Source organism: Ovis aries, chromosome 22 (assembly GCF_016772045.2).
Source record: "Ovis aries strain OAR_USU_Benz2616 breed Rambouillet chromosome 22, ARS-UI_Ramb_v3.0, whole genome shotgun sequence".
NCBI lineage: Eukaryota > Metazoa > Chordata > Mammalia > Artiodactyla > Bovidae > Ovis > Ovis aries.
In genome coordinates this window covers 29,849,311-29,921,399 of record NC_056075.1, presented here as the reverse complement: position 1 = coordinate 29,921,399, position 72,089 = coordinate 29,849,311, and the positions used below count along the sequence as shown (strand labels likewise).

Sequence of the window (72,089 nt, the reverse complement as noted above, 5' to 3'; positions counted from 1 at the left end):
GGAAATGGCAACCCACTCCAGTGCTCTTGCCTGGAGAATCCCAGGGATGGCGGAGCCTGGTGGGCTGCCGTCTATGGGGTCGCACAGATTTGGACACGACTGAAGTGACTTAGCAGCAATGCTTGTACAAAGTGAATGTCTTTAAGACCTCTGAACACTGCAATTAAAAATAATTGAAATAAGTTTTATGTTATGTATATTTTACCACAATTAAAAGAAATGTTTTCACTTATATTAGCAAAGTTGCTTTTTCCCTCCCTAATGATAACACACTGTGAGTTTGCTAATGTACTTCTGACAGGACAATGAAAGTGAAAGGTGAACGTGAAGTCCCTCAGTCGTCTCTGACTCTTTGAGACCCCGTAGACTGTAGCCTACCAGGCTCCTGCATCCATGGGATTCTCCAGGCAAGAATACTGGACTGGGTTGCCATTGCTTTCTCCGGGGGATCTTCCCGATCCAGGGATCGAACCTGGGTCTCCCACATTGCAGGCAGATGCTTTAACCTCTGAGCCACCAGGGACAGGACAATAAGTTGGTATAATCTTTCGAGAAAGCAATGGTCCTTAAAATGTGTGTGTGTGTGTGTGTGTGTGTGTGTGTGTGTGTGTGTTTGTCCATTTGCTCAGTTATGTCTAACTCTTTGTGACCCCATGGACTGTAGCCTTCCAGACTCCTCTGTCCATGGAATTTTTCAGGCAAGAATACTGGAATGGGTTGTCATTTTTTCCTCCAGGATTTCTGTATATACAATGACCTAATTTCCTCTCCTAGGAGATTATCATAGTTATCAGTCAGTTCAGTTGCTCAGTTGTGTCTGACTCTTTGCAACCCCATAGACAGCAGCATGCCAGGCTTCTCTGACCATCACCAACATCTGCAGCTTACACAAACTCATGTCCATCAAGTCGATGATGCCATCAAACCATCTCATCCTCTGTTGTCCCCTTCTCCTTCCACCTTCAACATTTCCCAGCATCAGGATCTTTTCTAGTGAGTCAGTTCTTTGCATCAGGTGGCTAAAGTATTGGAGTTTCAGCTCAGTATCAGTCCTTCCAATGAATATTCAGGACTGATTTCCTTTAGGATTGACTGGTTGGATATCCTTGCAGTCCAAGTTACTCTCAAGAGTCTTCTCCAACACCACAGTTCAAAAGTATCAATTCTTCGGTGCTCAGCTTTCTTTACAGTCCAACTCTCACATCCATATATGACTACTGGAAAAACTATAGCTTTGACTAGACAGACCTTTGTTGGCAAAGTAATGTCTCTGCTCTTTAATATGTTGTGTATAGGTTGGTCATAGCTTTCCTTCCAAGGAGTAAGTGTCTTTTAATTTCATGGCTGTGGTCACCATCTGCAGTGATTTTGGAGCCTCCAAAATAAAGTCTGTCACTGTTTCTATTGTTTCCCCATCTATTTCCCATGAAGTGATGGGACCAGATGCCATGATATTCGTTTTCTGAATGTTGAGCTCTAAGTCAACTTTTTCACCCTCCTCTCACTTTCATCAAGAGGCTCTTTAGTTCTTCTTCACATTCTGCCATTAGGGTGGTGTCATTTGCATATCTGAGGTTATTGATATTTCTCCCAGCAATCTTGATTCCAGCCTGTGCTTGATCCAGCCCAGCATTTCACATGATGTACTCTGCATAGAAGTAAAAAAGCAGGGTGACAATATACAGCCTTGACATACTCCTTTCCCTATTTGGAACCAGTCTTTTGTTCCATGTCCAGTTCTAACTGTTGCTTCCTGACCTGCATACAGATTTCTCAAGAGGCAGGTCAGGTGGTCTGTATTCCCATCTCTTTCAGAATTTTCCACAGTTTGTTGTGATCCACACAGTCAAAGGCTTTGGTGTAGTCAATAAAGCAGAGGTAGATGTTTTTCTGGAACTCTCTTGCTTTTTCAATGATTCAACAGATGTTGGCAATTTGATCTCTGGTTCCTCTGCCTTTCTAAAACCAGCTTGAACATCTGGAAGTTCATGGTTCATGTACTGTTGAAGCCTGGCTCAGAGAATTTTGAGCATTACTTGTCTAGCATGTAAGATGAGTGCAATTGTGCTGTAGTTCGAACATTATTTGGCATTGCCTTATCATATCTATACTTATAGACTATTCTATTAAGAAATGTACTGAAGCAATTTTTTTGGTTACAATAAATGCTCTAAAGTTTCCAAAATTGGTTAAGTAAATAATGATGCATTAAGGGACACACTAATGCTTGCTAAGGAAGCATTAATATTATTTATGTGAATATTAATGATATAGAAAAAAGTTGCCAGGATATAAATTAGTAAAAAAGTCTACAAACAATTATGAAACTCCAGTAAGCTCCATTTTTTTTTTTGTTCAAAGACCAGCAGGTTAGCAGCTAGAAAAAAATATTATTATCTATTGTTTCATATGTATATACAGAGACCTAGAATTAGAAGAGCAAATACTTATGCTTTTGTGACAGGATTACAGCTCATTTTAATTTTCATTTGAGAGCTTTTTTGCTCATGTGGTTTCTAAATATTCTTCCCTAAATGTCTATTCCCTTGCTAAAATCATGATAAAGTAATGAGAGTTGTTAACATACAAACTACTTTTCCAGGCCAGGTTTTCCTAGCCTGTTTCCCAATCTCTTCTTTTGTCAAGGTGAAGGGCAGAGCACAGTTGAGGTTTAGTTTGGGATAAACAGAGGCATTGGACAAAACTTCCAAGGATACTCTGGGTCAACCAATGACTGTTCTTGGCAGAAGAGAAACGTGGCTCTGGTAAGGCACCCTGCTGGGTGGTAGGATGGTGCAGGAAACTCTACTGTCCTGGGCACTGATAAAGTTCTCTCCTTCTAATTTTATCACTGACTCAAGAGGGACCCTTGGAAAGTCACTTCACAATTTGGGACCTCCTGGTTCTCACTATAAAACAAATTTGGGTCTTTTAGGCCTTCCAGCTTGATTGCTTTGCAATTTAATGTGCATTGTTTGAGGCTGGCTGGTGTCCAGGCTGGGAAAGGATTAAGCCCTGCTTCTTGTAAACAGTTTGGAACGTCGTTACTCATTTTTTTTTTAACACCAGCTCAGTTCAGTTGCTCAGTCGTGTCTGACTCTTTGAGACCCCACGGACTGCAGCATGTCAGGCTTCCCTGTCCATCATCAACTCCAGGAGCTTACTCAAACTCATGTCCAAGTTGGTGATGCCATCCAACCATCTCATCCTGCTGTCCCCTTCTCCTCCTGCCTTCAATCTTACCCAGCATCAGTGTCTTTTCAAATGAGTCATTTCTTTGTATCAGGTGGCCAAAGTATTGGAGTTTCAGCCTTAGCATCAGTTCTTTCAATGAATATTTGGGACTGGTTTCTTTAGGATGGACTGGTTGGATGCCCTTGTAGTCCAAGGAACTCGGAGTCTTCTCCAACACCACAGTTCAAAAGCATCAATTCTTCAGCACTCAGCTTTCTTTATAGTCCAGCTCTCACATCCATACATGACTACTGGAAAAACCATAGCCTTGACTAGACGGACCTTTGTTGGCAAAGTAGTGTCTCTGCTTTTTAATATGCTGTCTAGGTTGGTCATAGCTTTTCTTCCAGGGAGCAAGTGTCTTTTAATTTCATGGCTGCAGTCACCATCTGCAGTGATTTTGGAGCCCCAAAAGTAAAGTCTGTCACTGTTTCCATTGTTTCCCCATCTATTTGCCATAAAGTGATGGGACTGGATGCCATGATTTTAGTTTTCTGAATGTTGAGTTTTTTAATTATTTATTTTTTATTGAAGGATAATTGCTTTACAGAATTTTGTTGCTTTCTGTCAAATTTATTTACAAGGCAGTCTCCAGTACTCTTGCCTGGAAAATCCCATGGACGGAGGATCCTCGTAGGCTGCAGTCCATGGGGTAGCGAAGAGTCAGACACGACTGAGCGATTTCACTTTCACTTCTCACTTTCATGCATTGGAGAAGGAACTGGCAACCCACTCCAGTGTTCTTGCCTGGAGAATCCCAAGGATGGGAGAGCCTGGTGGGCTGCCGTCCATGGGGTCGCACAGAGTCGGACATGACTGAAGCGACTTAGCAGCAGTAGCAGCAATGAAGACACAGACATAGAGAATAGACTTATGGACTTGGGGAGAGGGGAAGATGTATGGAAGAGTAACATGAATGTTGAGTTTTAAGCCAACTTTTTCAGTCTCCTCTTTCACTTTCATCATGAGGCTCTTTAGTTCTTCTTCACTTTCTGCCATGAGGGTGGTGTCATCTGCATATCAGAGGTTAATGATATTTCTCCCGGCAATCTTGATTCCAGCTTGTGCTTCATCTGGTATTTCGCATGATGTACTCTGTCTGAATAGAAGTAAAAAAGCAGGGTGACAATATACAGCCTTGACGTGCTCTTTTCCCTATTTGGAACCAGTCTTTTGTTCCATGTCCAGTTCTAACTGTTGCTTCTTGACCTGCATACAGATTTCTCAGGAGGCAGGTCAGGTGGTCTGGTATTCCCATCTCTTTCAGAATTTTCCACAGTTTGCTCTGATCCACACAGTCAAAAGCTTTGGTGTAATCAGTAAAGCAGACGCAGATGTTTTTCTGGAACTCTCTTGCTTTTTCAGTGATTCAACGGATGTTGGCAATTTGATCTCTGGTTCCTCTGCCTTTTCTAAATCCAGCTTTAACATCTGGAAGTTCACAGTTCACATACAGTTGAAGCCTGGCTTGAAGAATTTTGAGCCTTACTTGGCTAGTGTGTGAGATGAGTGCAATTGTGCTGTAGTTAGAACATTCTTTGGCATTGCCTTTCTTTGGGATTGGAATGAAAACTGACCTCTTCCAGTCCTGTGGCCACTGCTGAGTTTTCCAAATTTGCTGGCATACTGAGTGCAGCACTTTCACGGTACCATCTTTTAGGATTTGAAATAGCTCAACTGGAATTCCATTACCTCCACTAGCTTTGTTCGTAGTGATGCTTCCTAAGGCCCCCTTAACTTTGCATTTCAGGATGTCTGGTTCTAGGTGAGTGATCACACCATTGTGGTTATCTGGGTCATGAAGATATTATCTGTATAGTTCTTCCATGTATTTTTGCCATCTCTTCTTAATATCTTCTGCTTCTGTTAGGTCCATACCATTTCTGTCCTTTATTGTACCCATCTTTGCACGAAATATTCCCTTGGTATCTTATTTCCTTGAAGAAATCTCTAGTATTTCCTGTTTTATGGTTTTCCTCTATTTCTTTGCATTGATCACTAAGGATGGCTTTCTTATCTCTCCTTGCTACTAAAATATTATTATTGTTATATATCGTTACAAAAATAGAGAACCAAAAGTTTATAGAAGTAGTCAGAGGAGCAAGTCTGGCCACCTGTTCAGGAAGAGTAGCACTATAGACTGACATCACAGAAAACAGAAGTGAGTGTCACTTAAGGAAGGGTCAAAATGTCAAATGCTACCAAAATGTCAAATAAGATGAAGATAAAGATCTATCCATTTATTTTAATGACAAGGTAATGAGGTAAGTCAGACTCTTCTATTAATCTATTTAAATTATTTTAATAATCTTCACTCTTTGTTTAAAACCATGACAGTCAGCTATCTCCTGAGAATTAGGCAACACTTTTTTCCTCCAGATTGGAAGACATTTCATGATTTCAGGACTGAAGATTCCTGAGACATGACTTCAAGTAAGCACAACATATTTACCAATTAACTCTACAAAGAAGAAACCTGGCTGGCAGCAGAACAAGGGACGAAAGTTCGCAGCTCTCATTACAAGGCTCATGGATATGATGCTGCTGCTATGTGCCTCTTGATATGATGCACTGAGACCAGCAAAGCTTAATTTCTATGGGATTCCTGTTTAAAATGAAAAAATCATGAGAGAACAGTAGAAAAACTTAGAGGACTTTCTAAATGGTGAGGTCAGGAGAGGCAAGGAAAAATTGAGGAACTGTTACACACAGAGACCAAAGAGATATGTTGTTATTTAGTTGCTAAGTCAAATCTGACCTCATGGACTGTAGCCCCACCAGACTCCTCTGTCCATGGGATTTCCCAGACAAAAATACTGGAATGGGTTGCCATTTCCTTCTCCAGGGAATCTTCCCGACAGGGGTCAAACCTGCATCTCCTACATTGGCAGGCAGATTCTTTACCACTGTGCCACAAGGAAAGCCAAACAAACATGATGTGACATTAAAATACAACACATGATTCTGATTTGTACATCATGTACAACTGAATGATATTATTGTAATGACAGGTATTTATAAATCTTGAATGCTGCTGCTAAGTCGCTTCAGCCGTGTCCGACTCTGTGCGACCCAGAGACGGCAGCCCACCAGGCTGGAGTGGGTTGCCATTTCCTTCTCCAACGCATGAAGGTGAAAAGTGAAAGGGAAGTCGCTCAGTCATGTCCGACTCTTCGAGACCCCATGGACTGCAGCCCACCAGGCTCCTCCATCCATGGGATTTTCCAAGCAAGAGTACTGGAGTGGGGTGCCATTGAGTAAGTACACATAATTACTTTCTGATATAAAGAGACAATAAGCTCTTAGCAGCAAATACTCATATTGCTTTCCATTTTGAAATTTTGCCTATCCTTCCTTGAAAGACAGATTCTACAGATTCCACCAGTGCTATGCTGGCTTATACTAGTTTACTTTCCATATGCAGAGTACATCATGAGAAACGCTGGACTGGCAGAAACACAAGCTGGAATCAAGATTGCCAGGAGAAATATCAATAACCTCAGATATGCAGATGACACCACCCTTATGGCAGAAAGTGAAGAGGAGCTAAAAGCCTCTTGATGAAAGTGAAAGAGGAGAGGGAAAAAGTTGGCTTAAATTTCAGCATTCAGAAAACAAAGATCATGGCATCTGGTCCCATCACTTCACGGGAAATAGATGGGGAAACAGTGGAAACAGTGTCATACTTTCCTTTTTGGGGCTCCTAAATCACTGCAGATGGTGACTGCAGCCATGAAATTAAAAGACGCTTACTCCTTGGAAGAAAAGTTATGACCAACCTAGACAGTATATTGAAAAGCAGAGACATTACTTTGCCGACTAAGGTCCATCTACTCAAGGCTATGGTTTTTCCAGTGATCATGTATGGATGTGAGAGTTGGACTGTGAAGAAGGCTGAGCCCCGAAGAATTGATGCTTTTGAACTGTGGTGTTGGAGAAGACTCTTGAGAGTCCCTTGGGCTCTAAGGAGATCCAACCAATCCATTCTGAAGGAGATCAGCCCTGGGATTTCTTTTGGAAGGAATGATGCTAAAGCTGAAACTCCAGTACTTTGGCCACCTCATGGGAAGAGCTGACTCATTGGAAAAGACTCTGATGCTGGGAAGGATCGGGGGCAGGAGGAGAAGGGGGCGACCGAGGATGAGATGGCTGGATGGCATCACAGACTCGATGGATGTGAGTCTGAGTGAACTCCAGGAGATGGTGATGGATAGGGAGGCCTGTCGTGCTGTGATTCATGGGGTCGCAAAGAGTCAGACACGACTGAGCGAGTGAACTGAACTGAACCTTCCATAAACATGTACTTTGGAAAGAGTGGGCTGTTTTAAAAGGCTTTGACTATTATATAATCATGTGGATTGAGATTTGGGGAATATTTTTTCCCCTTTATTTTCACACTGGGGTGATAAACTGATTTTTAAAATGACTGTAAAAAGTTCATTAGGAAGAAATATAATAGTAGCATTATTATCATTTAACAGTGATGACTATTCTTTACTTGCTTGATATAAACCAGGTACTGTACTAAGTGCTTTGCATACATTCTGTTACGTAGTTTTCAAAATTATGCTTGTTATTATGGCCCTTGATTTACATATGAAGATTATAAACTTGGCGTGGTTGAATAATTCTTAACGTCACAAAACTATTAAGGCGACAAAGCTGAGACTGAACTTCAGCCCTTTCATCACAGAGGAATCAGGGGAATGCCGTGGAACTGACACCAGACTCTGTTCCCTGAGAATCAATGTCACTGAATACCCCTCTGTAGCTCCTAGTATGTAGCACATACCATCAAAATCAAGTTCTGACGGTAGCCCAGAGAATGGGCAAGCAAACCGTCATTTTTTTCTTCTATTAAACTTGTTTGGCTGTACTCAGCCTTGCCCTTTCTATTGTCTCTCTCCTTATGTAGCTTATGGAAATATTTCAGACTATATTTCATGCCTAAGAAAGATTCGAATGACTCAGCTGGTGCTTGATAGTTAAGTACAGTGAGAACAAAAGGTAAGATTCTGAGCACATTTCTGTCCTGATGTTTCTGGATGGTGAAACCACAGCATGACATTTATGAATCTCATACTAAATTTCATCTCACACTGAATTTTACTCTCATATAGAAGAGAGAGGAAGAGGTGACCTAAAAGTCAAGAACAGGTCTCTAAATAAGATGGCAGTGTCAGCAATATGGGCAGAGAGGTTATTGGCACTTTTGCCTCTTAACTCATACCTAAGGAAGCTGTTGGCAGCCAGACACTGATAACCCTCAAGGAGGCCACCAAGCTGAGAAAGGAAGCTCGGGCTGATGAATGGTACAACAGAATAATGACAAATAAACTTCTTGGCTTTTTGCTGAGTGAGCCAATGGAGATGGATTTTGTCATCATAGTAATTTTGCAGCTGCAACGTGGATATCTTCACAATAGTGTTCTAGACTCCTGGAAATGTCCTTGTACTTTTGGGATACCTTTGGAATGGAGCACTTCAAGGGAGAAGAGGGGCTTGGATGTCATTCCCTAGGATGATTTATGCTTACAAGTTTAAATGCTAGGTTTCTCTGACATAAATCATACTGTTCCAGGAAGAGAACAAGTTATATACTCTTTTCATATATGTTTTCCCAACTAATGATCTAACGTGGCTTAAATTATACTGACAGAAAAACAACTGCAGTGGTTTTTAAACTAATGATACAATCCATGGATAATTTCCTCTAAAATAGCTGAGAGATGTGAATGAATGAATTGTATATCATTGCAGGGGGCAATTTCCCTCAATGGATTCTACCTAATGGAATCTTAATACATATCAGATTGGGTAAAAGTTTTCAACTGAAATAAGTCTCTGAAACTGGCTCTGGAGCAAAACTCAAACCCTGAGGGGAGACAGCTGTGAATATATTTAGAACTGCCCACTTTCCAGGAAGTCTTGCATTACAAATATCTCTTTTCCATGCACAGCAACGTGTTTTGTGAAGGAATCTAATGACATGGGTGGCTTCAACAATTCCTTCCAAATTTCATTCCCCTTAGTGTGGCTTTCTTAATGGGTCACCATCCTACAATGTCTTCACTCTATTTACCCAGAGCTTTATTTCTTTCTGATGTGAAGATGTTCACCAGGAAGCTAAGGCACTTTGACAAACCCAATGGCAGCTCCTAGGACGTTGTCATCAGAAGTAAAGTGATGCCTCCCAGGCCTAGACAGGTTTAAAAATAATGGAATACCTTTTGCTTCCAGTTCTATGATGCCAATACTCTTGGTGTGTGTGTGTGTGTGTGTGTGTGTGTGTGTGTGTGTGTGTGTGTGTGTGTGTGTGTGAGAGAGAGAGAGAGAGAGAGAGAGAGAGGAACTTTTTCTCCAACCTAGGGCAGATTTTCAGTCAGCAATTCTATTCATCTCTGTTTGCCTAAGAGTTCCTTTTGCTCATCTTGTTTCTAGGTCTCTTCTAGGAGAGAAATAGCCAAAATCCTTTTGTGAGTAACTTGCTATCAGAGAATATAAATGAATTATATAAAATCAAGCACCTGATCTACATGGATAAGGTCCTAATACAAATCTTCTAATGCTTCTTAACATAGTGGCTACAAAATTACATCTAGCCTAGGCTGCTGTCATCGCAGTCATTCTGTCCCCTCCAAAGAGACGACAGACATAGTGTGAACAGAGGTGATTCAGGGTCACCCTGTCCCCTACATAGAGTTAATGTTTGATGCCCTGCAGAATGGCTTTGTTCAATACAGACTTATGACAGATGAAAGGAGTTACAGGTGACATAGTTACTTTTAACTCTTTGATTCGGGTTTTGGGGAGATGTGGAACATATAATAGACACAGCCTGTAATATGGAACCACAGTTTGTTGTGAGAAATCTTAAAATCTGGGCTCTGGTTTCTTTTCTGATACTGAACTGGTTAGATGCTGTTTGATGACCTCGTCGACTGAAAGGGGACAACAGCTGTTCAGATGCACCACCTGGCTGTTGTAAGGATGCAAAAGATGTGGATGAAAACACTGTTCAGTGCCATGCAAATACCGAAGCATCACTATTGCATGATGCTGTGCTTTCTGGGGCTCTTCAAAACCACAGGGATAATTACATGGCGCAGGAAAGCAAAGACAAGTAAAGGTACAAGTCAGTGAAAGGACTGATGGGCACCTGCTTTTCCATATCTGTAAGGAGATTTAAAAAAAAAATGCCTTGAAATAACCCAACATCCTTCTACAAATACCTGTTTGTCAACTACTATATTCCAGGCATTTTCACATGTTCCTCTAATCAGAGTAATAAAGATAAGAGCCACCATTTATTGAAAGTTCTTTAAGTACTAGCCACTCCCCCCAGCAGGAAACATTAGGTGTAATCCCCACTGAATTGAGTTGGAATTATTATTCCCATTTTACAAATGATGAAATTAAGGCTGAGGAAGTAACTGCCCTACACCATCCAGCTAACAAGGGACAAAAAGAGCCAAAGTCACAAGTGATCAACACCTGCTTCTGTGACATCTTGGTTGTCTTCCTGTTCTGGTGTCTTTGTGGTTTATGTAACAAGAGGTCATTTCCACGTTGAACCATTTGGTTCTTTACAGCATGAAGTGCTATGGGTACCAGTTCAGAGGCCCTGTTGGTGCAGCTCATGGTGCGTCAGATCAGGGCAGGGTTTGACCCTGCTGCTAGTTCTCTGAAAGATATATGGCTTGAGATGCACCTAACCCTGGGAAAAACAGTACGTTCAAGGCTGGTACCATCTTTCAGCCAATTCCCAGAGACTGTAAACCGCGGATGATAAGGTGATTAGATCCAGGGTAAGAAGACAAACACAGGAGAATCGGAAGTCTGGAGATCACTGCATTGGGGAAATAAGTACTGCGTGATCAACAGAGGGCTCTTGCACTAAATCCAGAGCCATCTTGAGAGGCTGCCAAATGAGCCCTGTGATTCCTGCCTGCTGGGTAAAGTGAGGCAGGCAGGGGCATCTAGGTGACCCCCTATCTCTGATTAGGAAAAAGCGGGACCCCCAAAAAGCCCTCACATGGAGAACTCAGGTTAGATATGCAAGTGGCAAGATTTCTATGACTGCATGGACCTCTCTTGGACTCCAGAGAGTTTTATATCCCAGAGCAATTCCGACATGAGCACTCAGACCTCAAGGAACTAATGGAAAGTATTAATAAAATGAATGACTTGCTTCCAAGGTGAGTGGTAAGATGCCAGGGCTTCTCTGGTGATACCAAAGTTTGCCTGCAGACACATGGTCCAGGCCCAGGGAAAATCTTACATCTCCTTTCCTCCAAGAGCTGAAAGTAAGCATGAACAAACCGACCAAGCTGTACCCAGTGACTTGCTCCACCTTATATGTCAAGGAAAGTTAAAGCCCTTGCTTTTCATTTTGGGCTTGATACACTTAATGCTTCTTGCACTCAATACTCTGATTTCTTTGCAGCATAGATGCCACCCTTGACAGAGGAGAGACGTCATCTTTATTAAGTATTTCTAAACAAGGGAGCCTTACGGCTAATGAATCCTGCATACAGCAGGCAGCTACTCCCCCCCTCTCCCCCTATTCAGAAGGGAAAACAGTCTTCATTGTTTACAGCCCCTGGCTGCCCAGGAAAAAAAGGCCAAGTTATTTCAGAATTATCCGTTTCTTGTTCCAGCTCTCACAAATCATTAGATTTTGCTGTTTAACCCATCTGCTCAAGTGTGTATGTGAGAGAGTTAATCCTCCTGCAAAAGGCTGTAAAACTATAAAGTACAAATTAACACACAGGCATATTTTAAAAGCATTTAGAACTGCGGATGTTGAAAATGTTAGTAATATTTAGCCACCATTTTTTCATTCCAGATGTCTAATAGGCTCTGAATGCAACAGTAGTATTATTTCTACCACAAACTACTTCTGGACTTTCTGTATGTCATTTAATGATAATGGATATCCTTGGAATTATGACTCAAATAGTATGTATGTATATCATTTCCTATTTAGTTTATTGCTGTCATCAGCATCATACAGGTTGTAAAAAAAGATTGGAAGTTATTTTTATCTTGGTTGTGATAGAACACTGCCCCATCATCCTGACTTGCTCAGTTTCTGATAACATGTAATGACCAGTAACATCCCCACCAGCTCTCCACAAATAGTCGTAACAAAGACGATAGAGCCTTCCTTCAGTGCATTCCTTGGTTCGTTTGTGAGGGACAGCAGAAAAGAGGGCTGTAGTCTGAACCAATATGTTCTGATATAAAGTACTCTTGGGGGGAAAAATAGCTTCAAAGTGCTCTTCCAACACAAGGCATTAGAATGACGGATGAATGTACCGCTATCATTGTTACACCTCTCTGCCAAGGATCGTGACACTTATACTGAAAAAGAAGCACAACACAGCATGAAATCACCCTCTGTGCAGGATTTCAGCTGTCGTGCAAATTGTCTGAAACAGCCTAGGCCTGAATTGGTGCACCTGCCAGCATGATGGGAAGCAATGCATCCTGGGAGGGAAAGAGGAGGATCCCATGGGAGCTCTGTGTCCCGTGACCCTGGAGCTGGGGTGGCTTCCCTCCTTCATCTTTAGCCACACTCCTGGAAGCCAGGTTCTGTGCCTATTTTGCCCCAAGCTGTGACTTTTTCGACAGACTCCTTCACTGTGAATGGTTACACTGTTGCCTAAGTTCCTTGTGTCTCTTTATCCTGAAGAAAACTTCGAGGTCAGTGACTTATCCTTTTTATTTTCCTTATTTTCCCCTTTGGCTCTAGGGAGGTGCCTGGCACAGAGTAGATATTCATAAATACATACTGAATAAATGAAAATACAGATGGATGAATGAACAAGTAAATCTTACTCTTACTTTTTAGATTAAAAAAACTGCGTAAAAGTCTGGATATGCAAAAAGATATAAAGACTAATAGGATGAATTATATTATAGTGATTCATATCAAAAATGTCTCATGTGGTTCCCTGTACAAATCTGCCCCCATCCTTCTCAGGGAAGCTATTGAACTTAGGGCTCATCATTTATATCTTTACTACATATGCATGGATCTCTAACAAAAATTATGGTATTTTTTTACCAGTTTAAAAAATTTGCAAGATATTACCATGCTGTATCAGAGAAGGCAATGGCAACCCACTCCAGTACTCTTGCCTGGAAAATCCCATGCACGGAGGAGCCTGGTAGGTTGCAGTCCATGGGGTCACGAAGAGTCGGACACAAATGAGCGGCTTCACTTTCACTTTTCACTTTCATGCATTGGAGAAGGAAATGGCAACCCACTCCAGCGTTCTTGCCTGGAGAATCCCAGGGACAGAGGAGCCTGGTGGGCTGCCATCTATGGGGTCGCACAGAGTCAGACACGACTGAAGCGACTTAGCAGCAGCAACCATATTGTATTCTTCTGAAACTTGCATTTATAAAAAAAGTAGATCTGTGAGACAAATGCATATTGATACACATCTTTTTTTGTCCAGCATCTTCTCCTTTGTGTGAATGTATTGCAATTTATGCATCCATTCTTGTGTTGATGGATGACAATGCTGCTAGCACAGTCTTGCCCGTGTCTCCATGGGCACCTGTGGGCTGGATTCTATCGGGCCCATTCCGAGGAGAAGCACTGCTGGGTCACAAGAGGTGCATGTCCTCAACTTTACCCAGATTGTTGGATAATGATTCAAAGTGGTTGTACTAATTCACATGCCCATGAATCCATATTTATAAGATTTCAGTTTTCTAACACTAATGCATGTCTTTTTAGGTGCTGACCTCTGCTGGAGGATGTGCTAACCTCTGCCTGAGGGTTAGCTCTGGGATATGCTGATTTAAGGGCTGGAGCTGTGACCCACAGTGGTTCAAGAGATTTCCCTTCTCCTCCACTCTGGAGCTGTTTCTAAGCTAAGGCTGTTGTGCTGTCTCAGTGTCTGTAGTACCAAGTTTCTTCCTCCTAACCCTCAACTGTGTTCTGACAAAATGTGGTCCATTGGAGAAGGGAATGGCAAACCACTTCAGTATTCTTGCCTTGAGAACCCCATGAACAGTATGAAAAGGCAAAAAGATAGGACACTGAAAAATAAACTCCCCAGGTTGGTAGGTGTCCAATATTCTACTGGAGATCAGTGGAGAAATAACTCCAAAAAGAATGAAGATATGGAACCAAAGCAAAAACAACACCCAGTTGTGGATGTGACTGGTGATAGAAGCAAAGTCCGATGTTGCAAAGAGCAATGTTGCATAGGAAGCTGGAATGTTAGGTCCATGAATCAAGGCAAATTGGAAGCGGTCAAACAGAAGATGTTAAGAGTGAATGTTGACATTTTAGGAATCAGTGAACTAAAATGGACTGGAATGGGTGAATTTAACTCAGATGACAATTATATGTACTACTGTGGGCAAGAATCCCTTAAAAGAAATGGAGTAGCCATCATAGCCAACAAGAGTTTGAAATGCAGTTCAGTTCAGTTCAGTCACTTAGTCGTGTCCAGCCCTTTGTGACCCCATGAATCGCAGCACGCCAGGCCTCCCTGTCCATCACCAACTGCCAGAGTTCACTTGAAATGCAGTACTTGGATGCAATCTCAAAAACGACAGAATGATCTCTGTTCGTTTCCAAGGCAAACCATTCAATATCACAGTAATCCCAGTCTATGCCCCAACCAGTAATGCTGAAGAAGCTGAAGTTGAATGGTTCTATGTAGCCCTACAAGACATTCTAGAACTAAAACCCCCAAAAGATATCCTTTTCATTATAGGGGACTGGAATGCAAAAGTAGGAAGTCAAGAAACACCTGGAGTAACAGGCAAATTTGGCCTTGAAGTACAGAATGAAGCAGGGCAAAGGCTAATAGAGTTCTGCCAAGAGAACACACCGGTCATAGCAAACACCCTTTTCCAACAACACAAGAGAAGACTCTACACATGGACATTACCAGATGGATGACACCAAAATCAGATTGATTATATTCTTTGCAGCCAAAGATGGAGAAGCTCAATACAGTCAGCCAAGACAAGACCGGGAGCTGACTGTGGCTAAGATCATGACCTCCTTATTGCCAAATTCAGACTGAAGTTGAAGAAAGTAGAGAAAACCACTAGACCATTCAGGTATGACCTAAATCAAATCCCTTATGACTATACAGTGGAAGTGAAAAATAGATTTAAGGGACTAGATCTGATAGACAGAGTGCCTGGTGAACTATGGACGGAGGTTTGTGACATTGTACAGGAGACAGGGATCAAGACCATCCCCAAGAAAAAGAAATGCAAAAAAGCAAAATGGCTGTCTGAGGAGGCCCTACAAATAGCTGTGAAAAGAAGGGGAGCAAAAAGCAAAGGAGAAAAGGAAAGATATACCCATTTGAATGCAGAGTTCCAAAGACTAGAAAGGAGAGATAAGAAAGCCTTCCTCAGTGGTCAATGCAAAGAAATAGAGGAAAACAATAGAAGGGAAAGACTAGAGATCTCTTCAAGAAAATTAGAGATACCAAGGGAACATTTCATGCAAAGATAGGCTCCATAAACGACAAAAGTGGTATGGACCTAACAGAAGCAGAAGATATTAAGAAGAGGTGGCAAGAATATACAGAACCATACAAAAAGATCTTCATGACCCAGATAGTCACGATGGTGTGATCACTCATCTAGAGCCAGACATCCTGGAATACAAAGTCAAATGGGCCTTAGGAAGCATCAGTTCAGTTCAGTCACTCAGTCGTGCTTCCTAAGGCCCACTTGACTTCACATTCCAGGATGTCTGCCTCTACGTGAGTGTGAGTGATCACACCATCGTGATTATCTGGGTCATGAAGATCTTTTTTAGGAAGCGTCACTATGGACAAAGCTAGTGGAGGTGATGAAATTCTAGCTGAGCTATTTCAAGTCCTAAAAGATGATGCTGTTAAAGTGCTTTATTCAATACGCCAGCAAATTTGGAAAACTCAGCAGTGGCCACAGGATGGGAAAAGGTCAGTTTTCATTCCAATCCCAAAGAAGGGCAATGCCAAAGAATGTTCAAACTACCACACAGTTGCACTCATCTCACACACTAGTAAAATAATGCTCAAAATTTTCCAAGCCAGGCTTCAACAGTAAATAAACCATGAACCTCCAGATGTTCAAGCTGGATTTAGAAAAGGCAGAGGAACCAGAGATCAAATTGCCAACATCTGTTGGATCACTGAAAAAACAAGAGAGTTCCAGAAAAACATCTACTTCTGCTTTATTGACTATGCCAAAGCCTTTGACTGTGTGGATCACAACAAACTGTGGAAAATTTTTAGAGTTGGGAATACCAGACCACCTGACCTGCCTCTTGAGAAATCTGTATCCAGGTCAGGAAGCAACAGTTAGAACTGGACATGGTACAAAAAACTGGTTCCAAATCGGGAAATGAGTATGTCAAGGCTGTATATTGTCACCCTGATTATTTAACTTATATGCAGAGTACATCGTGAGATAGGCTGGGCTGGATGAAGCACAAGCTGGAATTAAGATTTCAGGGAGAAATATCATTATCCTCGGATATGCAGATGAGACCACCCTTATGGTAGAAAGTGAAGAAGAACTAAAGAGCCTCTTGAAAGTGAAAGAGGAGAGTGAAAAAGTTGGCTTAAAACTCAACATTCAGAAACTAAGAACACAGCATCTGGTCCTATCACTTCATGGCAAATAGATGGAGAAACAGTGGAAACAGTGACAAACTTTATTTTTTTGGCCTCCAAAATCACTGCAAGTGGTGACTGCAGCCATGAAATTAAAAGACACTTACTCCTTGGGAGAAAAGTTATGACCAACCTAGACAGCATATAAAAAGCAGAGCCATTACTTTGCCAACAAATGTCTGTCTAGTCAAGGCTATGGTTTTCCAGTAGTCATGTATGGATGTGAAAGTTGGACTATAAAGAAGGCTGAGTGCTGAAGAATTGGTGCTTTTGAACTGTGGTGTTGGAGAAAACTCTTGAGAGTCCCTTGGACTGTAAGGAGATCCAACCAGTCCACCCTGAAGGAAATCAGTCCTGAATATTCATTGGAAAGACTGATGCTGAAGCTGAAACTCCAATACTTTGGCCACCTGATGCGAAGAGCTGATTCATTGGAAAAGATCCTGATGCTGGGAAAGACTGAAGGTGGGAGGAGAAGGGGACGACAGAGGATGAGATGGCTGGATGGCATCACTGACTCGATGGACATGAGTTTGAGTAAACTCCAGAAGTTGGTGATGGATAGGGAGGCCTGGCATGCTGTGTCCATGGGGGTCATAAAGAGTTGGACACGAGTGAGCAACTGAACTTAACTGAACCCTCAAAGGTCTACACTCCATTCATTACAAACTTAGGCTGCACCAAAATAGAAGCTGAGCCCTGTGGGAACTTGAGATGGAAACAGAACACCTGCCTTCTAGCAGTCAACTGCTGCAGTCATCCCTCAACAGTGCATGCTGAGGAGACTCAGGAGGAGTAAACACCAGACACTGGCCCCAGATAGCTGTGGTGCATGTCAGAGGCATGATTTCAATGAGCCCAGGCTTTGCATCTTTCCATACATAGAAAAGCACTAATTTGATTAACCTGAGATGTCTGGTTTTCTTTAATTAACAGTAATCATTTGCTGTTTCAACTACCTGGTCTTTGTTGCAAAAACTCTTATATATCCTGGCCCCTCTGCCTGCTCCTACCCCTTTACGTCTTTGGAGCAATTCCTCAGAGCAATCTGAGATTTCTGTCTCCCAGTCTTGAAGTCCTCAGAATGTCCACTAAAAAAACATAACTCTCAACTTTTCGGGCACACATTTGTTTTTTCAGCCAATGAGAGTTATTATTAGTGCCCAGGGCTCTGTATTTGTTTCATCAGATGACCTGAAGAGCACAGGCCAGAGCTGCCCACGCTGGCCAGGCAAGATGGTAACACTTGCATGAGTTAACTTAAGAGAAGAGGTCCTGGTAAGGAATGTCGAACTAACAAGATACCACCAACCAGAAGAATTTGGGAAAAGTCAAAAGGAAAGAGGAAACACCAGTTCATATGTCCTACCAACCTCCTAGAATCCTTCTTGCTGGATTCCATCTTGGCTGAGCAATGTGGGTGTTACCAGGAAGGACTTGGAGTCAGAATGATTGGCCAGAGACACTATGGGAACTAACTCCATCACCATAAAACCCCAGACTGTGAGCCATGTGGTAGAGCAGTTCTCCTGGGTTCCCTTATTCTGCGGCTGTCTGCCCGGGCCCCTCTTCCCAACAGAGTCTCTTGGTTTGTCAGCATGTGTGTCTCCTCTGACAAGTTACTTCCAAGTGTTAGACAGGAGCCCACTCTCGGACCCTGGAAGGGACCCCCCTTCCTGCAGTACAGAGTATTTGATAATTATACTTCCACGGACTCATTAAGTAGCTAACTGAAATATCCTCTACCACCTTTCTAGGGAGTTAGCTACAAAACACACATTTCAAGTGCTGGCCTAGAGAAAGAAAGAGGAATCTTTCAGGGGAGTGGGTGGACATTAGCCACATAGGCACTTACTTCAACTCTAGCCACTGGGGCTGAAAATGAGCCTCTTGTTTAAAGACACCTATTCCTTAATGACCATTCATGGGTACACAAATATGCATGTGCACAGGCAATGCACTAATGTGAAAACACACACACACACACACACACACACACACACACACACACACACACTCCACAGAAAACCAGGGCCTCAATCACGGAGGCTCATCAATCCTCATTGCATGGTAACAAATTCTCTCAATTTCTTTCAGGTAGATCAGGTCTAAAGTTACACACTTGAGCTTTTCAGACCAATTTTTTTTTCTTTCCAACCCTTAGATAATTATTTAAGAGAAAAATACAATACATATGAAGTAAATAATTGATTTCCTAGGCACATCTCAGGCTTGAAGCATTTTTAAGTAGGGAATTTTAAGAAAGTAACTGTGGAATCAGGGAAACTTTCTCACTAGTCAGTAATTATTTTTACTTAGAACATATAAAATTGATTTAAAAAGAGGGACATAAAAGAGGTTATTAAGAATTTTACTGGATCAAATGAATTTTTCAAGTTTTGTTGGAGAAAAATAAAGACTCTAATAGGACTTGGTTTTATGTACCCGTGTCTAGTCAAGGCTATGATTTTTCTTGTGGTCATGTATGGATGTGAGAGTTGGACTGTGAAGAAGGCTGAGCGCCCAAGAATTGATGCTTCTGAACTGTGGTGTTGGAGAAGAGTCCCTTGGACTGCAAGGAGATCCAACCAGTCCATTCTGAAGGAGATCAGCCCTGGGATTTCTTTGGAAGGAATGATGCTAAAGCTGTAACTCCAGTACTTTGGCCACCTCATGTGAAGGCTTGACTCATTGGAAAAGACTGTGATGCTGGGAGGGATTGGGGGCAGGAGGAGAAGGGGACGACAGAGGATGAGATGGCTGGATGGCATCACTGACTCGATGGACGTGAGTCTGAGTGAACTCCGGGAAATGGTGATGGACAGGGAGGCCTGGTGTGCTGCGATTCATGGGGTCACAAAGAGTCGGACATGACTGAGCTACTGAACTGAACTGAACTGAACTGATGTTCATTTTAAACAGAGGCAGAGAATGAATTTGGGGAAAAGCCTCATCTAGTTGGAATCTCACTAACTTGTGCTTGAACTGCCTTTCAACAATAAACAGGTGACTTGTACTCACATTAGAGTTTGAGAAGCAGCTTTTTATACCAGGATGACTTGGCTCATGCCATTCCCACTAGCTGCAGGTGACCTCCGCCCATACCTACCTGTGGAGCTCTACATGCTTCATACAAAAGGGCAACAGAGAAGACCAGTACAGCCTCTGCCTCCATGAAGGCTTCTTTAATCAACCATGTCCCTTTTCTGAAGCACATAATTACAAAGCACTTGGGTAACACTCAGCAGAGGGTGTCATCATGCCTGTCTGTCCTGTCCCCTCTGCCACAGGAGAGGTGGTGGAGTACAGTCATTGGTCTTATGAGCACTGAATCTAGATTCAGTTCAGTCGCTCAGCTGTGTCCGACTCTTTGCCACCCCATGGACTACAGCACGCCAGGCCTCCCTGTCCATCACCAACTCCCAGAGTTTACTCAAACTCATGTCCATTGAGTCAATGATGCCATTCAACCATCTCATCCTCTGTCATCCCCTTTTCCTCCCGCCTTCAATCTTTCCCAGCATCAAGGTCTTTTCCAATGAATGAGTTCTTTGCATCAGGTGGCCAAAGGATTGGAGTTTCAGCAACATCAGTCCTTCCAATGAACACTCAGGACTGACCTCCTTTAGGATGGACTTGTTGGATCTCATTGCAGTCCAAGGGACTCTCAAGAGTCTTCTCCAACACCACAGTTCAAAAGCATCAATTCTTCCACACTCAGCTTTTTTTATAGTCCAACTCTCACATCCATACATGACTATTGGAAAAACCATAGCCTTGACTAGATGAACCTTTGTTGGTAAAGTAATGTCTCTGCTTTTTAATATGGTGTCTAGGAATCCAGATTGCTGGGACTCAAAGCCCAGCAACTCCAATCACTAGCCAGTGATCTTGAGTAAGTTACTTAACCTCTCTGTCTCAGTTTCCTCATATGAACAGTAGTGATAATAACAGCATCTACCTCATTTTAAAAATTAAAGTGCAGTCGATTTAAGAAAGCTGTGGTACATATACACAATGGAGTATTACTCAGCCATTAAAAAGAATACATTTGAATCAGTTCTAATGAGGTGGATGAAACTGGAGCCGATTATACGGGTTCAGGATTGGGAACATGTGTATACCCGTGGCGGATTCATGTTGATGTGTGGCAAAACCAATACAATATTGTAAAGTAAAAAAAAAAAATGAGTTAGTTTCAGGTGTACAACAAAGTGGTTCAGTTATGTATATTTTTTTCAGATTTTTTTCCACGATAGGTTACTACAAGATGTTGAATATACAGTATTCAACATATACAGTTTCCTGTGCTGTACAGTAAACCCTTGTCACATATCTATTTTAGGTATAGTAAATTGTATCTGTTAATCCCATACTCCTAATTTATCTCTCACCATCTCCCTTTACACTTTGGTAACCAGAAGTTTGCCTTCTATGACTGTGAATCTGTTTCTGTTTTTAAATAAATCATTTGTATTATTTTTCAGATCCCACATACAAGTGATGTATCTTCATCTGACTTATTTCACTTAGTGTGATAATCTCTAGGTTCAAGCATGTTGGTGCAAATGAAAATATTTCACTCCTTTTTCAGGCTAGGTAATATTTCGCTATATATATACATAACCACAGTTCCTTCAGCTCCTCACGCCAGGTGCCCTGCTGCTTCTCACAGGACTTCATCTGCTAGGCAGTCTCCATTTTCTTTTAGTTCTGAAGTTGTTCCCACCAATGGTCAACAAGACTGCACATTCTATTGACCCCAGCCATGCTCCATCCCTTGTAGAAGTTGTTAAATGGATGTTTGTCTTGGAGAAACTTCCAATTATTACACAGCAAGTATTACCTTCTGGAAAAAGAAAACAATGACAACAGTGATAGCAACAACAAAGAGGGTTTATTTAGCTCCTGCGGCTGGAAGTCAGCATTTTACATCTTTTCCTTGTGGACACATCAGTTCAGCAGTCACAGAGAGGCCTGGGCAACAGTGCCCGGGGTCTCAAAAGAGTGGATCACGATTGAGCGACTGCACAATAGTTCAGCAGTAGTTGAACAAAGTCATTCAGTCCTCTGGGTCTTTAAATAACTACTGTGTTATTATACTCCTGTCTCCTGATAACTTGGAAGTCCTTTGAAATACCCACAAATGGGATGAAATGTGCATTTTAAGTTATCTTTTTATCCATGAGGTTTACAACTGAGGCTTCCACCATAATCCTGGCATGGGCACTGTATCAGAAGGGGAGCAAACAGTTTCACTCTCTTCCCCTTTCCCTGTGGGAAAGGCTATTTTTCCATCCACTAAACTGAGGACTTTAGGTCAGGCGCCAGTCACTCAAGGCTCTGTAGGGGTGGAATGGTCTGCACAGATTTTCCTACAGATTGCAGAAGGCTCTTTGACTCTTCTACTTCCTGTCCTATAACTGAGACACAGCTGCGCATGTGGATAGAGCTGAAAAGTGCTGATATGCTGCTTTATCCATATGAATATCCATATGGATAAATTTCTATTAAATGTACTGTTAATTGCTATTACTAGTCAATAGTGTTTATTTTATGTAAAGTGCTTAGAATGGTGTCTGGCACAAAATACTTTTACATATTGGCTAGTTTCTCTCTATATTATACACTTCCCTGGGATGTACTTTACTTTTTTTAAACATTCCATGTTGATTATAACTGTTATTTTGTTTTTTATTTTCTTCTCAAAACCCTTTATAAGGAGGAAAAAAAAATTGGCTCCATGTATTTAAGGAGAAAACAAATCCAGAAAGGTATTTGGGGAATTTGGAACATAAAGCAGAAACTGACTTTCTGATTTTGAAGCTGGCAATTTCCATAAGTAAATCCTCTCCCAAGAGCTGGAAGGATAGGGGGCTGGATAGGTTCAATGATTAATTTTCCTATTTTTCTGAGAATAGCATTTTCCTCAACTAAGGAAATAGCATGTCCATACAGACGAGGAAATCAACCATTTGGAGGCACAAACCTCTCTCTCAAAAATGCAAATGCTAATCCTATGCTAATAATGATTCTAACAAAATAATGATAATAAATCCAATGCATTAGAGAAGCCTCGTGTGCTGCAGCCCATGGGGTTGCAAAGAGTCGGATACAACTTGGAGAATGAACAACAAAAGCATCTGAACATAAAAAGTCAGTTTGCTCCAAAGTCAGGGTCCCAGGTGGGAGCTCTAATGACACATTTATGACACACTCATGACACACTCATAAAGGAGCCCTTGGTGGGTCACATTAGTGATGGCAGTGGTGGCTGATGCCTTCCGGGGGTGAGCTGCTTATCTGACAACATCCACTTGTGTTTTGTACACAAATCTTTATATCAATTGCTTCTAGAATTATTCACAAATCTAAGGCACAATCTAGTTTTATAAAACATTTTTTTTTACGGACACCACAGAGGCGATTTGGCTGCCACACATTTAATGGACAAAGATCCTGACGGACTTGGGTGAAGTGTATCTTTCATGATTTACTATGGCTATTATTTCTACAATGATTCCAGCGGTTTGCAGGGATGTAGCACTGTTGAGTTGAAAAGCTCCTTTGTCTGACCAGTGACCTGCATCTTGTTTGCACGACAGCATTATACATTAGACATCTGGTCTCTTGCAGCTGAGGGCGCTGAGGCCACAGGGGTTAAGTGATTTGGCTGCACAGCAGACTGGGGAGAGAGCACGGACTCCCCACTGGACCATGAGGACCAAGTGACCTGGATGGTGGAACACTGTGGCAGCGTGCTGGTGTCAGAAGGTGCGTGCCACTGCAAGGCTAGTGGTGTACTTCTTGGCATTAGACTGACTCCTTTTTGCTGTGGGGTCTTAATAAGTTACTTTGCTCCCTGTATTTCAGGTTATTTCCCTGAAAAGTGAAGAGGTTGGATAAAGAATCCCTAAGATGCACCCTCCTCCTCATCACTCTCACTTTCAGGAAAAACACACTGAGAGTGCCAGGCATGTGCCTTCCTTTCTCTAACCAGCATACAGCAGAGATTTAGAAAGTGAAGGGAGAATGGAAAAATAAAAGCCAGGATGCTTAGTGAAACCACCCCCAATGACACAGTCTTATCCACTTCCAAATTCCCCAGAGGCGTTTCCTAGAAATCCATATATATATATATGTTGCTGAGAAGCATGGCTGCCAATCAGCAGGTCATGTTTGGAGGTCACAAGAAACAATGGTTTAGATCCTGGAGACCACCTGGTCTAAAGCCTAGATAAAGAACCTGAGTCTCAGAGGGCAAGAGAATTTCCCAAGGTCATGTGGTAAAACAGACAGAGTTGGTGACTTTATCCACTGTCCTTCTAGGATGGGTAACATTTTCCAATGAAGTTCAGTCTTGGCCTGCTACCAGGTCTTATCTTCCTGAGCCCAGGAGCTGGACTGTCTTTCTTGCTCCTATATCTCTAGTCTAGCACAGGGTCCAGAATAGGTGGCTATTGAGGAAATAACTGCTGAATAGTTGAATAAATGAATGAACTGATGAAAAAAATGGTTGCACAGAAGGATGCACAATTTAGATCATTCTTCTTATTATGTGGGCACAGATGGCCTACACTTCAGTCCCTATTCCAGCCTCTTTATATGGACTTTGATGTTAAGGTGTTCCAAAAAATAGAGTGTGGCTAGGTTTATATACACTCATTCTTGTTATTCAACAACTAACTCACAAGGCTGGGTGAATGTTCCACATTATTAGAAACCTCATTCTCATAACATAAACAAAATCAACTTCTGCAGCAGTGGGTTGGGCCAAGACAAGCCTTGGAGAAGCCTATACAAGTGGGCAGAAATAAAGCCCAAGTTTAATATATGGTTTGCTTAGGAGTAAGGGCTGGCCTATGCCAACTTATAAAACTGAAAATCTGGTCTTTGGTTGCTGTTCTCGAGAAATAGAATAACAGTGTCTAGTATCCAAGATACTTCTATCATGGTGTCTAAAAGTGCCAGGTCCTAATTTATGAATTCAACATATCCTCCATCAAAACTCCCAGGGCCTCAATGCTTTATTCTTAGCTATTGGAGAAGATACGTAAGTTTCCACTGAGTCATTAATAGCTGATCAAAGTTTCCTATTTCACCTCTCTGAGACGTATATGCCTTTAACATTTAGAAGTTTCAGGCTTTAAAAAAATAATAATTTACTTTATTTTTGGCTGTACTGGGTCTTCGTTGCTGCATGGGCAGAGGAGAGCAGAGGCTACCCTTTGTTGCAAGTGCTCAGACTTCTCACTGCCGTGGCTCCTCTTGTTGTCGAGCACAAGCCCTAGAGCATTTGGGCTTCAGAAGTCGCTGCATGAAGGCTCAGCAGTTGTGGCTCCCAGGCTCAGGCGCACAGGATCACTGGTGTGGTGCACATGCTTAGTTGCTCTGCAGCACGGGGGATTTTCCTGGACCAGGGATTGAATCCGTGTCCCCTGCATTTGCAGGTGGATTCTTTACCACTGATCCATAGAGGGAAGCTGTCAGGCCCTTTTTTGACATAGAAATCTCAGAGGAATGTTTGAGTGATGGAGGTAGGAGAGGACTCATATCACATAGACATTTCTTATCTTTCATGGGAAATTGCCCTGTATACCCACACATAGAGGGTTTGCTGGTGGTCAGATGGTAAAGGATTTGCCTATAATGCAGGAGACCTGGGTTAGGTCCCTGGGTTGGGAAGATCCTCTGGAGAAGGGAAAAGCTACCCATTCATACCCTGTTGCCTGGAAAATCCCATGGAGAGAGGAGCCTGGCAGGCTACAGCCCAGAGCGTTGAAAAGAGTTGGACATGACTGAGCAACTAACACACACATGTATGAACAATCGCTCATGTATGAATATAGGCAGGCAGAGTAATACTTCAAAGAAAACAGGAACCCCAGCCATAGACCCTAATAAATCCTGCCTCATTTTATCCTGGTCATTTCTGACTCATTTATACCAGGAAGATCAGGTCTTTTATATCAATTCCTATAAATAAAATAATATATTTCCCTGACAGATCTCAGGCTTTAAACATTTTTAGGCTGAAAATGTGTAAGAAATAGTTATTTAATTAGGAATGTATTTGTCACTACTAAATAGCTGTTATATTTAGACTGTGTAAAAATAGCGTTTTAAAGAAGGAAATAAAAATATGTTAAGAATTTTACTGAATCAAATGAAAGTTTTAAGTTTTATTGGTGAAGAATAAAGAGCCCTAACAGGAATTGGTTTTATGGGCCTCTCAGTCCAACTGAAATAGGGGCAGGAGATGGATCTGAGGCAAAGGTAATCTCACAGGATTCTCACTATCTGCCCTCATGCAGCACTGGGTTGGGTCAGCGCCTGTCCTGCCTCCCCCCACTCTTCCCACAGGGCCCCCTGGCTCAGCTTGTCCTCGATGGTTTGCAAATCCCCATCTCCATGTCGTGAGTGAGTGCTAAGTCACTTCAGTTGTGTCCAACTCTGTGTGACCCTATGGACTGTAGCTGGCCAGGCTCCTCTGTCCATGGGATTCTCCAGGCAAGAACACTGGAGTGGATTGCCATGCCCTCCTCCAGGGGATCTTCCCGACCCAGGGATCAAATCTGCATCTCTTATGTCTCCTGCATTAGCAGGTGGATTCTTTGCCACTAGCACCACCTGGGAATCTCCATGTCAACTCTAGTCAAAGCCACTCCTGTCTCCTGCTTGGGCTAGTCCTCTAGCCTCTGTGCCATTTCCCATACCTGCTCTTGTACCACCCGACTTATTCTCCACACTGTGGTTCCAGTTTCAAAGAAAGAGCTCTTCTAAGGCCTTTCAATGACTGCTGTATTTCTTAGGATCAAATCTCATGCCATTATGGATCCATAGATCATATGGATCCATTGTGTCTATGGATGTGTGTGTATGTGTGTGTGTGTTAGTTACTTAGTTGTGTCCGACTCTTTGCAACCCCATGGACTATAGCTCTCCAAGCTCCTCTGTTCATGGAATTATCCAGGCAAGAATACTGGAATGGGTGGCCATTCCGTTCTTCAGGGATTGAATCTAGATCTTCTACATTGCAGGCAGATTCTTTACCTTCTGAGCCACCAGGAAGCCCCCAAGCTGGACATGGCCAATAATTAATCTCACACTTTCCTGAAAACAATTTGTCTTCCTTGGCTAATGTCCATGCCCAGAGTACATGGCAGGGGAAAACTACTGAGAGCCACTAATTTCCTTCTCAAAAATGCCAGTGAGGGGGAGGGGAGGCTGGGACGAATTGAGAGAGTAGCACTGATATATATTCACGATCCTATGTAAAACTGGAGAAGGAAATGGCAACCCACTCCAATATTTTTGCCTGGAAATCCCATGGACAGAGGAGCCTAGCAGGCTTCAGCCCATGGGGTCACAAAGAGTCAGACATGACAAAAGTGACTAAACAAAAAAATATGCAAAATAGATATCTGATGGGAAGCTGCTGCATAACACAGGGAGCTCAGCTCAGTGCTCTGTGATGACCTAAATGGGTGGAATGGAGAGGTGGGAAGGAGCCTCAAGAGGGAGGGGATATATGTGTACATATAGCTGATTCACTTCATTGTACAGCAGAAGCTAACACAACATTGTAAAGCAATTAGACTCCAAAAAAACAAAACAAAACAAAACAAAACAACCAACCCTGCCAATGAAAAAGCTTAATACGTTTAGAGTAACAGAATCAATTGTCAAAGGTCAGTGTGCACCATCAGTATTTCCAGGTGGACGTTAATTTCGTTATATGGCACTTGTGACACAGGATGCTGTGCGCCTAGTGAGCCAGATTAGTGATGAAAATGAGGGCAGATGCCCTCCATCGATGACCTGCTATTCTTCTGAAAACACTGGTTTTATATTTTATATACAAGCATTCTAATTATTTCTGAAATATTCCTGGATCTGTTAAAGTTGTCACTTGGTTCTGCAAAAACTCATTATGATGAACAATAGGGAGGTAAGGCAACCTCTAATCGAGCAATACTGTCATTAGATGACACCTATTAATCAAAGAGAATTTTTTGATATTGATATTTCACAATTTACTATTTATACTATTGTTGTCAATAACAATGATTTTTTAAAGGTGGGCTTAGCCCTTTGCAGGTGAAAATAATCTTTGTGTACACTATTGAACTGTATTAGATTCATACAACTGTACCATATAACAGGTTAGATTGAGAGCCAACATTTTTTTTTTTTCCTGCAAAGGGCCAAACAGTAAATATGGTCTTGTGGGTCATATGGCCTCTGTGTTCACTATTCCTCAACTCTGGCATTACAGGCGTTTACAATAGGTAAATAAATGGGTAAGCCAAAACAGTTTATTTGTTTATTTTTATTTGCCAAAACAGGTGTGTACTGGATTTGGCTTGTAGGCTGCAGTGTGCTGAATTTTGAGGTAAGATTGTGCAGAATTATCATCCTTCATCTTGCAGCTGTGGAGCCTGAGGCCACAGGGTTAAATGATTTTCCCAAGGCCACAAAATGAATTAGTGAAGGAACAAGGATGTGGCCCCATGTCAGCTAGCTCCCAGTCTTTCTTTACTGAACTGTGATGGTCAATTTACAAGTAGATTGCTGTCTACCTGAAAGTATTACAACATTGTTGATCAGCTATCACGCTCAGTTCCTCAGTTGTGTCTGACTCTTTGCAGGTCCATGGACTATAGCCCACCAAGCTCCTGTGCCCGTGGAATTTCCCAGGGAAGAATACTGGAGTGGATTGCCACTTCCTACTCCAGGGGATCTTTCCGATATCTTAATATAAAATAAAAAGTTCAAAAAATTTTACAAGTAGAGGGTAACCCTGGGGCATCGTGCTGTGTATCAGAAAAAGTACATCTCTAGAAGTCTGCAGATTTGGGCTGTGGCCCTAATTGGCTTCTATTTAGATGTGTGACCTTAATCAAGTCACTTTACCTTCCTTAGCGTCAGTTGATTCATCTAAAGAATGAGGAGATGGGTTGAGACACTTATTTCTGGGTTTAAAATGCTATATTCTTAAGATGAGAGCTGGGAAAAAATATTTTACTGTGAAGCATTCAAATTGATCATTTGTTACAAATTTGGCAGCATTTGTTTACATAGAACCAACCGACAAATATTTACTGAGCCTGTTATGCTGTGAAAGAAGGAAAAAACAACTCACGTAGTTTTTGTCTTTAAATAATGACTAGTTGTGAAGAAAAGCAATTCTTAGCACTTACAGAAAATGAGTAAATAATCAGGGTATAAGAAATGCTGCTCAGAAGGGATGGTAAGCTCCTTTGGGTTTCTGAGGACAGACATCAGTGAGAGCAGCAGGTGGCAGAGAAAACCACATGGAAGGGATAGAGGATGCTCTAGGTTTAGAGGATGAATAGGGGGTGGAAGTGAAGAGAAGCATTCTGAGGGCGTACAAAGGTACGAAGACCTGTGTATACAAAGTTCTTGTGTGGTGGCAGCAAGTTAATGGGTTTGATCAGGTTAGATGGTGTGCACTGGGGAAAGGTAGGAATTACTACTGATTTTGTTATTAGTTGGAATATAGAAGCATTTAAAAGAATACAGCACACAAACTTTAGCTCTGCCATTTGTTACAGAAAAGGTTTTGCTTCAGTTAGTGGACATCTGGGAGGCTGGACTGGATTTAATTGTATTTTGAGTCTCATTGTGAGGCGTCTCTTGTTGAACAGCTGACCATTCAGAACCATTCACTCAGGTTTCCTTTGTCAAATTCCCAGAATAAAACTGGCCATTCCAGTTTCCTATTGGGTGGTGTGGTGAGGGGTGGGCTTTATTCCTTCCACCCCGAAGATCTGAAGATAGGAAAGAAGTGGTTTTCTTCAATCCCTTTCAAGCTCATTTTCTCAAACAGAGAGGCAATTTAGACGAGGATATTTTGGTAATTAAAGCCAATTCTCTTCAACCATCAATGTATTTGGACTTCAGTGTGTGAGGCTGGCTGTTTCCTAACCTATGTTTCACCACAAGTTTCTCTAATCTGGATGTCCCCAATTTTTCTCCACCAGGCTTCTGAGATGAACCACAGACTCATTTCAACTGGGAAATGTAATTGATTTATTGCACTGTGGGAGGCGCTATCAATATCCTCAAAAGGAAGAGGATGTGGAAAACTTTGAGAGTAAAAACCTGGGACACACCTGCCATGTCCATTAAATCAACATATTATGCAGCTGAAGGGATGCTTTCTAACGATGGAGCTGGCATTTTTGGAGCACTCCTAAAGACCAATTATGATCCTAGGTTTTATTTTCACATGTTACAAAAAATTCACCCTATCCTCATAATATTCTTATATTTCTACCCTCACTGTACACATGAGAAAGGAGGCTGAGTCTCACTGAGGCTAACTTGCTCACAGTTAACAAACTGCATCTCGTGGGTTTGAAAAAGGGCAGCTTGATTCCCAGGATTTCATGATGCATCACTAAGTTGATTCAAAAGGGTGCTGGAAACCATCATGTTTTGACACACTTAGGTTAACAAAGTTAACCCTAAGAAAGGTAGAAAGGCAGATAAATATATCCTCAAGGTTGTGGATGCATTCCTGGTTGCCATGGAGATAATCCCAAGAGTGAGAGATGTATTGGAGGAGAGAGATGGAATATAGCCCAGAGTTATCACTCTGAGGTTACAAAAAAAGCAAAGGCTTCACTGACTGTGTCAAGGTACCTTGGTCCTCTCTCCCTCTACACATAGCTGCAAACTGGGCAACTGCGTGGAAAAACTGGAGCCCCAGTGAAGACACCCACAATGCTATAGTCTCACCCAGCCTCTACATCCCCTATGTTAATGATGCCAACTGACGCAATCACACAAAATTCACAGAGTGAGAGGGCTCTCTGGTTATGCGACTCATGTATTTGTTGTACAAGCCCTTTATAAAAGATATGTAAAAGTTCCTAAATTACTAACTTTTACCAAAGTGATATTTGATGGCAAAAGTAATATCTGTGTGGAATATTATGTGACTTTTAAGAAAAAAGCTGAATAATTTGACAGCGTTAAAATTGTGCTGTCAAAGATTCCATTTTCTCGGAGCCATCCCTATCCTGGCTTATACTGCACATTCTATCATCATGATGGTAAGATTTACTTTTCCTTAAATTGCAACATGGTAGCCAGTTTTATAAGGAGTAGAGCTGTGGTGCCCACTTCTCAGAAAGGCAAAAAATCCATGACATCTCTTAATTAGGCGATGATGCCCATGGTTAGGAGAAGGCTTGAAGCAAAGAGATCAGAGAAACCCAGGCTTTAGGGATCCTGTTTAAATGTTTTAAAATATTTAATGATCAGTGATTCATTTATTGGTGGGAAGACAGAAAGATCTCTTGCTGCAAGGAATGGGAGTTTGACCTCTCGTGCAATTCGCTGCATGCTGCATTCTCATGCATTAAATATAGAGCATTCATTATTCACCCTTGAAAGCTATTTCAAGGACTGTGTGTGGTATCCCCTTTTAACCTCAGGAATTTCACACATAATTCATTAGAGACAGATAACGATCTAGTGCTTAGGACCAGGAGATAGAGTTGGTCCTTGCTTTTCTCCTTCAAACTGCTACTCGTGTGCTGCAAAGCAGGGTGATCAATAGGTATTTAGTTGGGCTTCCCAAATGTTCGTGTTCCATATTATTTATTGAATGATTTTAAAGGGTGCTTGTTTTCTGCTAGGTCCTGGGGGCCATGTTCAGGACACATAAGATATGTCTCAAATATTACAAGGCATTGGAGAATTAAGCCTTGTATGTATGAAAGCTGAGAGGCCTAGACAAAACTCTATGCTATCAGGTGTGAATGGAATACAATTAGATGGATCAGTGAGTGGCCTGCAGAGGTGGTTACTAAGAGTGCAGACTTTGAGCATGAACAATTTTAGGCCTGAATCTCAGCTCCACCACTCACTAGCTGTGACCTTGGCAGCTATGAGAGATGACACTAAGGACCGCAGACTTGGTCTGGTGTTCAGGAGAGGCCTCTGTAGAGAAGTGACATTTCAGCTGAAACTTCAAGGTTAAATAGGGGTTTTTGCTTTTGCAAATGAGGCTGCATGCCTTCCCTCTTATGCTGCCAGTATATCTGGGCTGTTTCTTTATATTTACTCTCACAATTTTTAGTTAGTACCATTTACTCCTTATTATGAATTGCAGTGAAATCAGTACACTTCATCTTCTTGGTTGAGACTTGAGTTGGGCAAGTCTCAACTTGCCCCTTTTTCATCCACTAATTATAATGCTTATAGGCAGGGGAAAGATTTATTAGCTGCTTACAACACTAAAGATAAAGCCTCCCTTTGGGGCCAAGTTTGGGCAGGTTTTCCAGCAGACCCTTTATAAAAGATTGGGATTCCCTAAACCCTGGGTTCCTCAGCTGTGATGCAGATCCCACTGCCTGCACAGCATTGATTCAGGCTGCTCTGCGTTGTTCCCATAGAGTTTGGGGGACAGGGGAACTGAAGTGAGCATGAGTGAGATTCATGTTGCTTTGCCTCCGACCCAGGAGTCTCAGGCTTTCTGTAACCATCAGTGGAACCGTGGAAGAATAGCTTATTAGCTTGCATGCAAAGTAAAAGCTATTCTTCACAGTTCTTCATGTAGAATTCTGTTACTTGGTTTACCTGCTTTGAAGGTGTTTACACTATTTCCCATTTTTTTCCTCCTCTTTTCTATCCCAACTTTGTTTTATCATTTCCACCTTGTCAGGGCCTATTAAACATTTACATTCTGTTCTGTAACTATAACCCCACATTTATTTCAGTTTTACACCCTTACTTAATCAGATTAAGTTTATCCAGAGTTTCTCTATTCAGCTCTTACTTGGTTGAATTTTGCTCTTGAGAATCTTCTAGAAAGTCCTAGAAGTCTCATGGGGATTACATTCCCAGAGTTCTTATATGCTCAGAGATGTTTTTTATCTTTAGACTAGAATGTTGATTTGGCTGGGGATAAAAGTTTTGGTCTCATTCTGTATTTCTGTGGAGACTTTTAGGCTTTGTTCTATTGTTTTCTAGATTGATTCTCACTGGGGAAGAGAGTCTGAGATGAGTTGATTTATATAATTATTTTGCCTGGTTGCACAGAGAATTCTTAATTTTTGAAATCCAGTATTTTGTTTGAATTTCATTTTTTATAATTGACATATAAGTTTAAGGTGTACAATGTGTTGATTTGATGCATTTATAATCCATAGTATAATTACCATGGTAGCATTAGCTAGCACTTCTATCACATTATATAGAAGTACTTCTTTTTTGTGTTGAGAATAATTAAGACCTAATCTCTTAGCAACTTTGAAGTTTCTAATATAGTATTGTTGACTATAACCACTATGCTGTGCATTACATTTCTAGAACTTATTTATCCACTAGTTGCATGTTTGAACCATCAAACAACATTTTCCCAGTTTCTCCTGCCCCCAGCCTCTGGTAATGACCATCCTACTCTGTTTTTATGAGTTCAGCTTTTTAGGATTCCACATAAAAGGTATATTACACAGTAGTATTGTCTTTGTCTGACATCTCGGGCTTCTCAGATGGTGCTAGCAGTAAAGAATCTGCCTGCCAATGCAGGCGACGTAAGAGACTCGGGTTAGATCCCTGGATTGGGAAGATCCCCTGGAGGAGGGCATGGTAACCCACTCCAATATTCTTGCCTGGAAAATCCCGTGGACAGGGGAGCCAGGTGGGCTACAGTCCATAGCGTTGCACAGAGTCTGACATGACTGAAGTGACTTAGCACACAAGCAAGCCTGACATCTCACTTAGCATAATGCCCTCAAGGTCCATCCCTATTATCACACATGACAGGATTTCCTTCTTTCTCATGGAAAATATTCCATTTGTGTGTATGTATACACACACACACACACACGTGTGTGTCACACATCTACTTTATCCATTTATACCTTGGCAGACACTTGTTTGAATTTCATTTTGGTGATGACCACACTGCATCAAAATTTCCAGGGACATGGGATGACTTTTTGATCTATATATGCAATGCTTCTTCTGTTTCTAAAAAATTGGTGTACATATATCTGTATCTAATTAAATATTATTTGTATGTCACATGTATAAGAATAATTTTAGTTATTCTCTGTTCTTCACGAGCACTAGTTTTAAATATGTTGGATTTATTTAATCTTCCCATTTTAAATTGTATCCATATCTTATTAATCTTTTTGTGGGTTTCTATTTACACTTGCTTGTTTTTTCCTTAAGTCTATTGCCCACGTTTCTAGTGAACGTTCAGCCATATCTAGTCTCCTTAGTGCTGCTCCCAACACGATGTTCCTTTTGTAATGGTGTGCTATTTCTCTCTACTTCTCTCCTGAGGACAGCATTTCAACCCTTTCTGTGGTCTCATCTTCCATGAGTCCTTTCAGCTCTCTGTTTTGAGTTTTTGTTTTATTGAACAATTGCTTTTATATTTTAAATTCCAGGCAATATGCTTATTCAGTTGAGTTCATTCTCTCAGTCATGTCCGACTCTTTGCAACCCTATGAATTGCAGCACGCCAGGCCTCCCTGTCCATCACCATCTCTTGGAGTTCACTCAAACTCACATCCTTCGAGTTAGTGATGCCATCCAGCCATTTTATCTTCTGTTGTCCCCTTTTCCTCCTTCCACCAATCCCTCTCAGCATCAGGGTCTTTTCCAATGAGTCAACTCTTCGCATGAGGTGGCCAAAGTATTGGAGTTTCAGCTTCAGCATCAGTCCTGCCAAAGAACACCCAGGACTGATCTCCCTTAGGATGGACTGGTTGGATCTCCTTGCAGTCCAAGGGACTCTCAAGAGTCTTCTCCGGCACCACAGTTCAAAAGCATCAACTCTTCGGTGCTCAGCTTTCTTCACAGTCCAATTCTCACATCCATACATGACCACTGGAAAAACCATAGCCTTGACTAGATGGACCTTTGTTGGCAAAGTAATGTCTCTGCTTTTCAATATGCTTATTAAAATGTTCTAAATTTGATCCATGGTAACATTACTCTGTTGAGTGAACTTCTATCTTTTACTTTTTTCTTCCTATCCCTGTCTTCCTTTTATTCTTTCCTTTTGATATACTCAACTGTAGCTCCATCTGCAAGGTCACTATACACTTTTATTTTTCCCAGAGACACTGAGTGGTCCCCCAAATGGGTCAGACTTAGTGAACATAGTTTTCTAATAAAAAAGAAGACATTTGTTTTAATCAGGAGGACATAACTCTTCATCAGAGTTGCATAACTTCAGGCCAAAAATCACAGCTGAAAGGCAAAAAGGGAAAGACATCAATTTCTTTTTTTCAAACGAATGTTTTCATGTATTATTATGGAATCAAACTAGTGAAGAAGCATAATAAGAAAGAGAAAAATCATTTTCTTAACAAAACGTGCAAATTTCCAGATAGTGGTGACATTTTCAGTTTCCTATGGTAAGACATTAGTGAATCTGATACAGCATAAATATGCATGCCGTTGCATATGCAATTCCTCATAGACCGAGCTTGGTTCTTCTTCAATGTCTCTTCTTGGAATGGAACCTGATTTTATTATTAGTTTCATCTGAATCCATGTGAGAATGGGACAATTATGTTTTTGCATCTTAGCCAGGAATTGCTTGATCCTAAAAGTCCTGTAAAAGACGACAAGGAAGAGAGTCAACTGCCCATATTGCGATGGGAGAGAAAGGGTGAGAAGGTACCAATTTATAAATTTCTTTTTTTTTCTGTCTTTCCCTCACTGACTTTCATTCAGAAGTATAGAACATGGTCGAGCAACTGCTTTTTCTCCAGTTATTTTACATTTGTGTCCCATTCTATAACCACCTATAAGTCACTTGTGTGCCAGGACAATGCCCTCTTCTGTATTATCTCTGTTATCACAAGTCTGCCGCAGACTGGACACATTATAATCATTTCAACAGCTCATCAAATGAACACATTGGTGGTAGCACGTCTTTCTGAAAGGGTGGCAAGATTTGAAGTTAGATAGGTCTGAGTTTATTCCATCATTTCTCTGCCATTCACTAACTGGATATCATATATCTTTTGTATTTTATCATTTATTATTTAAAGTTGTCATTTTTAATTTACAAATTTATGATAATGGATATTTAAAGTATAATATAAGCATATTTGGTCTACCATAGTGGCTGACTTAGAGCAGATATTCACATACATATGATACAAGCACCATTTTCATGTCAAGTTTAGGAATTACAAAAATGTGTTAAGAATTCCACCACTTGCATTTTACTCTACTGTAATACAGCTATTACTAACTATGCTATATTAAAAGTAGTCACTTTCAGCTTGGAGAGGATAACAGGGACTGGATTTACGAAAACAAAAAGACTGAACACAATATTTAAGGCAGTAGTTCTCAAGACACTGGACGCTGGACAGTGAAGATGAATGATCCTTAAGAGACAGGAAACAAGTAAGATGCGCCCCGTGATTGTCCCAGGTTATTGCCTGGAGAGAGATTCCAGGCATTGTAGGCAGAGGAGCCCCCAGATGGGGCACTGTGGCCTGAATTTAGAAGACAGAGTTGAGAAATCGGGAGGGCCAAGGTGACTAGAATTCACAGAGCAGAGAGCTAGGTTAGAGAGAGCGTCACAGAGAAAAGGAATTCCAGAGAAGGAATTCCAGGAATTCGAGAGTTCTGTAGGGAACTCTAGAGACCCCTGGCTTCTTCACCTGAGCCCCAATCAGCATGTGTGTAAAGAAACTACTAGAGAACAGGGCAAAACGTATCAGCAAAGATTAGAGGTAATACTGTCCAGAGCTTATGCAGAGCCAGGAATAGTTCTTATCAGCCAAATGGAAAAACATTATAATTTATAGGGCAATGGTTAGTGTGCTCAGGAGTTTTGCCCTAGTAGCAGGACAAAATGAGTCCCAGATTAAACATTGCCAGGGTCATACCTAATAAAGATTAATAGCAAGATCCAAAAGGCTCAAACTGATTCCAAGTAATGTAACCGTTATCTCAGAACAAAGCTCAGGAATATTTCTAGGAATATTAAACTATCTGGCACCCAGTAAGGTGAAATTCATAAGGTCAGCATGCAGTCAAACACTGCTAGATATACGAAGAAGCCAGAAAATAAAACTCAGGGTGAGGATAAAATCCAATCTATCAAAACCAACTTAGAAATGACTAGATGAAGGAATTAGCAGTCAAGATCATTAAAACAGTTATTGTAACTGTACTCTACAAGAAGCCAGAGAAAAGATTAATCATGTTATGTCATGATGGAAAAGATATAAAAAGATCTAAATCAAATTTCTAGAGATGAAAACTACAAAATCTGAGATGAAAAATACATTGGGCAAGTTAACAGTGGATTGTATACCTCAGAAATAATGATTTGTAAACTGGAAGATATAGGAGAGTATCCAAAATAAAATACAGAGATGCACTTTAAAGCAAATTAAAAAAAAGAGCATGAGTGAGCTGTGTGATAACTTCAAGTGGCAGAAAATACATGTAATTGGATTCTTTGGAATAAGGGGAGAAATGGACAAAAAATATTTGAAGAAATAATGACTAATTTTTTCCAAATTTGATAAAACTGTATATCAACAGACACAAGTTCAATAAATCCCAAGTGCAAATGATATGAAGAAAACAATATCATGGCACATTAAAATCACATTTCTCAAAACCAACGACAAAGAGAAAAATCTTACAAGCAGCCAGAGGATTAATGAAGTGGGTAAAGTGAGTATAGTGGGAATGTACCTCAAGATAATACAGACAATAAAGTCAACATTATACTCAACGGTGAAAAGCTGAAAGCCTTTCCTCTAAGATCAGGAACAAGACAAAGGTGCATGCACTCATTACTTTTATTTGACTCAGTACTGAAAACACTAGCCAGAGCAAATGGGAAAAAGAGAAATATTAGGACTAATTAATTCAGTGAAGTTGTAGGATACAAAATCCATATACAAAAATCAATTGCATTTTTTATCACTTATTATGCCCTATCAGAAAGAGAAATTAAGAAAACAATATCATTTACAATTGCATCAAAAAGAATAAAATACATAGGGATAAATTTAACAAGGATGTGAAAGACTTATACACTGAAAACTATTAGACAGTGATGAAAGAAACTGAAGACAGAAAAGGAAAGACATTTTGTACTCATTGAAAGAGTTAATATTATTAAAATGTTCACATCAACCAAAGAAATCTATAGATTCAATGTAATCCTCATAAAAATTCCAATGACATTTTTTTTTTCATAGAAAAGCGAAACTCTTCGTTTTGTAGATGTGAAACTCAGAAAAAATTATTGTACTTTTCTGATCCTGAGCCACACAGTTCATTTGTAGCCAGGTGTGATAAAAACTGGCTTCCCTGGTGGCTCAGTGATAGAGAATTTGTCTGCAATGCAGGGGCCACAGGAGATGTGGTTCAATCCCTGGGTGGGGAAGATTCACTGGAGGAGGACATGGCAACCCACTCCAGTACCCTTGCCTGGAGAATCCCATGGACAGAGGAGCCTGGCGGGCTACAGTCCATAGGGTTGTACAGAGTTGGACACGACTGAAGTGACTTAGCATGCATGCACTGTGGTAAAAATTCCAGATCTCTTTATTTCTTTTCCAGTCCCTGACACAATGTTTCAAAGCTTTGTTCTCCTGAGTCAGATGCACCTGAGTTCAAAATCTGTCTCTAAAACTTGTTAGCTTTGTGACCTGTCATCATTATAATTTCTGTTTTGAGGATTTCTAAACTGAAGTTCAGAGCTGTTGGATTCTTTGAACAGTTCATGTAATGACCCAAAGAGGTCATCTGGCAAAGCTCTTGGCACAGTGCATGGGACATAGTATGTGGCATTTCATAAATGAGAGCTATATCAATATTATGATTATTATTTCATTCTTATCACTCCTGTGGCATTAGCTGCCCCTTTTAAGTTTAATATGCATCAGTGACCCGCCTTTAAATTTCTTTCTTCTATTTGCTCCCCAGACACACTCAAGTGCTTGTTTTCTCAGCCTGATTTCCATGTCTGAGCCACATTTATTCCCTTTGTAAAGTCTCCCATTTGTACCCCCAGCAGGAGTTCCTGGGCTTTTGCACTGCCTGGGGGCAGGAATTGCAAGTTTTGCTCATTAGATGCTAAATTATTGCCACCAAAAAGTGACAAATGACAGTTTGCAACTTTTTACCACCTTAAAGCTCATTCATTAAAACAAAAAAGAGCTATAGAGATGTACTGTTTGTGAAATCACAAGGAATACCCGTCTGCTTCAGGCAGTTTATCTGAGTGGCAGAATTCAGTGAGTTAATGCTTAAGGAAGGAGACAGCTTCAGTTAATGAAATGGAGTATTTAGGAACACACATCTGTCACCATTGCTTGCTGTGTCAAACAGTGGATTTGTTACTGGTGAATGTACTGCATTAGCAGAAACACTTGCTCCTATTGAAACCTTACCCAGAGTGGCAATTTTCTTAATACAGATATAGGCTGTCAAATGTTTTCTTCTCACGCTTGGAGCCCTTCCAAATAGCTTCCTGACTGTGGGCCATGGCTTTCCTGGGGCATGGGATGATTTGACAAATGCAGTGTGTTCACCTATATTCAGAGCCAGAGCGGATGCTCTGAGCTGAGCCCTAGGGATTCCCCTATGACACTTGAGGTCCGAGTGTATGTGCTTTTTGTGAATCTTAGACCATCAGAGCCAAAGCAGAACAGTGCATTGTGGGAAAATCATCCGGTTAACCACTCGTGTCTTCTTTCTTCCCCTCACCTCAGCTGCTTCAGAGCCAAAGGTCTCTAGAGAATTTTCTCTACATTCTCACCTCTCCTTCACTTATCTTCCATTTGGTGACTGTCCCTTCACTCTAACTCACAAATGTAATCAATGATCTCCGTGTTATGGATCAAATGAATATTTTTCAGTCTTCTTATCACTTGACCCATTAGTGGAATTTTCCACTATTGACCAATTCCTGCTGTTCTTGGTTTTCATGACTTACACTGCGTTAAGTTTTTCTTTTATCTCTCTTCTTAGTTTTTTTCTGGACTCCCTTCCAGGTTCCATCTTCCTCTAATGTCAGCTGTAAAGAGCTAGTTGCCCTTTGAGGGCCAGCCCTGGGTGCTCTCTTTCACTCACACTTTGCACTGGCCCTGAAGGATCTCAGTGCATCAGTGTCTTCTCCCATCCTTATGTGGTGACTCACACACCTCCCCTCTGTGCTGTGGACTCTTAATCTGCTGTCTCTCCCGATATCTCCCTAAGTCCTCTCAAAGGTACTGCAAACCCAAAATGTCCAGGTCCAAATGTTCACTCTTCTTCCCTAAACATGGGCCCCCCTCCAGCTCTATCTGTTCTGTATCTGATGAGTCAAAGAGTTAGACATTATTTTCAACAGCTCTCTCTCCTTGCATTCCACATACAGGTCATCAGCATGTCCTTTTCTAATCTCTTGACTATTCAAGTAGTCTCTAGCCCTGGCACAGGAATGACATACAGAAGCATTCAATAAACATCTGATCAAAGAATGAATCTCCACAATGGCACCTACTCCAGGCTACTGTCATCTCTGGCCAGAATAGCTACTAGAGCTTCCCAATAGTAGCCTCACTTATCTATATTTTCTCAGTAAACAGTGTTCCATACCACAAACAAAGGGATCCATCCAAGAAAGCAAATCTTACTACATCATCTTTTTTGCCCAGATTAAAATATGTTAATGGTTTCTCATTGCTTCTAGGATAAAATAAAAAATGTATAACGTGACTTATAAGGGTCTCTGTAGTTTTTCTGCTGCCTGTTTCTCCAGCCTTATCTCATACCACAAGCCACCCTCTTTCTTTATTTGAAGCACACCAACCACACCACTCCGCTAACACCCCTTCCACCTGCCATGACCTCTCCACCATAGGAACTTCTACCTGACTCACTTTTCTTTCTCTTTCCTAATGATTTCTTAGTCAACTGGTACTCATCCTCACATGTCAATTATGTCATCAGGGTCACCCACCTCAAACTCCCATGACACCATTTACCTTTGAAAGTAAATATTTCATTAAAAATGTGTATAACTACTTGATTAATATCTGTCTTTTCCAAGAGTATAAGCTCCATGATGACAGGAACAGTATCTACCTATGTTCTTGCTGTATTCTTGGGACCCATCACAGCTGGTGCTCAATACTATTGGGTTGGCCAAAAAGTTTGTTTGGGTGTTTACCGTAACACCTTACCTTTGAGAAACACTTGAAGGAACTTATTGGCCAACCCAATATTTACTAGATACACGAAACAGCTGTAAACTAGAAGGCCTGGGGGTAGGACCTGCACCTGCCTTGCCTTGGATTGATGCATAGCCTTGGAGATAAAGGACTTGCATGGATCCCAGGTGGCACTAGTGGCAAAGAACCCGCCTGCCAATGCAAGAGACTCAGGTTTGATCCCTGGGTCAGGAAGATCCTCTGGAGGAGGGCATGGCAACCCACTTTAGTATTCTTGCCTGGAGAATCCCATGGACAGAAGAGCCTGGCAGGCTACAATCCACAGAGTTGCAAAGAGTCGGGCACGACAGAAGCTACTTAACACATGGATCAAAGAAATTCTGTCCTTTGTTAATGAAATTTATTTGTTCAAGGTAAAAGTCCTGCCCTGGGAGATCAGGTCCAGTCATTGATCAATCCTTTAAATGGAGGTATCAGTTATAAAGAGCCTGGGCCCAGGCAATTGGCAGCACTCAATTACCTCAATCTAATTTCCAAAATTCCTTCCGTCCATTATCTGATTGAGCGTTGTACTGAGAACTTGTTTGACAAGAGGAAACAGCCTGTGTTCTTTCGGGGGCTGCAGAGATATAGGAAGTGCATGGCTGGTCGCACTCTGGGATGCCCCGAGCTCGCCCTGGCTGCTCTATGGACTGAGGCACTGCTGGAGTCTGCTGCCTCCTTGTTGAATCCTTTACTTTTGCACTCACGTCCAGAACCAGTGGGCCCAGAATTTAATATAATTAGAGGCTATTAACCACTATAATGCATTTTCACATGCTTTGTCACATTTTTAGCTTTATGACAACTCTGATTTATAGGCATTGTTTTTATTCTCATTGTTTATATTAAGAAACAAGTTAGAGAAGCCAAATGACTTCTTCTCTTATTTTTTGTGACCTCTCTAGTAACCCTAATCCCAAATTTAGCTTTTTCTCTCTCCAATGCTCAAGGTTTTTCTACTACTTTATTTAAATTATTTGTGCTATGTTTTTACATTGTTATGGATTAAATTGTGTCCTTTAAAATTCATATGTTGAAGCTATAATCCCTAATGCTACTATATTTGGAGATAAGGTCTATAAGGAGGTGATTAAGGTTAACTGTGGTCTTTAGAGCAGGATTTGAATCCAATAGGACTGGTGTCCTTCTAGGAGGAAGAGACAACCAGAGGTCTCTCTCTTTCTCCCCATGCAGGATCTGAGAAAAGGCTGTGTGAGAATACAGCAAGAAGGTGGCCATCTTCATGTCAAAAAGAGAGACCTCACCAGTACCAACACTGATGGCACCTTGAGCTCATAGTCTCCAGGAGTGTGAGAAAATAAAGATCTGTAGTTTAAGTCACACAGTATGTGGTATTTTATTATGGCAGCCCAAGCTGACTCAGATACAAGTCAAGTCAGACTACTGCACAAGAAGGTCAAGTTGGTATAAAGCTGGTGATAAGACAGTGGACCCAAACGCCCCATGTTTTAGGAGAGAGAACCCCAGACAGTGATCACAGAACAGGGACTTGCCTCTCATTTCCTGACAGAGATGGTTTATTCATTACTGGGTGCAGTGGCTCTGGGCTCACAGGAGTTAACTGAATCCAGGATGCAGTCAGGTTTCTGGACCACTAAAATTCCCTGTGCTCTGTATCCTCCCCCCTCACCCCGGCCCCACCCAGCACCGGTGGTCCTAAATAAAATATGAGACGATTAAACAGGAGTGAATCATAATAACGTAGTAAAGCTAAAATCTGCTATTTGAAAATCATAGCATTAACTGAAACCAATCTTTCCTTGGAAATGCAATAGAACGATCTTTTGACTCCTCATCTGCATGAACAGAGATTAGATGATGGGTTGTCAGCCGTGTATCTGAGCAGCAGGAGGTGGGGCCGTGACAGCTGCTCTGACATCCGTGGCCTTCTCCTCTCTCACTCTGCTAGCAGGAGCACCCTGTCTTTCCAGACAGTGGCCTGATCTGAAGGTTGTACAGGCTCTGATGAGCAACATCCTCCATCATTTCCAGGGAATGGCAGCCAAATAGAGAAAATAAATCTTGAGAAGACTCGGCGAACACACCCGTGGGCGAGCAGAAGCCCTTTCCTGGCTTCGGGGCTGCTTTGGATTGTGATTGCCGTGTTCGCCAATTTCACCTCTGTCAAGAGCCATCACAGGTGAAACAGCAGCTGTGAAAGACTGACTCTCTGGGAGGAACTGAAAGACAATCACTCCCGGGCTACACATTAGCCTCACGTCACAAAGGCCTGTGAGTAAAATAATGCTTATAGATCTATGGGGCTTCCTGGGTGGCTCAGACAGTGAAGGATCTGCCTGTAAGACCTGGGGTTTGATCCTTGGGTTGGGAAAATCCGGAGAAGGAAATGGCAACCCACTCCAGTATTCTTGCCTGGAGAATTCCATGGACAGAGGAGCCTGGCGGGCTCCAGTCCATGCAGTCCCAAAAAGTCGGACAGGACTAAGCGACCAAGACTTTCACCTTCACTACAGATCTACAGGACTTTACTCAGAGATGAAACCTGACTGGGTCACAGGTGGCACTATCATTCCCCCTATTCTCTCCAGCTTTTCAGAGGATAATCACCAGCATTCTTATGAAATCAAGGGTGCTTAAATGTTAAAACATTTTTCTTTGTTTTTTAGAACAGCTTTCAGTTCAGTTCAATTCAGTCACTCAGTCATGTCCAACTCTTTGCGACCCCATGGACTGCAGTACGCCAGGCTTCCCTGTCCATCACCAACTCCCGGAGCTTACTCAAACTCATGTCCATTGAGCCAGTGATACCATTCAACCATCTCATCCTCTGTTGACCCCTTCACCTCCCACGTTCAATCATTCCCAGCATCAGGGCCTTTTCAAATGAGTCAGTTCTTCACATCAGGTGGCCAAAGGATTAGAGTTTCAGCTTCAGCATCAGTCCTTCCAATGAATATTCAGGACTAATTTCCTTTAGGATGGACTAATTTCCTTTAGGATGGACTAATTGTATCTCCTTGCAGTCCAAGGGACTCTCAAGAGTTTTCTCTAACACCACAGTCCAAAAACATCAATTCTTTGGTGCTCAGCTTTCTTTATAGTCCAACTATCACATCCATACATGACTACTGGAAAAACCAAAGCTTTGACTAGACAGACCTTTGTTGGCAAAGTAATGTCTCTGCTTTTTAATATGCTATCTAGGTTTTTCATACCATTTCTTCCAAGGAGCAAGCATCTTTTAATTTCATGGCTGCAATCACCATCTGTAGTAATTTTGGAGCCCCAAAATAAAGTCTGCCAGTGTTTCCACTGCTTCTCCATATATTTTCCATGAAGTGATGGGACCGGATACCATAAGTAATGCTCAAAATTCTCCAAGCTAGGCTTCAGCAATACGTGAACTGCAAACTTCCAAATGTTCAAGTTGGTTTTAGAAAAGGCAGAGGAACCAGAGATCAAATTGCCAACATCAACTGGATCATGGAAAAAGCAAGAGAGTTCCAGAAAAGCATCTATTTCTGCTTTGACTATACCAAAGCCTTTGACCGTGTGGATCACAATAAACTGGAAAATTCTGAAAGAGATGGGAATGCCAGACCACCTGACCCGCCTCTTGAGAAACCTATATGCAGGTCAGGAAGCAACAGTTAGAACTGGACATGGAACAACAGACTGGTTCCAAAGGAGTTCACTTTCTGCCATAAGGATGGTGTCATCTGCATATCTGAGGTTACTGATATTTCTCCCAGCAGTCTTGATTCCAGCTTGTGCTTCTTCCAGCCCAGCATTTCTCATGATGTACTCTGCATAGAAGTTAAATAAGCAGGGTAACAATATACAGCACTGATATACTCCTTTCCTGATTTGGAATCAGTCTGTTGTTCCATGTCCAGTTCTAACTGTTGTTTCTTGATCTGCATACAGATTTCTCAGGAGGCAAGTCAAGCGGTGTGGTATTCCCATCTCTGTCAGCATTTTCCATAGTTTGTTGTGATCCACACAGTCAAAAGCTTTGGCGTAGTCAATGAAGCAGAAGTAGATGTTTGTCTGGAACTCTATTGCTTTTTTGGTGATCCAGCAGATGTTGGCAATTTGATTTCTGTTTCTTCTGCCTTTTCTAAATCCAGCTTGAACATCTGGAAGTTCATGGTTCATGTACTGTTGAAGCCTGGCTTGGAGAATTTTGAGCATTACTTTGCTAGCGTGTGAGATGAGTACAACTGTTCAATAGTTTGAGTAACTTTAGGCTAAGAGAAAAATATTGCAAAGATTGTGTGGCAAGTTCCCATATATTTCATATCTAGTATCTCCTATTAATAACATCTCTAATTAGTAAGTACGTCTGCAGCAAAATTTTCTGCCTTTGTAAGACTGACAAATAATGAAAGTGAGACCCATTTCCAAGTTTTCATTTTCCCACTTAGGATTTCAGGAGATCACTATCTCCAAGCTTTAAGAATACGCTATTTAACCTGGAGAAGTATCTGCAGTTTTGAAGCCTTGTTTCTCTTGCGGAGAAGGTTGTTTTCTGGCTTCTTTTTTTTCAAAATCCCTAAACTTGATCATCAATCAGAGAATTTACTTGAGGAACTAAACTTTTAAAATACATACAGCCACCAAATATTTCATCAGAATTTTTAAGCCAATATTTTGCTTTTACACCCAAATGTTTTTAATGGCCCTCATTTATAATTGTTCAGAATCACTTGGAAACTCTTGGTATAATTAATTGTCAAGAAAGTTTATATGAAACCAGATTTTGTACTATCAGTTTGCAGTTTAGCTCTCAAAATTCAGGTTTTTTCCCCATCATTTTTTGCTTCTTTTCTATTACTTTGCCTTATGTCCTTTCGAGAGAAATCCTCTTTTCTACTTGATCTGGATTCCTGAAGAACACTGGTAACCTATAGTAGTTAACTCATGCAATAAGATACCTGTTTTTTTACTTCTTAATACCTCTTATTTGCTATTTGAGAAACTGAACTGTTATTTACATAAAAATATTTTATCACTACATAAAGGTTTTTAAGTAAAACTATTATTATAAAAATACAATTGAGGTATTTTTATTGAGGTATAATTGACATATAACATTCATTTTAGGGTAGAACATCATGATTTGAGATATATATTTATTTCGAGCTTTTATCTCCTCACACAAGGCATTGTTTCAACAATAAGACTTTGTATTTATATATTAATATGTCTTAAGCCAGGGTCTTCCAGACCTATTTCATTGATCTACAAAGGCTTTCTTTTAATGGACCAGTATTTTAAGAGTCAAAAGTTTTCAAATAAATATATGGATTTAGGGCTTCCCTTAGAACATTGGAAATCTTGCCTTACTACATGGCAACAATGGGATTGATCTCCAAGGTGTCTGGTACCCTTTAGATAGGCTCATATTCTTCACATTGTCAGATTTTCCTTTATAGATATTTGCATTTTCCATGATACCATTGGCCTAGAAACACATATTTTATAAGCACTTGCATCTCTACATTTTTACTTGACCTTTAAATTAATCCTATGTCAGACTTTATTTTTTTTGGCTCCAAAATTACTGCAGAGGGTGACTACAGCCATGAAATTAAAAGACACTTACTCCTTGAAAGGAAAGGTATGACCAACCTAGATAGCATACTCAAAAGCAGAGATATTACTTTGCCGACTAAAGTCCATCTAGTCAAGGCTATGGTTTTTCCAGCAGTCACGTATGAATGTGAGAGTTGGACTGTGAAGAAGGCTGAGTGCCAAAGAATTGATGCTTTTGAACTGTGGTGTTGGAGAAGACGCTTGAGAGTCCCTTGGACTGCAAGGAGATCCAGCCAGTCCATTCTGAAGGAGATCAGCCCTGGGAGTTCTTTGGAAGGAATGATGCTGAAGCTGAAACTCCAGTACTTTGGCCACCTCATGCGAAGACTTGACTTATTGGAAAAGACTGTGATGCTGGGAGGGATTGGAGGCAGGAGGAGAAGGGGCCGACAGAGGATGAGATGGCTGGATGGCATCATGGACTCGATGGATGTGAGTCTGAGTGAACTCTGGGAGTTGGTGATGGACAGGGAGGCCTGGTGTGCTGTGACTCATGGGGTCGCAAAGAGTCGGACACGACTGAGCGACTGAACTGAAATGTACTGAACTGAATAAACAGAGCTGGTATAATCGTACTTATACATCTTAGATGCACGGAGAAGGGAAGCCTAAATTTCTAACATGCCTTGGGCAGGGGATTTCCACAGGATTTCTCTGAAAGGACTTAAGGCAAAGTAATAGAAAAGAAGCAAAAAAAAAAAAAAAAAAAAGGAGTGAGGTACTTTCTGGATGTCTGGAATAAAACTCCTTGGCTTCAAAATCTCAATTCTGTCACTTGATGGGCAAGAAACATGAGACTTAATTTCTTTAACTTAAAATGAAGAGGTTGATACTGGCAGTATCTACCTCATAGCATTGTTGATCAGAAAGTGAAAGAAAAGTGAAAGTGAAGTTGCTCAGTCACGTCCAGCTCTTTGCGACCCCATGGACTGTAGCCTGCCAGACTCCTCCACCCATGGGATTTTCCAGGCAAGAATACTGGAGTGGGTTGCCATTTCCTTCTCCAGGGGATAATCCTGACTCACGGATCAAACTCTGGTCTCCCACACCGCAGGCAGACTCTTTACTATCTGAGCCACGAGAGAAGCCCAGATTAGAGTAACTGAGAAAAAGTAAGACAATTTTTGGCAGCATAGTTAACAAAGGTTGGAATTCCCAGGGTGGCTCTATTAGTAAAAAACCCTCCTGTCAGTGCAGAAGTCATAAGAGACGTGGATTTGATTCCTGGGTCAGAAGATCCCCTGCAGGAGGGCATGGCAATCCACTCCAGTATTCTTGTCTGGAGGATTCCATGACAGAGGAGCCTGGCCGGCTACAGTCCATAGCATTGTAAAGAATTGGACACAACTGAAGAGACTTAGCGCACGCGCGCGCACACACACACACACACACACACACACACATACACACTCACGTTAACAAATGTTAGCTATTGATATTCCTTTCAGACTAGGAAAAAGAATCTAGTCATCCAGACATTGAATTTGAGGCTTCCCATTGTATTACATTGCCACGTGCCCCCTGGTTCCTGTGCTTTCTCTGTCGCCAGTTCCTGGAGTGTCACAAACTGAAGGTCTTATGTGGACACTGATGAGGATTGCATCATGGGGCTGCTGACGAGCCCTTGATGAACCACTGAACTTCTCAGCATCCTGCCCCAACAGAAGGAAGTTAATCACATTTCATGCTTTACTAGATAAATCAATGGCTATGGGACTCCAGCTGGTTTCCTTTTACATGCTGCTGAGAGCCTTGTACAGTTTGGCTACCGAAATTGTGGCTTTACTTCTGTTGAATCATCAGACTGAAAGTTCTATCACTGCCAGAAACTTAGGCCAATAAAACACCCCCAGAGGCAGAAGTATTAGGTGTGGCAGAACTCATTCTTTGAGATAATGCTTCCTGATGTCTGAGGAGCCCCTGGATGGAAGTAGGAAGCTTCGCTAGAAGCCTTTCTCAGAATTTCTTCCTTGGCTCACCTGCCTTAGAATCAGATGGGCCAATTTTTACAAAGGCAGATTGCTGAGTCTATAAAGAATCTACTGAAATACAATATCTTGGGTGTGGGGCCCAGAAATCTCCCTTTTCACAAGCCTCCTTGATGACCCTGAAGTTTGGGGATTAGTGAACAAATGGATCCAGAAATTGATGTTTGGAGAAATATGACAACTTGAGAACTGTGGTAGGGTTGAGAGAAGAACTGGGCTCATTCTAGCAATGGGAATTAGTATGAACCAGGTGTCAGTGGTTGGGCGGATACTAAATAATGGATCCAGTCTTTTAGGAGTGTGCAATTTAGACTCTAAACAGGTGAAAGCATAAGAAACATATAGCAAAACAAGCAATTGTATGATTAGGTATTAATATGGGTCCTGGTGATAAATGCAGTAAGGTTTCAGGACACAGGTGACTAGGATAGAAAGTAATGATCTTGGAAAGAGGCGCTATGATTGAGAAGGAGATAATAGGGCCAGAATTTTAATAATGGCAGAGAATATAAAGAACATTTTCTTGATTGAGGGCAATAGGGGTAAATGTGAGGAGATACAAATATTGCTTGTGCAGAATTGGATGGATGAATTTGAGATAAATAATTTATAATTCTGTGTTGCTGCTTCTAAGAGTAGTCAAGGTAAGACCTGAGAATTCGAGTGTCAAGACTCCATTATATGTTAGATAAAGATTCCTTGATCCATCTTTGGGGCTACGTAAGTCTTTCTATAATGGTGTGGTTTACTGGATATTTGGTACAGAGTCGCTTCTTTCCATCAAAGACTTTGGCCTGGGAGTATGTGGAATGGGCTCTACTTTGAGGAGAAGAAGATGGTCAACTGAGCTGATACTGAATGCAGTACTTGTGAGAACAACTAAAACTCTGTACAAAGAGACGGAAGACATGGGAAGGAGGGAAGACAAAAGCAAGAGATCTTCCTGACTCCACCTATGTTTCTTCTCTGTTCTCAAGAGATCACTCTCCTGTTCTGGAAGTCCAAGTCGTACCTCTGGAGTAAGCCACATGTGCAGCAGGACTCACATACAAAACTTAGCTTCCTAAAATACTGCTGTTGAAGTGGGAACTGGCAGCTTCATTCACTTTGTGTGTGTGTTAGTCACTCAGTTGTGTCCGACTCTCTGTGACCCCATGGATTACATTCACTTTAAATAAGACAAACAGAATCATGTTCTTTTTCCTGGTTGTGCTGAATTACAGAGTTAGATTACTCTTATGTTAAATCCCAGATCACTTGGAAAATGAATACAAGACTGATTTATGCTCTTTTTTTCACTCTATCTTGGAACATTAAAAAAAAAAGTAAAGTTTGCATGTCCTCTTTAGACTTTGCTAAGCAGGTCAATATTGTTCATTTGTACAGCTCAAGGATGGGCTTCCCAGGTGGCTTAGTAGTAAGGAATCTGCCTGCCAATGTAGCAGACATGGGTTTGATCCCTGGCTTGGAAAGATCCCCTGGAGAAGGAAATGGCAACCTACTTACTCCAGTATTTTTGTCTGGGAAATCCCATGGACAGAGGAGCCTGACAGGGCTACAGCCCATGGGGCCACAAAAGAGTTGGACATGACTTAGCGACTAAACAATAACAACAACTGCTCAGGGATGCCAATAGATGCCAAGGTACTGCTGTAGGCAGGTATGTGTAGATACATAGGTTTAGCCTGTACAGAATTTGCTTGGAATTCTCATTGGATGATGCCCATGGTAACTGGAGGCATGTCCTATAAGTGATCGTCTCCTGGTGGCTGTACTAGATCAAGGCCAAACATCCCACCCAGCCGAAGGTACAAAAGCTCCTATCTCAGGTGTGGGTGTGAGAATCCTGCTTGGTTCTAGCTTTATACCCAAATTGCAACCCAGTAAGTTCATGTATGTATGAACTGGGCATACTGAACCCCTGTTCATTTTTTAAAAAAAATTCTTCCCCAACTTTCCTTTTTCCTTCTTTTAGTAAAGAATACCTCCACTTACCTCTAGAGATCCCAAGCAGCCCTACTCTTAGTGCATATGTTTAGGATGAAACTGACCTTACCTCCAGCTCCAGAGGTGGACATGTGACCTCAGACCTAAGCCAATCAGCACACTCCATTCTCTTGGACACGCAAAAAAGTGGATGCAGAGACAGACATGGAACCAGCCTGAACAAATGAGAACTAATCTTAGGACTGACTGAGGTGATCAGGAGAGAGACAAGCTCTTTCTTTTCTCCTGGAATAAACAGATACTGCCTGGAACTCTTACCAGCCATGACAAGATGATAAAGGGGCCAACCTGGAGAAGAGGATGCAAGGATGTCATTGGACCCTAGAGTCAAGGCATGCTGCTGCTGCTGCTAAGTCGCTTCAGTTGTTTCTGACTCTGTGCGACCCCATAGATGGCAGCCACCAGGCTCCCCCATCCCTGGGATTCTCAAGGCAAGAACACTGGAGTGGGTTGCCATTTCTTTCTCCAGTGCATGAAAGTGAAAAGTGAAAGTGAAGTCGCTCAGTTGTGTCCGACTCTTAGGGACCCTATGGACTGTAGCCCACTAGGCTCCTCCGTCCATGAGATTTTCCAGGCAAGAGTACTGGAGTGGGGTGTCATTGCCTTCTCTGAGAGTCAAGGCATAATGGAGAGATAAATGTTACCCTTGAACTTTTTATTTTCATAAGAGAATAAAATCTTATTATGCTTAAGTCATTTATGGTTGGGTTGCAAGCTGAGTTCTTACAAGTCAAAAGCATTTGCTTCTTTTGACATTAATCAACACTTTCGAAATACACTCTCTTTATTTTATATTGACTCTCAGTGGATCATTATAATTCCACATTAGTTCTAAGCTCTTTCCGCCTCTCTCAGATTCTTCTCTAGCTAATGCGTTATTAATAAACACATAGAGACACAAGGAAATTTGCCCATTTAAAGAGCCTCACAGTTAAATCTCATTAAATCAGGGTGTACTCTTTTAATTTATTAACCACACTGTAACGCAGAAGGTTTGTCGTGTAACAGGTAAACAATATGGTTCGAAATATCACTGAAGTACTCACTTTAAGACAGTTAATTTTATGTTATGGGCATTTCATTTCAATAAAAAGTCTGTGAGGTCAGTGCTCCTGGGTCAGTTTCCAGCATCCACCACTTCCAGGGATGCAAAGCTTTGGGTGTAGCTCCCACCTCCTGCACTAGTCAGCTGGGCTGTTTTCCTCTTCAGTCCATTCCCTTTGCTTTCCACAGTTTTGGGATGCCTAACAGTTTCTCATCCATGGGGCCTCCCTTTTTCTTATATTTAAGAAACAGTTTCTCATCCATGGGGCTCCTTTTTTCTTATATTTAAGAATTGTAATTTTCTTAATATAATTTCAGGAATGGTAAGGGACTTGGACTAAAGGAAAGAGGCTATAGTTTATGTTTATCTTTTGTTTATGTAATCTCAAATGCTGTCCTCGAACGGCTCCATCTCTTTTAGCTCAAACACCTTTTAAGAAGGTGATTTTACTCAGCATTTGCTTCTAAAAGGCTTAACTGCTTTCTCATAAAGTGCTTCATGTATAAGCATCTTTGGTGATTCCCCCACCCTATCCACTACCCCCCACCCTCACTGCCGCCCCACTAGGAAGAGGCTCTCGTCTTTTTATTAAGACCCAATGTCCTGATTCATCTTGGCTGGATGAATCACAAGCTGAATCAAGACTGCCAGGAGAAATATCAACAACCTCAGATATGCTGATGATACCACTCTAATGATAGAAAGTGAAGAGGAACTAAAGAGCCTCTTGATGAGGGTGAAAGAGGAGAGTGAAAAAGCTGGTTTAAAACTCAACATTAAAAAAACTAAGATCATGGCATCTGCTTCTATCACTTCATGGCAGATAAAAGGGGGAAAGTGAAAACAATGACAGATTTTATTTTCTTGGGCTCCAAAATTACTGTGGATGGGGACTATAGCCATGCAATTAAAAGACACTTTCTTCTTGGAAGAAAAGCAATGACAAACCAAGACAGTGTAATAAAAAGCAGAGATAGTACTTTCCTACAAAAATCCATATAGTCAAAGCTATGGTTTTTCCAGTAGTCATGTACAGATGTGAGAGCTGGACCATAAAGAAGGCTGAGCACTGAAGAATTGATGCTTCTGAATTGTGGTGCTAGAGAGGACTTTTGAGAGTCCCTTGTATGCAAGGAGATCAAAACAATCAATCCTATAGGAAATCAGCCCTGAATATCCACTGGAAGGACTGATGCTGAAGCTGAAGCTCCAATACTTTGGCCACCTGATACAAAGGCCCTTTGGAAAAGGCCTGATGTTGGCAAAAGGAGAAGGGAGTGGCAGAGGATGAGAGATTAGATAGCATCACTAACTCAATGGACATGAATGTGAGCAAACTCTGGGAGATAGTGAAAGACAGGCAAGCCTGGCAAGGTGGAGTCCATGGGATCGCAGAGAGTCAGACACAACTCAGTGACTGGACAATAGTGTCCTGATTAACCAGCTCCTTTGAAAGGGGGTTCCTAAGGGATACACTTTAAAATAAACCAGAGATAACTGAGTAGAAAAGAAATGAGATACACAGTGAATTATAAAGGCAAATGATTTCCATAAAATATTTACTTGTAATGAAGTGGAATTTGATGCTATCTGAACATAAAGAACCAAGGTAAGTTTACCACTGCATCTAGATTTTCTTTGAAAGTGAAAGTGAAGTCGCTCAGTCATTTCCAACTCTTTGCAACCCCATGGACAGTAGCCTGCACCAGGCTCCTCCGTCCATGGGATTTTCTAGGCGAGAGTACTGGAGTGGGTTGCCATTTCCTTCTGCAGGGAATCGTCCCAACCCAGGGATCAAACCTAGGTCTGCCACATTGTAGACAGAAGTTTTACCATCTGAGCCACCAGGGAAGGATGCTACAATTTTGCATTTTTATTGAATGATTTCATCATTGAGAATGAATAGTGACCTACATGTGATTTCTACTTGTCTCTCTAGTGTTGTCTTCCAGATACTGATCTTCTAAATATAGCGGTAAGAGTTAGTTGGCATTATAGCCTCTTGGAGCTTCTGTCTGAGCCTCTCGGAGTACTTAGTTTTGGCCACTTGCTTGCAACCTTGCAGGGGCATGTTTAGGAATAATCATAGCAATCCTACAGGTTCTTTGGACGAGGCAGTGCCTGCAAAGTGTCTAGATAAGATTAAATCAAATTAGCTGTGAGGCTGGTGTGAAGGAGTACATTATGTAGCTACTGAGAGTCCCTACCTGACTACTGGCATCCACGCTTCAGCTAAAGCTAGTTCCACATACTCTGGAGTCCACACAATACAGAGGTCAAGTGCACTGGACTCAGACTTCCTGACATGAGTTGCCAGCCACACCCTCCCTAGGTCTGTAATCATGGGCATATTACTGCACTTCTCTACATCTGTTTCCTCTTCTGAAACAGGGAAAGAATAGTGCCTACTTCATCTGAGGGTGAAAATTATAAAGAAAAACACACGTAAAGCATGTAGGATAATGCATGGCTCATACTATATGCTTTTTGTTTGTTTTCTGGGCATATGGAGTAACTTGTGAGATCCTAGTTTCCTGACCAGGGATCAAACATGCGCTCCCTCCAGTGGAAGCACAGAATCTTAACCACTGGAACACCAGGGAAGTCCCGCTATATGTTTAATAAATACTATGATTAGTTCTGAGATGGTGGATTTGAAATATACTCTAATGATCTCTGTCAAGAATATCAATGTGGAATCATATTCCACATAATTTAATGCCAGCATAGTAGCAACAGCACTCTCCCAGATACCAGGCTGTGTGAAATTTGATCTCTATTTTGGCTTATGAACTTTTATTGGCCCCTTGTCTCTTTTGAAAGATGCAGGAATAGGAAATATCTGGTGTGTGTGCTGATACGTTTCCTTCCCACACCCTTGGCAGTCATTGCTGATCAACCCAAATACTTTCTCCAACTGAGCCCAGACCAGACCTCAGAACTCTTCTCGACACACAGCCTGGGCAACACTGTTAACTAGACTGAGCTCACAAGAGGTAACCTATTTGCAATCTTTATTCTAGAAACTTAATCTAATTCTTTTACCACCCTTCAGGAAGAAAACTGAGTGGAGGATGGAGCCAAGGCAGTCAGGAAGAGGACAAAGACATGACTGATGTTCCCTGAGGCATCTGCTAAGTCATTCCCTGTCATGAACATTCATTCTTCATTACCCCAGCACGATGATTTGTAGAAACGTAAAATGAGCTAATTTTGAAAATTTGTCAATGCAAAATCTCAAATAATAAAATATCCAGATTTATACAAGAGGTGCTATAAAAATGACAGTAGAATTTATCTGTGCAACTGGGTGGAGGTGGATGCTGCAGAGAGTGTCAGCTGGCAGTCTGCTTTATGTGACGAGAAATATTTTTGCATTCATTATTCAGTTATAGGAAGGTTGATAAACTCAATACAGAGGTTACAGAGAGAAAAGATTTATTAATTTAAGCATGATTTACTTTTACAGCATTGTAGTCTGGGTCATAAAATTGGTACATGGGCTCTGCTTAGTAACATACTTACCTAAATTAAAAATAGAATGCTTTAAGGAAGCATTTATGGAATCTATTCATTAAGAGTCTCCATTGGCCTAACGGTGAGTAGAGCACGGTCCTGACATTACCTTCCTTTAATGAAGGAAGGTAACTTTTAACCTGTTTAACTTTTAACTGTTTAACTTTTCCTATGTCCAGCATTGCCACCTTGACCCTATTTCACTTGACCCAGGAATAATTCCTTTTGTTTCATTTCATTTTGTTGGGTCTTCACTCTCATTGGCTTCCTGATGCAGCAGGGTGAGCCGGTAGCTGTGTGTGACCGTGCACCATAGTGCACCAGCTGCTCCTTGATTCAGTTTGAGTCAATCACTTCCTATCTCCAAGGAATCTGGACTTGGAATTTAGAGATTTGTATGGAGCCGGTCTTTGCCTGTGTTTTCACTTATGAAATAATAATATCAGAGTTGAGGAGCCGCTGTCTTCTACTACCATGTGGCCTCAGGAGCACTGAAGAGATGTTGGAGAAGGAGGTGGGGGGAGAGAGAGAGGGAGAAAGAGAGAAAAAGTGAGGAGCAACAAAAAATGCCCTAAGTGCTATATCCTGGGTTCCTTCAGAGTTTTGTTTGCCAGATCTAACCTATTTCTGGGGACTGGCTATATTCTGGGTCAGCAAGGTGGGTTAAGTGAAGCTGGCCAAGGGAACCACAGCCTCAGCAGAGACCATTACTTTTCCAGTTCTCTTCTCTTCAACTCCTTCTCACCTTTCTACACCCACTGTGTTGGTAGGTCTTAGCATGGTTCCTTATTCTTAATAAAACACCTCATCATCTCCAGCCTTCATATCGTAGTGAAAGATGTTCCTCCCACCTTGAATGACAAGTTAAGGCATGGATAGCTACATGTAAGAGAATGAAACTGGACCAATGCCTTAAACCTTGCATAAGAATCAAATCAAAATGGATTAAAGAGTTGAACATGAGATCTGAAACCATAAAAATTCTAGATAAACACAGGCAGTAAGCTCCTCTACATCAGTACTAGTGATGATTTTTTAAATTGACACCAAGAAGAAATGCAACGAAAGCAAAAATAAACAAGTGGGGTTATGTCAAACAAAAAAGCTTTTGCACAGCAAAGGAAACCATCAACACAACGAAAACACAATTTACCAAATGGAAGAAAATATTTGCAAATCATATATCTGATAAGGGGTTAATATAAAAAAATTTAAAGAACCCATAAAACTCAATAGCAACCCCCCCAAATGATCCAATTAAAAAATGGGCAGAAAATCTGAATATACATTTTCCCAAAGAAGACATTAAGATGGCCAACAGGTACATGTAAAGGGGCTTAGTATCACAAATCATTAGGGCTACTTGAAACCACAATAAGATATCACTTCATGTGTGTTAGAATCCTATTATTCAAAAGACAGGTGATAACAAATGTTAGTGGGGATGTGGAGAAAAAGGGAACAGTTATGCACTATTGGTGGGAATATAAATTGTTGTAGCCACTATGGAAAACAGTATGGAAACTCCTCAAAAAATTAAAAATATAATTATCATATGATCCAGTAGTTTTACTTCTACTGGAAGTAAACACATTAATTAAAAAATATATCCCTCCTCAATGTTCATTGAATCATTATTTACAATGACCAAGACATGGAAGCAACCTAAGTGTTCATCATTGGGTGAATGGATAAAGAAAATGTGATTATATATGCTGTATAATGTCTATATGCTGTATATAATACAGCATATATAATTCAGCCACAGTAAAGAAGAAATCTTGCATTTGTGACAATATGGATGAACCTTGAGGAGATTATGCCAAATAAAATAAGCCAGGCAAAGACAAATGCCATATGATGTCATTTATATGTAGAATCTAAAAACAAAACAGAAAAACTGAACATAGATTCAGAGAATAGATTAGTGGTTGCCAGAGGTGGGGGTGGGTGGGTAAAATGGATGAAAATGGTCAAAAGACACAAATATCTAGTTATAAAAGAAATAAGTCATGGGGATGTAATGTACAGTTTAAAAACTATGGTTAATAATACTGAATTGCATATTTGAAAGTTGCTAAGAGAATAGATCTTAAAAGTTCTCATCAGAAGAAAAAATTAGTTTATGTGTGGTGATGGTTGTTAACTAGACTTATTGTGGTTATTATTTCACAATATACACAAATGCTGAATCATTATGCTATGCACTTGAAACTAATATAATGCTGCATGTCAATCATATTTCTAAAAACAAACAAGCCAAGGCATGTTGGGTGCTGGCAGCTGAGTCGGCATTTTTCTCCTAGACTGACATGCTGTCACCTTGAACTGGCCCGGGTGGTCCTGGGGTCTATGGCTTTTTTCAGGAATCAATTCTGGCCAAACTTTATTTTTAAATTTCATTTCCTTAAAATTTTTTTTGATGTGGACCATTTTTAAAGTCTTTGTTGAGTTTGTTATGACACTATTTTGGTTTTGGGTTGGTTTTTTTGGCCACAAGGCACGAGGGATCTTAGCTGCCTGACCAGGGGTCAAACCCACACCACCTGCTTTGGAAGGTGAAGTCCTAACCAACGGTCCACTAGGGAAGTCCCTGGTCAAACTTTAAAGAGCGTTGGTAGCTCCCTCTATATCCTCTCCATATTTCTATGGCTACTGGAGGGCACACCTGCCCATTGACAGGGAACCCACTGTTGTACTGCCTCTTTCTCCTCTGGGTGAAAAAGCTTAACAAAGCCTATGAGGGTATTCTCAACTCAGCCCAGACTACAATAAAAGTCCTAGCTACAATAAAGACTTTTACTAGAAATCTTATTTATGTTTTTATGGTCTCTGAGACTCTTCTTTAATTACTGCCTACACAGAGCTCAAGATCTGTCAGGAATGATAAAGAATCATTCTCATTATTACCTTAAATTTACTTCCTTTCCACCCAATACATTAACCTTTATTGCTATAAGTTATGGCTGTTAGGAGCCAGAGCTAAAGAATAAAGTTTACTTTCATTTAAGATGTGAAGGCAGGCAAGTCACTGCTTTCTGGATGAGAGTAGGGGGAGGAACAGAGAGTGTCATATGGTGGATACATAAAAAATGCATGATATGCCTTTTAGAAGATAATTATCTGAGAGTCATTTGCCTCAATCAGTTAGAGGTTTCTTTTTGAGGTGGAAAATGAGGGGAAAGAAAAGAGAGAAAGATGGATTGGCTGACAGACGGACTAATTAAGTGATGAAGATACAGAAGAAATAAGAGGGTTATAGACCAGGAAGACAGCAGTTCTCTAGAAAGCAGCAGGGTGTGAAATGTCTCCTAGAAAGAAATCATAAAACAGATGGTCCAAGTTAAATAAATGATGTTTGGTTCTTGAAAAGTGCATTTCCTCTTACTAACGCACTCAAATATGTCCAAATAAGAAATGGAACAATACTTGTTTAGGATGCTTAATGATAAATATTAGTCTTTTACTATTTTATCTTTGGTTTAAAGATCTCAAAGTCTTTTTCTCGGCTTAGTTAGAACTTCTCAAATTCTTTATGGGGGTAAAGACATAACTTTGTTTTATTGATTGAATAGTGAAAATTATAGGAGTTGTCCCTCAAAAAATGATTCAAGACCAAGAGACTACTTCTCAGCAATTTCTGCAGTCCTCCTGCTGGAGGCCCCCTGCCTGTGACCCATGCTTCTACATCGTATTCCATCCATTGTTCCATTTTGTATCAATCAGGATTCTGTTGGCTGATAAGTATCAAAACCCTAAATCAAAGTAATTTAATCAAAGCAAACCAGCAAACAGACAAACCTAGGAAGTCCAGTGATTGCCTTCAGGTCAGATTCAATCCATGCACTGCAAAACCTCATCAGGACTGTCATCTCTGACCACTTGGCTACAAGAGCCTGACTTGGGTTATTTTCTCTCTCCTGCCTAGCTGATCTCTAGAGCTGGGGCCTCAAATGGTCTGTAGAACTCACTGTTCCCCAGAAAGAAGGCTCATGTTGGTCTCTAGGAAAGATTCTGTTTGGCTGACCCACATATATTCTCACTCATTTCCCAGGTGTGAATAGTGAGCCCCTTGAAACCCCTTGACTGGCCACTGTACCTGAATCACATGGAGAGTAGGACAGAGGTTTCCATTAGGAAAAAACAGACCAAAAATATAACAGATGCCAGCTACACATTCAATACCATAGAAAGTTTTCACAGACTTAGACCCTTTGGGTCTGATCTCATTCTAACATCCATATTGGATAAAAAGTGCTAATTGCAATGTGAGTGTTTCTGTTTCCCACATTAAGTTTCTGTTCTTTGTTGTTGCCCTGCTAGAAAACCCACTCTTCAGTTTGCTTTTATCCTTCCTGATGCCCTCTTGCTGATCTCCTCTTAACCTCCCACAACAGTTTACATCATCCAACCTGATGCTTAATAGAAGCCATCCTTATGGTCTTTTCTGAAATTTCATTTGTGTTAGCCCTCATTTCCCAATCAGACTGTAAAGAACCATAAGGAACTCATAAGGCTTCATGTATTGCCTGGCACATGGTGTATACTCAGTACCAGGACTGAATATTCAGAATTACACATTTTATACCTATTATTTAGTTTGTATGCTATGCTCAGTTGCTATGTTGTGTCCCACTCTTTGGGACTCCATGGATTGAGCTCACCAGGCTCCTGTGTCCATGGAATTTTCCAAGCAAGAATACTAGAGTGGGCTGCCATTTCCTACTCCAGGGGATCTTCCTGACCCAGGGATTGAACTTATATCGCTTGTGTCTCTTGCATTGGCAGGAGGATTCTTTACCACTGTAACACCTTGGAAACCCATTGTCTAGTTTAATCATTAGTAAAATGAAGATGATAATGCCAACCACACAGGGCACATATGAAGTAATATGATGGTATCTTTCAGATGCTTATCACACAGTTGTTGCTGCTGCTGCTGCTAAGTCACTTCAGTTGTGTCTGACTCTGTGCGACCCCATAGACGGCAGCCCACCAGGCTCCCCTGTCCCTGGGATTCTCCAGGCAAGAACACTGGAGTGGGTTGCCATTTCCTTCTCTAATGCATGAACGTGAAAAGTGAAAGTGAAGTCACTCAGTTGTATCTGACTCTTAGTGACCCCGTGGACTGCAGCCCACCAGGCTCTTCCATCCATGTGATTTTCCAGGCAAGAGTACTGGAGTGGGTTGCCATTGCCTTCTCCATTATCACACAGTAAGTATTCAATAATGTATCTTTTATCCACATATGTATGTAATAAAATTATGGATACAAACACACACACACACATATATATATACACACATATGAATGTATAATCTAGATGATAAATTTCCTAAGGACAGAGCCCATGTCTCTTCTTTTTCTTTCATGTCTTGCCTGAGGCAGCAGAGCACAGGCACTCCACGTGAATCTGTGACCATCTGATTCTAACACTTAGATTCTTGTTTTGTCATCTCCCACATGATGTCATAATGAAAACAACAGCTGCATCGTTACACACACTTTCAGAATTTCCCTCTGGTCATAGGGAAACACCTGAAAGCACAAAACACAGACATATGCATGCAGCTGGGCACATGTGGGTTCTTCTCAGAAGTCCTCCTTGTGGTCCTGGTCTATGAAGTGTTTGCAAACTAGTGTGAAGAAAAGGACTGGGGTTGGAAAAGGGAGTCCAGGATCTTCTGGCAACTATCTGATGAATAATTTTCCTTTCTTCCCTCTGTCACGGTGCTTGGAAAAATGACCATCTCCAGTTTTGTTAAAGAAATACAATGAAAGCTAATATGCTCCATTTCACTTTTAGTTTTCAAACTGAGGACATCAGCTCACAGGTAATTAGGCTAGCATGTGAGAATGCTAAGTCGCTTCAGTTGTGTTTGACTCTGCAACTCTATGGACTATAGCTCACCAAGATCCTCTGTCCACGGGTTTCTTCAGGCAAGAAGACTGGAGTGAGTTGCCATTTTGTACTCCAGAGGATTTTCCTGACCCAGGACTTGAACCCATGTCTCTTATGTCTCCTGCACTGATTGGCAGGCAGGTTCTTTACCGCCAGAGCTTCTTGGGAAACCCATTTCTGGTTAAGTGTTTTCATGCTTTTATGAGTTACTGGGACACTGATAATCTGGAAATTCCATAAGAGTTATCATCATAGTTTTATTTCAGAGTTGTTTCTGAACCAGGCAAGATATTTTATGGGCTACTAAATATGTTACACACCAAAGTTTACAAGAAAATTTCAGTACATACCATTTGAAAAATTCACCTTCTCAAGGGGAAGCTCCTCTTTACTGAAGGACATTAGATAAAAGCAATTATGAAATTAGAAAATTACCATCTTGAAATGATCAATATAATAATTATTCAGCCACGAATCACCAGATGCTGCCAAAACAATTCGGTGGAAATATATTGGGAAACAAGATGTTCACGTAACCTCAATGTACCAGTTCATAGATCACTTATCAATTTTAAAGGGAGAAGTAATTTCTTAAAGTATCCTAGCCAATGTGAGTTCAAATAAAGGATCAAACTTGACATCATCTAATGGTGAAATAACTGACATTATGTAATTTTTTTTTTTGAGTGGCCGTTAGTTGTGTAACCCTTGATGTGATGCAAATGCTATGAAAGACAAAAAAGGATGGTGGAACTCTTCTAGATTAAAAAGATAAGAGTTACTGAGCTAATGAGTAAGGCTAGTCTACTTCTCAACATCCACATTACAACAAATGACCACGCTGCCTAGTTAGCAGGGGCAGCTTAGATCTCCAAGCATTTATAGATTCTAACTGATTACAGAATGAAAATCAGAGAACAGGGAGATAATGAACCGAAAATGTCTCCCTGGAATCTTGTGTTCAGAAGGATTCTGAACTCGTATTTATAGAAAAATTCCATGACTGACTAAGGAATAATTAAGAATCTCAGCACACATGCCTTATAAATATTAATACTTAGATCAGTAGGAGGGGGATTTTCTTAACCCTTAAATAAAGGCTGCATTAAAGGGATTTTGGGGAATGTGATCCCAGAGAGCAACTGTTGGGCAAAGAGAGTGAACAGGGAATGTGGGAAAATCAATGCAAGAATGCATTATTAAGTTGGCTATTGTGCTAAGTGATGCTGACTATACTTTATTCCAGAGTACCTTCTGTGGAACCTTAGGAGATGTATCCCACAATTACTTGCCTTGGGAATAAAAGAAAGAACTATTAATATTTGCCTTCCAGGTGGCGCTAGTGGTAAAGAACATGCCTGCCAATGCAGGAAGACATAAGAGACACGGGTTTGATTCCTGGGTCAGGAAGATCCCCCAGAGGAAGGCATGGTGACCCACTCCAGTATTCTTGCTTGGAGAATCCCATGGACAGAGGAGCCTGGCAGGCTATAGTCCATTGCGTCAAAAAGAGTCAGACATGACTGAAGCTATTTAGCACGCACCTGTCAGTCAAGGGAGGCTCAGAGACACTAACTCTATTGCATTTCCAAACTGCATACCTGAGTGCCGAGGGGGTCCTGGGGAAACCAGCTGCCAGTTTCAGAGGAGCCCCAGGGCAGGAGGCACGAACAGGCCTGGAGGTGAAGCGTTGTCAGGCTGTCAGGCTGTCCCTGTGCGAGGCTGATCAAAGTCACCACCGCAGTGACTACAGGCAGAGGTGGCAACAGAAGGAGATGAAATCAGGCTTAAAAGGTGTGTCAAATACAGTCAACTTTTTTCTCTCTTGCCCACACTATACGGTTTGTGGGATCTTAGTTCCCCAACCAGGGATTGAACCCAAGCCCTCGGTAGTGAAAGCACAGAATTCTAACCACTGGACCACCAGGGAATTACCCAATATAGCTTCCCTATGTCTGATCTTTTGGGTCTTATTCTCATAATTCCATATGCTCAGTTGTGGAACAAAACTCCATAGAACGTCACCCAGTCAAGGAAGAATACATTCAAGCTCTGATCTCAGAAACCGTATTGCCTGGATTCACATCTAACCACTTACTTCAGATTTAAATTTATTCACTAAACACAGTGAATCATGCTGCCCAGCCTTAGAACACAGCTGCTATAGAGGTAACAATTTCAATGAGAAACATTTATAGTGTAATATACTAAGAAAATAAGGAATTCTCATCATTCACCATACAATAGTAACCTGCCCATATTAATCATTATTTCTGTGAAAATTAATATTCCCCACAAGCTTTTCAGAAACACATTAACACTAGTGAAGCATAAAATTGATAGGTATTAAGAAATTTTGGTGCTCTACCATGTATTTCTTTTTGTTCATGTTCTGTGAGGAGCATACCAAGTTTTAGACTTTTAATTTTGAGAGATATCATTTTTGATCCCTCTCTTAGCTGTCTTATGGGGAATGGCTATAAATGCTAATATGCACGAGGGGATCACCTGCCCTTGCTCTAACTGTGGGGACAACTTTCATGAAAGCATGGCCTGTGAGCAAGCATTTTGTGTCACTGGAAGGCACCATGTTGCTGACAGTCACACTATTGGGTCTTAGTCCAGGAAGGCAATGGGGTTGAAACTTGTAAGTTGCAGTCTGTCCTCAGAGTCACAGTTTACTCCCCAAATTTTGTGTTTAAATTTCTTGGCAGATGAAAGCAACATTTACATCTTCATTAGGAAACATTTTTCTTACAAGAGGAAAAATATTCTAGGAGGGAAAAAAAGTCTTAAAATTTAGTGGAGGAGGGGGCGAAGGTAAATAGTGCAGTGGGTCCTCCTGGAATGATAAACATGGGTCCCTTTAGCTTGTCATGGAAGAAACAGAGTCACGCTGAGACAGCTGTTAGCTTACCAAAGCTTCCTGAGACTTGATTATCCAACAAGTACTTATTGAGTATCTGCTCCGTGCCTATCTTGATGCTAGGTAGTTTGTATAAATGATCTGGAGATATTTACAATCATCCTACTATATAGTCATGTTAGGTGCTTCAGGTCAGTCCTTCCACAACACAATTGCTTTGAGAGATCACAAATGTTTGCCCTTGTTTATTGGTTTATTTGTAGAATATCACTCTCTCTCCAAAATGCAAAATAAATCTGAAGTCAGTACAATATTGTGAAATCTTGTACGACACTGTGAAAAGAGCTCAGACACTGTCTGGCTCTCAGGCCACTGACTGTCTCTTGCTGGTAGAAGACCTCACCTAACAATGCTGAGACTGCTGCCTATTTCTACAGCTCTATGAGGGCTTCGGTTCATATGCTTATGTTCTGTCCTTCAATAGTGAGCTTATGGTGTTCTTTATTTTTTTCATCTTTTCCCCCTACTACCTGCATATTTTCAACTAAATGAGGCACGTGGGACTCTCAGTGCACCCATCCGAATGTGTTTCTGTGTGATCTTAGACTACTTCATCATTGATTTGTTCACTCACCCATGCGTTTGACAACAAATGGCTAACTGAGCACCTCTACCCATGGACTGTGGGGTGGGCAATAGAGATAAGGTACAGAGGGAGGCACAGCCTTGACCTTAAAGACCTCAAGGCACAGCCTTGATCTTAAAGCCTAGAGGGGGAGACAGATAAACAAATGGGCAATTACCATATAGTGTGGTATGTGCTTTAATGGGATAAATGTGCGGTTCTTTGTGAGCGCCTTATCAGGACCTTAGTGGGATGCCCAGGGAGATCATCCAATAGCAGTTTTTTCAGATGTTCTACATTGCACTTAATATGTACAAGGAAGCCTCTATCAGAAATGCTTGGGGGCTTCCCTGGTCGCTTGGTGGTAAAGAATCTACCTGCCAGTGCAGGAGACACGGGTTTGATTCCTGGTCCAGGAAGATCTCACATTCTGCAGAGCAACTAAGCCCGTGTGCCAGAACTATTGAGCCTATGCTTTAGAGCCCGGAACCACAACTTGGGGCCCACATGCTGCAGCTACTGAAGCCCACACTCCCTAGAACCTGTGCTCTGCAACAAGAGAAGCCACTGTAATAAGAGGCCCAGGCACCGCAACTAGAGAAAAGCCCACACAGAAAAGAAGACCCAGCACAACCAAAAATAAATAAATAAAATGATTAAGAAAAGAGAAACTCTCAGAATTTTTTTTAAAAAGAAATACAGATTCCAAGATCTAAAAGAATCTCTGGGGTTAGGGCTGAGTAATCTGCATTTTCACAAAGTACTCCTGGTGATCCTTATGGCCAACGAAGTGTGAGAACCACCGACTTAGTTCAATGCTTGTTCCTTCTCCAACATCTGTGTAATAACCAGGAAGCCATATCATAATGTAACAGCAAGAGTGCTGTCATAGAGATAATCTTGACTCAAATGTAAATCACTGATTTTTGGTAAAAGCATTGTTAGTGTCCCTGGTGCCTCTGATAGTAAAGAATCTGCCTGCAATGCCAGAGAACTGGGGTCGATCCATGGGTCAAGAAGATCCCCTGGAGAAGAGAATGGCTACCTACTCCAGTATTCTTGCTTGGAGAATCCCCATGGACAGAGGAGCCTGGTGGGCTACAATTCATGGGGTCACAAGGAATTGGACATGACTGAATGACTAACCACAGCACTTATTAGCTGGCCAGAGTTAATAAATTCATCTGCATAAAGTATTTAGAAAAGTCCCTGGCATATCCACTCTGAACCTCATCTGGACTCAGCCATCATTCTAGATCAGTTCCCATCCCTTTTCTTGTAGGTAACTGCCTTCTTACATTTTCTGGGTCATGCATGCACAGTCGTGTCTGACTCTGTGACTCCATAGACTGTAGCCCACAAGGCTCCTCTGTCCTTGGGATCTTCCAGGAAAGAATACTGGAGCAGGTTTTCATTTCCTCCTCCAGGGGATCTTCCCAACCAAGGGATTGACCTGTGTTTCTTGTGTCTCCTGCATTGGCAGGTGGATTCTTTACCACTGGTGCCATCTGGGAATCCCCTTTTCTTGGGGGGGAGGATATTAAGTTGTATATTTGGTCCTAAAAAAGTACATGAGATGAAAAGAAATGATCTTCCTCTGAGGAAGTTCCCTGCAAACAACTTGTTTTCTGGAGTGTTGTCACATCTTTGCTTTATACAGTATAAAAGGCAGAAAAACAGCCCCCAAAGATGTCCCTGCCCTAATCTCCAGAACCTGTGACTCTTACCTTGCATGGCAAATGGGAGTTTTCCAGATGTAATTAAGGGCCTTGAGATGGGGAGACTATCCTGGAACATCCAAGTAAACTCAATGTAGTCATGTGAGTCCTTTTAAGTAGAGAACCTTTCCAAGCTGAGGTCAGATGGAGATGTAATATTGCTAGTTTTGAAGATGGCAAAAGGAACTATGAGCTAAGAAATGAAGGCAGCCTATGGAGGCTGGAAAACGCAGCAAAATGGATCCTTACCTAGAAGTTCCAGGAGAGAACAAAGTCCTACCAACATGTGGATTTCAGACCCATGAGATCCATGGCAGAATTCTGACTTATAGAACTGCAAGATAATAAATTTGCATTGTTTAAGCCACTGGGTTTGTGGCAATTTGTTACAGTGACAAGAGAAAATTAATATCCACAATCTTTAGACATCTATTTTTCCATAGAAATCCATATCTGACCTTTCAATGTTATCTTTCATATCAGAAAATAATTACTTTGCATTTTAGTGGCACACTCCCTAGTCCTTCAAAATGAAATTGTTGGAAGTGAAGACTGGCCTCAAATTTAAGAATGTGAAGACTGATGTTTAACTTCAGCAGATCATCCGTCCTCCAGGTTGCTGTGTACAAATCAGAACTTCTCCTACTGCTCTCTATATCACACTCCCAACTTCTCTGTATTTAACTATATTTATCTCTCTTTTCTCAACCTTTAGGAACTTGTATCTGAGGGATTTTCATCAGGTGATTTCTTGAAGACTTTTATTCTTGTTAAACTCTCTGTTATTTCAAAGATTCTTCTGATAATGTGCCTAGAAACATGGTCTCAGTAGTCAGCAATCACATCGTGTGCCCCACCACTCTAAAACCCCATAAAATTATAGTTCAATTAGATGAGCCTAAAAGAAATAATGCAAGTGGAATAGTTAAAGACCCTGACTAAGAGATTTTTGCATGTAGTTTTAAAATATGCCATCATTTTAAACTTTGGTTACATAGTGAAGATAATTTTAAAGTTACTGTTAAAAATATATTTAAATTAAAATGTAGTTAAAAGGTAGAATAGAATCACTTATAAAAATCTCAACTGACTGGAAAACCCCAGTGGGAGAAACTGTTTTCTGCACACTTGGATATGGTTTATGGCATCTATATTGTGCAGGAGGAACAATAACAAAGTTTGCAGCTCAGTGAGAACACGGAAATTGATTTAAGCTGCTTTTCATTGGAGCATACATTTATGACAACCACCATCAGCAAGAAAGAGCTTAATTTTCTAACTTCGTTAAGCATTCACCAAGCTGTTGGCCTTCTCCTCCAAGGAGACTTCCCAATAGTTTGCATTGGCCACAACATGTTTTTCCTTGGGAAAGTTTGAAGCAACTGAAAATTGTTTAATTGGGGGTGGAAGGGCTGAGGATTATTTTAAATGAAAGAAAATTCTGTGTGATATGATCATCAGAAATGCTGATGGTATCTTTAAAAGAATGAACTGCATTCTCTGTTTTACTCTTTGGTGCTCTTCTAACCATATCTGGAGCGTTAATTTCAGGCCAATTTGATGATGGGCTGAGATGTGTCAAAGTGCACTCAGAAGACAGGACAAGAGTATCCAGGAAAGGAAACATTGGAGGCATTAAGGCTACTTCATCTTGAGAAGAAAGATCTGGTGGATATGATGGCTGGATTCAAACGTCTGACAGAAGGCATGCGGAGAAAGAATCTGACTTACTTCTGTCTTTCAGAAAGGGGTAGATATGGGGCCAGAGGGCAGGAGTTACATTGAAGTTGATCAAAGTTCTTTATGAGGAAGACATTTCTCAGGATCAGACCTCCCTGAAGATGAATATGATGTATTCTCCATCCCTGGAGTTGCTCAAGCACAGTCAAGAAACATATGACTGTGTCAAGATCTCTAATTTATTTTGCTCCCATTGCATGTTCTGCCAGATGGAAAAAGATGGGTCATCTAATACTGCTGAGTCTCCAGAGACTGACGTTCCAAAGATGAACAGGACAATTAGGTGGCCCTTGGTCAGAAATGGCAACTGTAAATCACCGTGCTCTCCTCCTGCCCATGGAAGATATTCTCAATGATCAAGACTCTCTTCTGTTGCATTAAGTATAACTTCAGAACCTTTCTCAACACAATATGCTGACATTAATAGATAAAATCTATTTGTCACCTCTGCTTTAGAACACACTTGGTGTGCTGTTTATTATTCCCTCAGTTCCCAAGAACTGTGTTCCTCTTGATGATACTTGTGTTGGGATTCTGCAGTTATGTTTTTTCCTTACTGGCTGGGACACTGTTAGTCTAGGTGGACACTGAGAGGCTGGAAGAAGCTGGGACTTTCACATATTCTGTGGCTTTCTGCTGCCTTTTCATGGTAGCAGCTGAATCCAGTTAGCAGGTTTTCCATCACTCTTGGAAGCAGCCATGTGGTGTCTTCGTCAGAAACAACAGCTCCTTCCAGCCCAGTGCCTTCTGCAGAGGTCTGAATTTCAACTATCTGGGCCCCTCCTCCAGCTTCTCGGTTGGTGCTCAGTTGTGCATGCTTAGTCGTGTCTAATGTTTTGCAACCCCATGGACTGTAGCCAGCCAGGCTCCTCTGTCCATGGAATTTTCCAGGCAGAAATTCTGGAGTGGGTTGCCATTTCCTTCTCCAGGGGATCTTCCCGACTCAGGGATAGAACCCAGGTCTCTTACACCGGAGGCAAATTCTTTACCATCTGAACTACCAGGGAAGCCCAATTCTGTTATACACCTCAGCTAATGAATGGCATTTAGAACAGGTGGTTGCGTAAGTTGTGAAAAACTCCAGGGGGCGCCATTTACATTTGTAATCAACATTGATCCATCCTTTCTGACCATTTTCTAGCAGTTCAGAAGAAGGCATTTTAAAATGTACCTCAAGCTAGCAATGTTTTAGTCTGTAATGGATTAAGGGATAATGGTGTTTAATTTTTGATTTGATTATAGATCATTTGAGTGGTAAGGGACTTTTGTATCATTCAACTTCGCTTAAAAAATATTGAAGTCTATTGATTTACAGTATTATATTAATTTATAGTGAGTCTAAAAAAAAATAAAACAAGTGAATGCATATGCAGAATAGAAACAGACTCACAGATATAGAAAATAAACTTGTGGTTACCAGAGGGAAAAGGCAAGGGCGGAGGGGCAAATTAGAGGTATGGGATTAACAGATACAAACGAATATGTATAAAATGGGTAAGCAGCAAGGATATACTGCCTAGCTCAGGGAACTCCCTTGTTTTAAAGCTAGGAAATGTAAGGCTCAGAAAAGATGGAAGGGTCTTCCTTGGTGGTACAGTGGATAAGAATCTGCCTGCCAATGCAGGGGACATGGGTTCGATCGTTAGGCCAGGAAGATTCCACATGCCATGAGCAACTCAGCTACAACTACTGAGCCTGCGTGCTGCAACTACTGAAGACTGCGCACCTCGAGCTGGTGCTGTGCAACAAGAGAAGCCGTTGCAGTCAGAAGCCTGTGCGCCATGACGGAGAGTAGCCCCCTGCGCACTGCAACGAGAGAAAGCCAGTGCAACCACAAATAAATAAATGAAAAGAAATGACAGGCGAACTGACACGGGCTCTCTGGGTAAACCTTGACTGGAATTAGGATTTGAGGCATCAGACTCAGATAGCAAAGCTACAAAACAGAAATAACAGAAGAGCAAGTCATCTTTTAACACAAGAGGCCAGTCCCGAGGGAGGTCCAACAAAGCACTGTAGCTCCGCGGTCCCCTGTCCTCTTGTGCTTCCTTTGGTTGGACAGATTAATAATGAGTCCAGACTGTTGGTAGGAGAGAGACACAGAGAGGGCTGTTTTCGAAAGAAGGCTCCAGAAGGTACTGCTGATAGAATGGGACTTACAAACATCTTGGGTCATGAAAATGCCCTTTTGAAAGTGTTAGAAAGATAGGAAAAATAACAGTTAGGCCCCTAGAGGCCAGACAGAGCATGCGTTCATGACCTACTTGATGAGTTTTATGGAGAATAAAACTTCTAATGACTGCATGTGATATCAGTACCCTGTAATAGCATAAAACAGCAAAATGCAGTGTAAAAGTTAATACAGAAATTATAAAGTAACTATAATTAAATTTCAACAAGAAACTTTATGGATAAAAAAATCTGTAGAAAATGAGATGCAAAATTCAGCAATGGAAATGCTGTGGAGGAATATCCGAAACTTCACAGACCAAGGTGTTTGTGAAAATGAGGTAGAAAGTGAGCTTCCAGCTTGGCAGCCAGAATCAGGTTTCAGTGCTCAACATGTTCCCCTGCTCCACACGGAGATTCTCACTCACAGTTCACCCTGCAGGTCAGGGTGCGAGTCACAATAATTAAGAATACAGAAGCTGTTAACAAAGCTTGTAAATATCATTGAAATTATTCATTCTAATAAAAGATGCCATTGCTGGCATTTGCATCCTGATGATTGGTTTGTCTGACTGAAATCTCTCAATATTGTTTTTTGCTTCACTCTTGAGACTGGCTAGGATCTTCCAAATGCATATATATTGTGTGTGTGTATATATATGTACATATACACACATATACATATACATACATATATATATATATATACACACACACACACACACACACATATATAGGTTTTCCAGGTGGCGCTAGGGGTAAAGAACCTGCCTGCCAATGAAGGAGACACAAGAGATGTGGGTTTGATCCCTGGGTTGGAAAGATAGAATCCCATGGACAGAGGAACCTAGTGGGCTACAGTCCATGGGGTTGCAAAGAGTTGGACAAAACTGAGGCAACTTAGCACACACACGTACATGCACACACTCACACATAAATACACACACACATGATTCTCATTTTCTGAGGTGTAACTGATCATTCTTTGGCAATGGTTCTGAATTGGGGATAATTTTTACCCCCTGTCCCCATCCCCTAGTCCTGGACACTCGGCCATGTCTGGAGGTCTTTTTAGTTGTCATAGCTGGCGTGGGAACCTGCTGGCATCTAATAAGTAAAGGCTAAGTATGCTGCTTAACATCCTTCATTGTTCAGTGCTGCCTCCCCGATTCTTAGCAAAGAATTATCTGTCCCCAAATGTCAAGAGTGAGAAACTCTGTTCTGGCTAATTGTGTATTTTGTTAACTTATTACCATTCTTTGCTACTTTCAGGAGCCAAACCCCCCCTCCCCAAAACAAAACCCACATTATTTCACATAGGCTATGAGCTAAATTTGCCCTTACATGCACTGAAGTAGGAGAAACCTGACCTTCCCTGGTGGCTCAGTGGTAAAGAATCCTCCTGCCAATGTAGGAGACATGGGTTCGATCCCTGGAGAAGGAAGATCCCCTGGAGAAGGAAATGGCAACCCACTCCAGTGTTCTTGCCTGGGAAATCCCATGGACAGACAAGCCCGATGGGCTATAGTCCATGGGGTCACAAAGAGTTGGACACTATTGAATGGCTAACACTTTTTTTCTTTCAGGAGAAACCGAGGATCTTGTGAATTAATATCCAAACTTCAAATTACTTAGGAAGAACCAGGATGCCAAAATAAAGTTCTAAGAGAGATTTTAAAATGGAGAACCATAGCAAGGAGCATAACACCTTGATATAAATATAAATTTGGGTAAGAGTCCTCTAAAGAGGGCCCTCCACTCAATTCCTGGAACAGAAGTTGGGGCTTTTGTTTTCTCGCAGGTC

General features: G+C 41.3%; 1 pseudogene; it reads right to left on the bottom strand.

Moving 5' to 3' along the window:
* Window positions 1–35,358: 35,358 nt before the first annotated feature.
* LOC114110289 (large ribosomal subunit protein eL39-like) lies at window positions 35,359–69,899 on the bottom strand (annotated as a pseudogene).
* Window positions 69,900–72,089: the final 2,190 nt, after the last annotated feature.